The sequence below is a fragment of the Helianthus annuus genome, chromosome 2 (assembly GCF_002127325.2).
Source record: "Helianthus annuus cultivar XRQ/B chromosome 2, HanXRQr2.0-SUNRISE, whole genome shotgun sequence".
In the NCBI taxonomy this organism is placed as follows: domain Eukaryota; kingdom Viridiplantae; phylum Streptophyta; class Magnoliopsida; order Asterales; family Asteraceae; genus Helianthus; species Helianthus annuus.
Genome location: NC_035434.2, coordinates 68,238,850 through 68,310,938, shown reverse-complemented (window position 1 = coordinate 68,310,938; position 72,089 = coordinate 68,238,850). Strand labels below are relative to the sequence as shown.

Sequence of the window (72,089 nt, the reverse complement as noted above, 5' to 3'; positions counted from 1 at the left end):
GTGATTCTACTATTCACAAGGACTTTTAGTACACACTTTGGCTTTCGGGACTATGCTCTCGCCTTGATTTGGGCGAATGGCACTCATCCTTCCAGTTACAGTGGGACCTCAAGTCGTTGGAGTCCGTCGAGACTTTGTTGAGAGCTTCGTAAAAACCAAAATAAAGATCGGAACAAGTCGTCAAGGTTCGGGTTTCACCCCTGACTTAACAACTTCATTCCTCTGTTGATAAAATAGAGAGGAAAATTTGCGTTAAAGTATGGATTTCACTCCTGGTTCAACGCGAGTTCTCCTGTTTATAGATAAAAATGCGGGTCGAACAAGCGATTTAGTCAAGGGTTTGCGGTTTTCACATCTAATCTTGACCCAATCACTCGTTCATTTTCGAAAATTAGAGTGCAATGATAGTGTAGTGTTCAGCGAGTGCAAGCGAGAAATAGCAAGTATGCTCGTACAAAACCCCTACAGGGTATGCACAAGTCAGTCTGTTGGTACTTAGACTATAGACTAGGTCATTTCTATGACATCGACCCGGACTAGGTCAAGTCTTGCCTAATTCCCTATAGTTATAGATCTGATACCAATCTGTCACACCCCAACCGATGATGGAAACAACAGGGCACGGCACTAAGCGAAACAGATTGTCCAGGAGAATCCATAACAACTATTAGTTATAATATATTAAGGTTCATTGATACGTGTCGAGTGTGATATATTTTTATGTATATTTTTAGCCCTTTTTAACACTTTAGTCAAGTTGTAAATTTATAAAACACGATATTTTACTAACACCAAACACACATATGGGCAAGTGCACCCATCGTGAGCGTAGTATAGCGTTGGTAAGATACCGAGGTCGTCCAAGGACACAAGAGCTTTTAATATCGGTTTATGCTCAACGTCTAATCAAATCAAAATTTTGGGAAAAGTTTTAAACAAGAAAATAAAAACTAAAAATGCTGAAAATAAAAATAAAATAAAACAGATAGACAAGATGAATCACTTGGATCCAGCTCGCCTTTAGTGTAACCTTTGATGTTTTCCGCACTTTTGCACTTTTTAAGAGATTATATTAGTTATAATAGTAGGCCCCTCTTTTGAAGGTTACGTTACCCTCAACACAGTAGTTTGAGTCAGCAAGTATACAATCCTAAAGGGTTGGATTATTGAAAGATAATTAATTAAGTTATTAATGCGTAATGTGGTAGGCCCCTCTTTTGAAGGTGACGTTACCCTCGGCTAAGTGATTTGAGTCAGCAGGGATACAATCCCAAGTAGCCAGGTTAATGTATTAACAGTAGTTTACATATGAGGGGATCAAGCCATTCGCACCCCCGCCATCCAATACCAGTGGGTATTGAAGGAGGTCCTACTAAGCTTGACCCAGGTTCTTGCAGGATCTATACACTGAACAAGGCAAGAACCTTACCAAACCATTCCCTTAACCCCCGACCAGGTAGCCAACATATCTCTATAAAGACCGTAGAGATATGAATGGTGAAAATCTTTTATTTTATATAGACAGTAAAATAACGCCAATACACCACCGACAAATGATAAGGAAGTTTCACCTTCAACATAAGAAACTAGTTATTAAAGTCATTAATACAAAACAAAATAAAGTGTGAAAAGATTAAAAAACAAAAGTATTACACTAAATGCTTGTCGTCACCAAGTGATGTAAGAGACTTAGGCAAACATGGCCTTTGATTGTCAAGAACTCTTACTATCAATCTTGGATCCCGAGACTACTACACACACTCTATATAGATAATGGATGATGGTGGTGGATGTGGGTGTTGTGATAGTGGTGGAGTGTGGGTGAAGTAGGAGAGAGGTGGTTTGTCAAGGGATGCTTTTGAATTGAACCAAGCACCTCTATTTATAGCCTGCACAGAAGCCCGGACACGGCCCCGTGTCCATCCACTTTCTCTTTTTTTCATTAATTGCAGTTTGTCTGCATTAGTTGACCACGCCCTCGTGTCCGCTGGGCACGGCCCCGTGTGCAGAAGCGTATCTGTACTATCAAGATTTGCTTGAATTCTACAAATCTTAGTGTTGACCACAGCCGTGTTGAGCTGGGCACGCCCCCGTGTTGGGAAATAGAAGCTTCTACAACTTTGTCTTTGCTGCAGACACTTGAGCACGCCCCCGTGTCAGCCTTCTGATATCTTTTTTTGCTTGGGAAGATGCTGTCGAGGGGTCGGGTATGCCACGTTTATTCCTTTTCTTGTATTTATGTTAGATTTAGCTGTATTTTTGCTTCTTTTGTCCATTTGCGCTCATTTAATCCCGAAAATACAAAAGGAAGACAAAAGCACACTTTTTCCAACATTAGTACTAAAAAGGGTTAGTTTTATGCCTCTTTTGATGTAATTTATATGTTGCATTTTACACATATCAAATACCCCCACACTTGAATCTTTGCTTGTCCTCAAGCAAAACTCTTTTTAAAGTGGCTTACACACCCAAATGGATTGGGTATAAGAGAAGCTTTTGGGCTTGTCTTGAGTGTCGGGATTCCAAGATCTTTATTAAGTTTTATTTTTATGTTATTTACAATCCAATTCGTTATTATTTATTTAGAACGTTACATAAGAGAAATTACTTATTTGGGCATAACATGCCTCTTTAAAATTCCATTTATATACAAGTTCACATACCTCACGGGAGATCACTCAACACTCGACCGAAGATGTATTTTGTGAAACACTCGAGACTAGCATGGAACTTACTTTTACCATATGCTTGCCAAGCAATCAATCCTCCAATGTTTTAACTATAAACCTTTGTAAATATCAAGAGGACTTGGGGAAGGGTTAGGATTGGGTAAAGGTAGGTGGTTTTGGGTTAGTGGTTAGTAGAAAAGGGCGAAAGGCGTAAAAAGCGTTGGTTTTAGTAAAACTTTTTATTTTTTGTGACTTTTTGTTCAAACGAAGCATTTTCAAACAAATTTTCTTTTGAGGAACTTGTTTGTTTATTGCTAGACTTCATCATATATATATATATATATATATATATATATATTAAGGAATGTCACATGAAAACCGAGCTTTTTACTAAAATAAAGGGTTTAAAATGAAAAAGGGTTTTTGGTGGGTAAAGGGTGTTTGTTTTGTGGGTTTAGAAATGATAAGGTTTAGGCTAAAAAGGGGTTAACTAGGGGGATTTTGGGTAGGTGGTAAAAAAAATAAAAATAATGGTGTTGAAAGAAAAAGGGGTTAGCCCTGATGCTTCCATCATTTACTTACTTGGGTTTAAGTTGATAAGGACCGGGAATGCATTGTTATGGCAAGTTCTAGAGTCGTAAGAAACCAATCGGCTATTCACACAAGAAACGAAAAATGAACATTTAGTTTAAAGATGTGTATTTATATGCTCAATAAAGGCTCAAAACTCACTTTTTTGTGGGAATAGGTTTTTAATGTGATCAAGTATATATAATCAAATTTTAACTATATTTGACATATCGTTTCATAATTTTCTTATGTTGGCTCTTTTTATCAAGACGATGTCGGTTGTAAATACGTAAAAATATAACCTTTTTAGAACTTGTTGTTCCCAATTTAAACCAAGACAAGTAAAAAAAATAAAAGTTTTTGAAAAATTTTGGGGTGTTTAGCGATTCCAATAGAGTTTTGTGTAAGGTTTGTAATTAGGACTTGCAAAATTCAAGGGTTTTAGCATCCCCCCCCCCCACACTTAAATTACGCATTGTCCTCAATGTGTCCCAAAAATAAGTTTTTAGTTTAATTGAATGAGCACGGCCCTGTGGTCAGATTACCAGTAACGAGAACTTACAGAAGGTGGACACGGGGGCGTGTCTGGTGAACACGACCCCGTGTTGGGCAAAAATCTGCATAAGTTAGACAACAGCAGGTCTGGGCAGTGGGCACGGGGGCGTGTCGGCAGGGCACGACCCCGTGTGGACAATCTGCAAACATTTAAAACAGGTTTCTGCTTTCGGTTCTGCTATCCCGGCTTTAGTAGCACTAATGTTTAATGCTTTAAGCCTCGTAGGTAGCTGTTTTACTAATAAATACTACACCAAACAACAACAAACATCCTAATTTACCAAAGTTTCATCATACACATCACAAAATAAAAAAGAAAAGAAATGCAGAAAATGACAAAGTGTTAAGAGAAGTAAATTGTTCAACAAATGGCACGCAGGCCATGCAATTGTTCATGAGAGATAAGGGTTAACCTGTTAGATCTTCAACCGTGTGATGCTACCTCCAACTCCTCACGCTCAATCCATGTCCTCGTCTTCATCATCATCATCCCCTCCGCTGTGACACCTGTGTCACTTCAGCCATCAGACCAAACCAATAAAATATTGTATTTCATACTTGGGATTTGTATAAACATGTGTATCATTTGCACATATCAACTCTTGTTCGATTTCGGGCTTTAGATCGCTTCCTGGAGGGTTATAAGCGCACTGATGCGTAAATATAACCAGTTTAATGCAACAAACACTCCGGAATAGTGACATAGGCTTAACATACCTTAAATAACCTTTACATAACTTAGAAATAAGTTTTGAAAGGTTTGGTATGCCGAAATCAAGTCTATTCGCCTACAGGGACTAAATATGTCAAACTGCGAAAGTATGCCAATTTGAACTGTAACGAACATTCCGGAACATGATCATAAGTTAAACACACCTTAAATATCCTTTACATAGCTTAAAAATAGGCTTTGAGGGGATCGGTGTGCTAAAATAAACTTTATGCTCATTCAGGGACTAAAAGCGTCAAAAGTGCATAAGTTTGCATTTTCGCGCATAACTTACGTTCTGAATACCTCCGGACATCCAAAAATTTATGTAAGCATTAAAATATTATGTTTTAATGTTTGGCATGAGAAAAATCCATTCGTCGCGCAATTTGGATCGTTTTTCGCGCTTATGCGCATTCCGTCGTAATTAAGCAAACATTGCGATCGTACGACCAAACGAACCGACATCCGAGATATTTTTAAGCATGTTCCAAGTCCCCTACACTTTAACTTCATCTTAGAGCCTTGAAATGAGGTTAACGGGGCTTAAACGTGCCAAAAATGGGCCAAAATGCATGTTTCTGAAGTGCAGGGACTAAAACTGCAATTTCTGAACTTTGACCCTCAGGCGGGGCACGTAAGGATCCATGTAATCCTTACGCGGGGCGCGTCAGACTCCCAGATCAGCAAAATTGTTGCAAACAGCTGTTTGCAGCTGTTTAGCACTTCTAAAACTCTTGCAAATGGTTTTGGGGCATTTCTATGGGCTCTAATGGTATTCTAAAACAAGGGGCCCATGTGTACGGCCAAGATCGAAGCACGTTTGTCGAGGAACGATCCTAACGGTCTTGGTTTTCCTATAAATACCCCTCACCTTTCACTTGCAAAACCCACTTGATTTCTTGAGATTTCTCTAAGTTGGAGTACTAAACCACTTCATACCTGAGAATACTTGAGAAATCAAAGCTTGCGGGGACCCTTTGTAAGTTTTCCTTCGTTCTTTTATTGCTTTTCGAGTTCGAAAGTCAAACTTTGTTTGACTTTCTGCATTGACCAGTTTATGGTCAATGCGAAGTTCGTTTGAACTTCATAACGTGAGCGTAATCACGATGGTTATAGTTCCTAGTAACTATACCTACTGATTACCACGTTATCTAGGCTCAGTGACGAGTTGTAGTTTCGGCCAAAATGCGTTTTCTCGCGTACTTTGTAACCAAACTACTCTAGGGTATTAAAACCGTTTGTTTTAATACCAAACCTGTTTTCTAACATTACTAAACATGTTCTAGCATGTTTAGCTCGTCGCTTTTAGATTTGTGCTTGTTTAGGTTCGTAAAGGTAAGCGATCTAATAAATCGCTTATGCTTACGAACCCGACCCATTTGGTCGATCATTAGGATCCGACCAAACATTTTAGGTGACCATAGTTGTATAGGGAATAACCTTCCGAGGTTATACCTTATGGTCATGACGTTTAAGTAGTGATATGATAAGTAGTTCTTATGCCTTAGGTAAATTACCAAAATGCCCTTTTGTCGTCAAAATTCATTTTAAGCCTATGTAACTTAACTTTTTACATCTAAACTGATTTAGCAACAATATTAAACATGTTAAGGCATATTTCACTTGTCATAGGGTTACTTAGGCGTTCCGAACGCGTTTTACGCGAACGACGCGTTAAAGTAGCATAAGCTACCTAAACGGGTCGTAATGGGTCATAAGCACTAAGGTTAGGTTTCATTCTAGTATGTAGGCTTTGTTTAACCATATCATATGAGTTCCAATACTCATTTGGTTTATGAAACCTCATACTATCCAATCTCCCGATTTAGGTCCGGTTATTTATGTAGTTATCTATATAGGGTGCCGTTTGATTCCGTGATCCCTCTAGCTTCGCTTGGTTGTTGTTCAAGACTTCTAAGCACCCTCAAGTGAGTACATAGTCCCCTCTTTTACTGTTTTCCAAACATTTTGGGGTGAAACACATGTGCCTACTTGCTATTTTCGTGCTTTCTTGTTTTCACATCATATACTTGCTATGTTCATTAGTACACTATTAGTACATGATTTCATTATGTTTTGCTATGAATGTTTACTCGACATGCTAATCACATTGTTTTACATTTCATTTCTTTTGCTATGTATGTTCATTTAACATGCTAGCACATTGATTTACATGACTTTTCTGCTTTGTATGTTACTTAGCATACTTAGTACATTGTTTTCACATAACTTGTTTACAATTGGTATGACATTTGGTTTGCATAAACGGTTCTTTACTACATTCATTAACATTAGCTACGCCGCTCGGTAGTAAGTAATGGTACCATAGGACTTGACAAATCCCGTTCCTGACATCCTATGTTTGTTTGGGTGTAAGGAATGACTGAATCCGTGAACATTTTACTTTGATAACCTTTACTCTAAGGTTATCCTTCTGTCTCAAGGCTTGAATGTAATGCGTTATCTTACCACATAAATGTTTGTATCAATAAAACAAGTTTTCTACTTGGCAAAAACATAACTTTTTGATTTATTCAAAATACTTTGTTTTGTTCCTTTTTACTTATGGTTAAGTATTCTCATTTTGTTACTTACCATACATAACTTTTGTTTACACATAACTACATGACTATATTTTGAGTTTTAAACATTGACAATGGTTTAGACAAGAACATTTGATGATTGGTTTGAACATGAACTATATGCTTTGGTGGTTTGTTTAAGTGACTTAAGTAACGATATGTGTGTAGTATGCTACAAGCATGGTGGATACGCCGCTGGTACTTCCTATATATAAGTGCTTGTATTATATTACATGGTGTAGCGTTATTTAAATCATTCATTTGGACTTATACATTTTTACACAAATAACATACTTTTCACAAGACATTGTTTTACAAAACAGTTTGATTTGTACAAACTCCTTTTTACTTGGTTATTCACTTTACCTTACATCATTCTTTTTAACTATACCTATCTATCATCGATTTTCAAACGTTTTATAAAAGCAAACACTTAAACTGGATTCATGACAAGTTTTTGTTAAACATTTTCTTAAACCTAAGTCATGAATCCTATTTTTCATAAAACCTATGTACTCGCCGGCATTTTTATGCTGACGTACTTTCACATGTGTTTCAGGTACAATAGTTGATGATATTTGATGATGATATTGATGTCTGCTCACATAGGATTGGACGAGGCCTTAGTGACATTAAAAGATGCAAGACTAGTTAATTTTGTTATGTTTCTTTATTGTTAAGACATTGTAACTCATTTAATTCAATAAAACGAAATTTGTTTAAATCCATGGTTGTGAAACAATGATTCTGTTACAACACTCCCCGACGATTCCGCCACGTTTTGTTGTTTTACGTGGTCGAGGTGTGACAGAAAAGTTGGTATCAGAGCTCATGGTTATAGGGAATTAGGTTATTAGTAATGCTTTGACCTAGTCTATAACCTTCCTAGGACCCTAACGCAAGTTTACTTGCGTTTACTCATAAAACAATACCGTCACTTATCCTTAGGTGACAACCACAACAAGAACATAAATTTGATCCGCTTTGAAAACTAATCATCTATTCTAGGATGATTGATTACTAGGTTTTGAACCCTTTGTTATAAGGTTTTGAACCCTTCCAGTTTGACTCATATTTGGCTTAGTGCCTTTCGAGTTTTCAAAATCTCGTCAAAGTTTGGGTCTAAATAATGTGAACACGTGCAAACTGGAAGAGTGAATGCCTGTACTCTGAGTTTTCTGTCTAAGGCTAGAGTGTTCGTACAAATCCGCAATATCGGACCAGTCACTCTTACCTGGGAACTCTTGGGGTGAGTGTTCACTTATAGGCGAGCATGTCTTCAGCGATGCATTATTATGACCTGCTTACTTTGATTCTTCACCATCTCATTTGTTTGCCTTAGGTAACAAACAAATGATCGCAATTTCTATGCGTTGTCATTTTGTTTTGATCACCCGATAACCTTTCACTTGTTTCTTCCTATGTCTTTCATTTTCTTCTAGAATGTCTCTTTATCTCAGCAACGGTCAGATGTCCAAGCAAGCAGCCAAACTTGCCCAGCAAATAGGCGAAGTAGTTCTGAAGACCGTGGACTTAGGTATTGCTATGTCCCGCCTCAAAAATGGAGCCACTCAAGAATCACTGAGGAAAGTAGAAGTCAAACCTGCACCAAAATCAAGGAAGCGTAAGGCTTCAAAGAAACCCGCAGCAGTTGCACCTAATCCAGCAGGACCTAGCCAAAAGGCAACGCCACCTGCTAAGAAGCAATACAAGGGAACGGCACCACTATGCGACAAATGTAATGGGCATCACCAAGCTCACTTACAGTGTCGTCTGTGTGAATCATGTGGGCGAGTTGGTCACCTGGCGAGTGTTTGTCGAACTAACCCAAACCAAGGTGGTCCAAATCAACCACAAGTCAATTCTGCTCAAGCTCGCTTTCCCCGTGGATCGTGCTACAACTGTGGCAAGATAGGTCATTTCATGAACAAATGCCCAAAGCTTGCTAAGGCAAATCCGACCCACGGATGAGCAGTTGGCTGACTAGAAGATGTTGTTGTCTTATGCTTCTGTTTCTTTTGTTTTCTTGTAATGTGAAACAATCTGTTTTGTTTATAAATAAATTGTTATTCACAATTCTGATGTACAAATGTAGTTACATGTGTGTACGGCATTTCTCTATAATACCTACATCAAGGAACCTTGTTCTTTACAAACTACTCTTATGATTCTCCCTTTCAAGTGATCGCTCATGATTTCCTCAAAATTTTAAGTACTCGTCTCATTCTAGCAGACGAAGTACATGAAATGAAATGACATTATGAGTAATCGTGCTCTTCGCACATTTTTGCCTTTGAATCCCTGGTTAGATAACTAAGGGTATTTTCAAATCTCATACTCGTTACGTTCTAATTTTTCAACATGCATAACATAAGTTTTCAAAACAGCCTTCATGACTTCAAAAACATTTTATATAGTTCGAAAACATTTTTTTAGTGTATTTACTTAACATATCATATGCATAATTTCGAAAACATTGTCTATATTTTCAAAAACAACCTTCATGATTTCAAAATGTTATTAATACAGTATAATTACTTATATCAAGTGCATGATTTCAAAAGCATCATTCATGTTTTCAAAAAACTTATATTTTCAAAATTCATCTTGCATGATTTTAAAACATTTTTTTAAATATACCTACTTAATACACCTACTTTATGATTTCAAAAGTATTATATATATAAGGTTTCCAAAAACATTAAACACATTTTAGAACCCCATGCATAGTTTTCAAAATATTTTCCTCATACATTGACTTAACCTTCAAATTCCGCTTCATGTGTCGCCTTGGCATATCTAGCATCTCAACTTCATAAGCATTTTTACTTCATGTTTTGACTTAAGCACATCCAGTGCAAGGTTTCAAAACATCTTCAACTTCTAAAATCCATATGGGATCTTCTTATCATTACAATTAGATCCTTGTGCATAATTATCATTCAAATCAGAGTCCTTAATTGGATTCTTTGTGTACCTTAATTCGAACATTTCGGTTCCTTATAATCAAAATCGAATTTTCTCTTTAAGATCTTTTCTAACTTCACAGTTAGATTCTTGATAATGTTTAAAGCACCAATCAAAATCCACTGATTGGATACCTGGTGTGCATTAAATACATGCGCTCAGTTAACAGAACAAATTAACAAAATCATGACAAGTTTAAAATCAAGATAAACAATTTTGGGGTTATGTGACTATGTGTTTATGCATTTTGCGTTTTCTTTTATGCATATTTAGTGTTTTTATACTCTGGATATTCGTTATCCAAATCCTTGTAGAACCTTTCATATCTTCATATGAGGGACTCGTAGTAGGATATTCGAAGGTACTATCTCAAATCCTTAATTGGGCTTCTACGTGATCGTTAAGACCCTTGGATTATATAGTACCATTCCATCATTCAAAGAGACCCCTTTTAGTGGTCTAGGTCAAAAGATTGATTCAAATTCTGGTTGAGAATGACATGCGATGATATAAGCTGAAAAGACTCCTTGGCGGTCTGGAGATCATTTATTGACTCAATTAAAAAGGACCCCATTATGGTCTAATCACAATCATCACAGGCTCGTTCATCGTTTTCCTCCCCTACACATTATAAGATGCACTACGTGACTATGCAAGGAATTACGTAATTATGGATGCATACATAATTATGAAGTTCAGTGCACGGAAACCGCGGTAAGACTTATTATGTGTAAGAACCAATAGTGGCAACCATAACAAAATGTGAACAATGTAATAGAGGTACGGTGGACGCACTAATAACGCTTTATATACTTGTATATAAGTGACCCTCTCACGTTGCAAGCACGATGTTATTTAAGGTTACTAGAAGTTCAGGACTCTAACCAGTGTTGTTCGATCTTTTCAACTTCATGTCTCAAGCTCTCACAAGTTTCCTCTAAATAAATTTCGGGACGAAATTTCCTGAAGTAGGGGAGACTGTGACACCTGTGTCACTTCAGCCATCAGACAAATACCAAACCAATAAAATATTGTATTTCATACTTGGGATTTGTATAAACATGTGTATCATTTGCACATATCAACTCTTGTTCGATTTCGGGCTTTAGATCGCTTCCTGGAGGGTTATAAGCGCACTGATGCGTAAATATAACCAGTTTAATGCAACAAACACTCCGGAATAGTGACATAGGCTTAACATACCTTAAATAACCTTTACATAACTTAGAAATAAGTTTTGAAAGGTTTGGTATGCCGAAATCAAGTCTATTCGCCTACAGGGACTAAATATGTCAAACTGCGAAAGTATGCCAATTTGAACTGTAACGAACATTCCGGAACATGATCATAAGTTAAACACACCTTAAATATCCTTTACATAGCTTAAAAATAGGCTTTGAGGGGATCGGTGTGCTAAAATAAACTTTATGCTCATTCAGGGACTAAAAGCGTCAAAAGTGCATAAGTTTGCATTTTCGCGCATAACTTACGTTCTGAATACCTCTGGACATCCAAAAATTTATGTAAGCATTAAAATATTATGCTTTAATGTTTGGCATGAGAAAAATCCATTCGTCGCGCAATTTGGATCGTTTTTCGCGCTTATGCGCATTCCGTCGTAATTAAGCAAACATCGCGATCGTACGACCAAACGAACCGACATCCGAGATATTTTTAAGCATGTTTCAAGTCCCCTACACTTTAACTTCATCTTAGAGCCTTGAAATGAGGTTAACGGGGCTTAAACGTGCCAAAAATGGGCCAAAATGCATGTTTCTGAAGTGCAGGGACTAAAACTGCAATTTCTGAACTTTGACCCTCAGGCGGGGCGCGTAAGGATCCATGTAATCCTTACGCGGGGCGCGTCAGACTCCCAGATCAGCAAAATTGTTGCAAACAGCTGTTTGCAGCTGTTTAGCACTTCTAAAACTCTTGCAAATGGTTTTGGGGCATTTCTATGGGCTCTAATGGTATTCTAAAACAAGGGGCCCATGTGTACGGCCAAGATCGAAGCACGTTTGCAGCTGCATACGCAGGAGGTATATCCTGCAGTCCGAACTCATCCTAGGATCTTTAGGATCCTACTCTCGTGAACCAACCTTTGTGTTAAACTCTGTCTTTCTTTCACCTACCTTAGGTCAACATGCTCAGCCACCGGTGTGCACCTTTAAGACCTTTATGGACTGCCGATCAACTACTTTCAGCGGCACTGAAGGAGCCGTAGGTCTACTCCACTGGTTTGAGAAACTAGAATCTGTCTTCGAAATGTGTGAATGCCCTGAGGCGCGCAGGGTGAAGTATGCTACCGGTACTCTCGAGGGTTTAGTCCTCACATGGTGGAACGCTCAGGCTCAAATGCTGGGGTTGGTTGCTGCCAACGCCACCATATGGGAAACTTTCAAGGAAATGATCAGGGAGGAATACTGTAGTCGTGATGACATTCATAAGCTGGAAGACGAGTTCTACAACCTCAAGATGACGGGGTCAGAAATTGAGGCGTATACTAAGAGATCGCATGAGCTTTCCTTATTGTGTCCTACTATGGTGGACCCTCCATTTAAGCGGATTGAACTCTTTCTCAAGGGCTTGGTGCCCGAAATCCAAAGTCATGTGACTTCAGCAAACCTGGCCACTATCCAGCAGGTTGTTCAGTTGGCTCACCGTCTTACTGATCAGGCGGTGGAGCAGAACAAGTTACCAAAGCGCATAGGTGCTGCAACTACTTCTGGTACCTCTAATGACAACAAACGGAAATGGGATGGAGCTTCAAGCAAGGGTTCAACTTCTGTGCAATCTCAGTCTCAGAAGAGAAAGACTGATGACTACAAGAGCCCCAGTCAGTAATCGCTGCAACCTACACCACAGTGGTCCATGCACCAGGGGTAACTGTCATCGGTGCAACAAGCCTGGTCACGCTGCAAAGGATTGCAGGAGTTTATACCCCGCTAATCAGAATCGTCAGCAAGCTCAACAGAACCAGCGGCAGCAACAGGGTAACAACAAAGGGTGCTTTCAGTGTGGAGCTGAAGGCCACTTCAAGAAAGATTGTCCCCAACTGAACCAGAACCAGAACAACAACAACAACAACAATCAGGGGAACGGTAACAATGGGAACCACAACAACAACAATGGTGCCAGGGGGCGGGTGTTCGTGATTGGCCAAGGTGAAGCAAGGAATGACCCCAACGTGGTGACGGGTAAGTTCCTCCTCGACGACTTTTATGTTACAGTTTTATTTGATTCGGGTGCCGATACTAGCTATGTGTCACTAGAAGTTAGTCAAATGCTTAAGCGTGTTCCAACACCCTTGAACAACAAGCACACTGTAGAGCTAGCTAATGGTAAGAGTTTGGAGGCCTCACACGTAGTCAAAGGTTGCAAACTTATCCTCGCTAACCAGACCTTCTCTATTGACCTTATTCCCATCGTCTTGGGTAGTTTCGACGTTGTCATTGGGATGGATTGGCTATCCCAACACCGAGCAGAGATCCTTTGCAACGAGAAGATTGTTCGTATTCCTGGTTCCGTTAATGAACCTCTCATGATTCGTGGCGACAAGAGGAGTGCTGTTAAGAACGTCATCTCTTTCCTTAAGGCCCAGAAGTGCTTACGAAAGGGCCATACTGCCGTTTTGGCTCTTGTTACTGACACCTCGGAGAAAGAGAAAAAGCTAGAAGATTTTCCAGTTGTACGTGACTATCCTGAGGTATTCCCTGAGGAATTACCTGGACTTCCACCCCATCGCCAAGTCGAGTTTCAGATTGAACTAGCTCCTGGAGCTGCGCCTATAGCTCGTGCACCTTATCGTTTAGCTCCATCAGAGTTGGAAGAACTCTCTACACAACAACAAGAACTCTTGGATAAGGGTTTTATTCGTCCTAGTTCATCGCCCTGGGGAGCCCCGGTGTTATTTGTGAAGAAGAAAGATGGTACCTTCAGAATGTGTATCGACTATCGTGAACTCAACAAGGTGACTGTGAAGAATCGTTATCCTCTACCACGTATTGACGACTTGTTCGACCAGTTGCAGGGGTCGAGCTACTATTCAAAGATCGATCTGAGATCGGGATATCACCAGCTGAGAGTTCGAGAAGAGGATGTCTCTAAGACAGCCTTTAGAACTCGTTATGGGCACTATGAGTTTTTGGTCATGCCTTTTGGGCTGACAAACGCACCTGCGGTTTTCATGGACTTGATGAACCGAGTGTGCAAGCCATACCTGGACAAATTCGTTATAGTCTTCATCGACGACATCCTGATCTATTCTAAGAGTCAGGAGGAACACAAGCAGCATCTACGACTTATTCTGGAACTCCTTCGAACAGAGCAGCTTTACGCAAAGTTCTCGAAATGCGACTTCTGGCTTCGTGAGGTCCATTTCCTAGGCCACGTGGTAAACAAGGATGGGATTCACGTTGATCCATCCAAGGTAGACTCTATTAAGAACTGGCATGCACCTCGCACACCAAAGGAAATTCGCCAATTCTTGGGATTGGCAGGTTACTACAGGAGATTCATTAAGGATTTTTCTAAGATCGCACAGCCTCTCACCTCGCTAACGCAGAAAGGCGTTGTTTATCGCTGGGGAAATGCACAAGAGTTAGCCTTTCAGCACCTAAAGGATAGACTTTGTAGTGCACCTATTCTTTCACTGCCAGAGGGCACAGACGATTTTGTGGTTTACTGCGATGCATCAATTCAAGGTCTTGGTTGTGTATTGATGCAACGCGATAAAGTTATAGCCTACGCCTCACGCCAACTCAAAGTTCACGAGAAGAACTACACTACACACGATTTAGAGCTGGGAGCTGTAATTTTCGCACTTAAGTTATGGCGACATTACCTGTACGGTACCAAGTGCGCCATCTACACCGACCACAGGATCCTAGAGCACATATTCAAGCAGAAGGAACTAAATATGCGGCAACGACGATGGGTCGAGCTACTGAATGACTACGAGTGCTCCATCAGGTATCACCCGGGCAAGGCCAATGTCGTGGCTGACGCCCTCAGTCGAAAGGACACTGCGCCTAAGCGCGTGAGAGCTTTACAACTCACGATCCATTCTAGTCTACCTTCCCAAATACGAGCTGCTCAGATGGATGCACTAAAACCAGAAAACGTCAGGGCTGAAGCCCTACGCGGGTCAAGACAACGTTTAGAACAAAAGGAAGACGGTGCTTACTACGTAACAGGACGCATTTGGGTCCCACTCTATGGCAACCTACGAGAGCTTGTGATGGATGAGGCACAAGTCCCGCTACTCGGTACACCCCGGATCAGATAAAATGTACCATGATATCAAAACTACGTATTGGTGGCCTAGCATGAAGGCCCACATAGCAACTTACGTCAGCAAGTGTTTGACTTGTGCGCGAGTCAAGACAGAATACCAGAAGCCCTCAGGTCTACTTCAACAACCAGAGATACCACAATGGAAATGGGAGCAAATTTCCATGGATTTCGTTACTGGCCTACCTAGATCTCAGCGCGGAAACGATACTATTTGGGTGATCGTGGATCGACTCACAAAATCCGCACACTTCTTGGCGATCAAGGAAACGGATAAATTCTCCACTCTAGCGGAAATATACCTCAAGGAAGTTGTTTCGAGACACGGGGTGCCCACCTCTATCATCTCTGATCGAGATGCACGTTTTACTTCAGATTTGTGGCAAGCAATGCACAAGTCCTTTGGCTCACATTTAGATATGAGCACAGCGTATCACCCTCAGACGGACGGGCAGTCCGAGCGCACTATTCAGACCTTAGAAGACATGCTTCGTGCATGTGTAATCGACTTTGGCAACAGCTGGGAAAAGCATCTGCCACTTGTGGAATTCTCGTACAATAACAGCTACCATACCAGCATTAAAGCTGCTCCGTTTGAGACATTGTACGGACGTAAATGCCGGTCACCTCTTTGTTGGGCAGAGGTGGGGGATAGTCAAATCACTGGTCCGGAACATGTAGTGGACACTACTGAGCGGATTGCTTAAATACGACAATGCATGGCGGCCGCTCGTGACCGTCAGAAGGCCTACGCCGATAAGGGCAGGAAACCACTTGAGCTCCAGGTTGGGGAGCGGGTACTACTCAAAGTTTCACCCTGGAAGGGTGTGGTTCGTTTTGGTAAACGAGGCAAACTTAACCCACGATATTTTGGACCATTTGAAATCATCGAGAAAATAGGCAAGGTGGCCTACAGACTGAACTTACCAGTAGAACTCAGTGCAGTTCACAACGTTTTCCATGTGTCAAATCTGAAGAAGTGTCTGTCAGATGAGACCCACATAGTTCCTCTGAAGGAACTCACTATCGACGAACAGTTACGATTCGTCGAGGAACCAGTTGAAATCATGGACCAGGATGTTAAGGTCCTCAAGAGCACTAGAATACCTCTCGTTCGAGTTCGTTGGAACTCACGTCGCGGCCCAGAGTTCACCTGGGAGCGCGAAGATCAGATGAAACAAAAGTATCCCCAACTGTTCGCAAACAGTACGACCACCACTGAGGCTGAAGCTACGGAATTTCGGGACGAAATTCCAGATCAACGGGGGGAGGATGTGACACCCCAGGATAACCGGGAAAACCATACAACTTAACTAGCTTCCTCAGTGAGTGCCACCAAATTTCGGGACGAAATTTCTTTTAACTTGGGGATGATGTGACAACTCGAAATTTAGAACCCTTCATTTGTATCTCGATGTAACCTACTTGAAATGTTATGTGATTAGTTAACGTGTTGGTATAATGATATATGTGAACATCCTATGTGAATTATATGTTATGTTTATATGTATGCTTGTATGTATGCGACCCGAGACACAAGAACCCGACTCGAGACCATGTGGTCTCGAGTGAACAGTGCAACATATGGGCCGGTTGGGCCGTGCGCCTCATCCGAAACCCATTAGGGTGCATCAACTTGAACTAGTATATAACCCTTGATGATAACCATGTTCACCATTTCTTTGGACAACACACACACTCTCCCTTTCTCTCACAAAAACCCTAAGTCTCAACATCCTTCTTCTCTCATCCTCTCGGATTCAAACCGGCAACACTAGGATCTTCGGTTCAAGCTTGGAATCGACATTTGGAGTTCACCCTTCCTATCCCCTAACCGGTTAGTGATTCATGTTGTGTTTTGTGTTTGGGTTGATGATTATGATAATATGTTTGCTTGCTAAGTTTATACATGATTAAAGGTGTGGATGTGTAATGATGTAGGTTAGTGATGCATGCTAGGTATTTATTTTGTATGATGATGTTATGTATATGATGTATTCGGCTAACATTCTTTGATTCGGATATATTGCACAATGAGCTCATGATATCTTGTGTCTAAATGTGATTCAAACCATTAAATGTGGGTGTTCATGAAACCGGCTTGCATATGTGTATTAGATGGTATGATATGAATGTGTTGTGACTATGATTAATACTAGTATAAACTTTTTTGATGAAGCATGTTGTAAAACAAAAACCCTAAAATGATGAACTATTTGAATATATGAAGAACAACATGAATGTGCTATGAATGTGTTATGAATATTTGAAATCTGATTGTTTGATCCATTTTAGTAAATTAGTAGACAAGAAAACATGTTTAAATGGATAGTACATAATGTTGCATGAAATCAAATTTCCATTGGATAGTACAACTGTGCAGAATCAGCAGTTGCTGGGGGGTCGAGACACCTGATTCCGACTCGAGACCATAAACATGACAACTCGAGACCTCAGTTTGCGACACCGATTGCGAGTCGAGAACCCCTAGTCTCGACTCGAGACCACACATGATCATCACACAAACATCATGACCCGAGACCATACTTGCGAGTCCGGTTGCGACTCGAGACGAATACATGCATGACCCGAGACCACCTCAGTTGCGACTCGAGATCTCTAGTCTCGACTCGAGACCACGCACACAAACCAACTGTTTGGACTTCCACACTGCTACGGGCTTGGGTATTTGGGCCGGACTTATGGACTTCTTGTGTTACTGTTGAATGCGTATTTTGGGCTTGCGTGCTATTACGAGTCCAACTGTTTGGGCCACACTTAGACTTGGGTTGTTACATGAACGTTACTATGGAACCTGTTACGAACTGTTGTTGAACTGCCATGCTAGATATGTATGCCATGATTGTTACTTGCTAGTATACGTGTAGAACATACGTGCACTACTTGGATACGAACTTGACTTGAATGGTATCTATGTTAGGACATAGTTGACCACTTACAACTTGATTGACTTTTCTGTGTATCTGCCGAGCAAACCAAGGTGAGTTCACACCCTCTACAAAGCATGGGATTCCCTGGGTTGGGAATGGGGTTAAGGAACGTAGATTCCTCGTCCTCCTTGGGTAGGACAGCAATGGTTCAGGAATGTAATTTCCTCGTCCTTACGGACAGATAACTCGTACTAGACCAAAACTCTATCACGAAGTCCCTCCTTTTATATCGACTTAATCGTCGGGCCAATGGCGAGCAGGTCATTAGTTAGATAGCGCTATTTAGGTCTGACAAACCTCACACCGTGCCGCAGAGGACGGGCGTGAACTAATGGATCTGGGGCACGTCAATGATGATAGACAATGACAGTTTCAGGGCACATAAACATGACTACAGTCAGCAGTCGATATGGTAACGAGTCTAGTGTATACATGGGGTAGCCCCCCCACGGCCGGAATGCCAGATAACTAACACGGGGTAGCCCCCACGGCTGGAATGCCAGAGTAACTGGGAATAAACAAGTCACGTTTTTAACTATGGGGTAACCCCCACGGCAGGATGCCAGATAAAGGAAACTGTTTTCGAAACAACTTAAAACAAACACCCAACTGTGAACTCACTCAACTAGTTGTTGACTCATTACTACATGCTTTGCAGGACCATAGGTACTTAGCTGGAGCTTGCTCGGAGGAGAGTCGTTGTGGGACATGGATAGCTGCGTGCCATGTTAAACTTGGAAACAATTGAACTTATGTTTTGGTTTTAAAACTTATGCTTCCGCTTGCAACTTAAACTATGTTTTGTATGAACACCAATTGTATTGGTTAGACTTTTATAACTATTCATATGCTTGTTCAATATGATTGGTGGCTGGATCCTGGTCAGTCACTCCTCCAAGCGGTAGTACTCCGCAGGTGGATTTTGGGGGTGTGACACATCTGGCGGTGATCGGGGTGATGGTGATGCCAAACGAAGGAAGAAAGTAACGTATGCAGCATCTGGAGGTGATCGGGGTGATGGTGATGCCAAGCGAAGGAAGAAAGTTGTGTCTACGACAACATACACGACAACATACACGTGCAACAATTGTAGATACAAAAATAATAAAAAAAACATAGTGACAACAATGTTACATTTCTCTACAAGTAAAAAAAATGTAACATGTTTTAATTAGCAATAAAGTAAAAAAGTCATACAAAGTAACGCGCTAAAAGTAACGTGGCCGCATTTAACTAACTAGATGGGGGAGAGGCTGACAAAACACAAGAAAGATCAAAGATGAAGGTGAAGCTAATGGATTGATGAATACAACAAGTGTTGTATTGAATCCAAACAATAAGATAAAGCAATAAAACACCTTGGATATCAGATTTGAGCACAAGATCAATACTAGAATGTAACAACACCAATATTCATTCAAGAGCCAAAAGCTTGCCAAGGTTACAATGTGAAGGCTATTTATAGTGTTCCTGACTAGCCAGCAAATTTATAAATTTGCTGTAATCTTGTCTACACTAGGTCAGGAACCTAACTTCTAGATAATTACAAAATAAGCCCTTGTACATTCAAAATAGCTACAAACTATGACTAAAACTAATCCAGCACAAGTATCACCGATCTTAAAAGTTCTAACAATATCCCCCCTAGATTGTTGCATACTTGTCTTTTCATTCTTCAGTTGTTACTGCTGGATTCTTTGCAGCTGGCTCTTCAGGCTCTGTTGGTTTTTCTTTGCTTGTTGTCGTTTCTGGTGGTGCCTCGGTTTCGATTGGCGCAGTTTGAGTTTCTTGAGTTGTTGCAGCTTCGCTAATTGGTTGGTCCTCCATAGTGGCCTCATATGTGGATGAGGCCGGAGGTGGTGATGTTGTGGTGGGTTCAGTTGTTGAAGCAGAAGTTCTTTCTTTCTTTCGTTCGTGTTTCTTCTTCTTTCTTGCTTCCTTTTTCTTTTCTTCTATTTCTTTCCTCTTCTCAATTTTATCTACCACATCCAGCATATCTCTTTTCAACTTCCAGGCTCGCTCTACCGCTCTCTGAAATAACGCAGCCTCTTCCAAATTTGCATTTCCAGCTCCTACATTTATGCGATTAGCGTTCAACACTGTTAGATCTGAGAGCCCAAACATAAAGACATCCATAGGATCCAGAATACGAATATCCACATTTTCATTGGATCTTATCACAGCTTCACCAATCCTGCTATCATAAAACCATTTCTTGAAATCATTGAGAGCGACAGGAACTTCTTCAGGAAGCTTGATCCTCGTGACAACTTTGGCTGGGTTGATCACCCACGTCACTTTTCCCTTTCCGGTCACTGGATCAATGGTTGTTTTTGACACTCTACGTCTTGGACGCTGCGGAGTATGATTGGGGAAACCCTTGTTGCTTTCTTTTGCAATTATCCACTCAAAATCTCTTCCGATTCCTCTTTCTTCTGGGTTCAGAATGTCCAGACGACCAAGCTCACGCAGATCCCACCTGGGAAGTGTGAAAAGATCAAAACTGGTCTGAAAATACTAGATTACGCCACCACGTCTTTTCACCAAAAACATTCCTCGAAGGTTGTCGTACATCCAGCTGATGATCTTATCTGTAGCTTCACTCTTTTCTACTGTTATTACTTGATAAAAATCCGGAAGTCTTTCTCTCTCTTTCTTGAACCATTGAGGGTGCTCAGGAGAGAAGGTTTTTCCATTTTCCTGTTCATAGAGAACTTCCTCTTCAAGACCCCATTCGAAAAATTTGGCCGGCATATCATCTCGATCCACTGCCTCTTGATCGCTTTCATTTCCGTTAGTTACTTTTTCGACCGATTCCAAACGCTTCTTCTTAACCTCAGCCTCCTTTTCCTTTCGAGCAGTTTCTTCTTCTATGAACGCCTCAAAGTCGAAAATTTCTTCAAAGGAGAACATGGGCTTCACTTTCATTTGCTCACACATGTTTCTCATCATCCTGTACATTTTCTCCAACCCTGCTTGCTGGAATCTGATGAACTTGGATTGCTTAGCCATGTAGGCATTCATTTCTTTGTTTTTCTTCCACTGATCCTTGATCTTTTCCCTCAGAAAGTTCGTGTCGTTTACTTGATTCTTAAGCAGACAGATTTCTTTGGCAACTGAGGGACCGGTATCTTTGATCAGTTTGTCGTAGAGTTCTTGAAAGGGACGAACCCTTTGTGGAGGTACTGGAGGCTTTGAAACCCTCGTTGGCTTCACAGGAGACACTTTGGAGGGGCCCTTGCTTGCTGAGGCTTCATCGGGGTCAACAATCATTGCATCTACGAAATCATTCAACGATTGAACTTCCTCAGTCACACTCTCTGGTCTTTCTGAGGCTGATATCTCTTTTCGCTTTAACCTCTTTTCTCTCTTCTCCTTTTCTTGCAAGGCGTGAATTTCTTTCAAATCTCTAATATGCTGGCGGTGTTCTTCTGACTAGGCCGCCCTTATGCTTGCACCCATAAATCTTTCAGTGCTTTTCGGTGCCCTTTTTTTTTGGGTGGTTCGTCTTCAGCCGCCTGCTTTTCTTTCCTTTTTCCTTTAGAGCGCTTTTCTTTTGCAGCTGCTTTGGCTTGAGCTTGAGCAGCTCGTTGTTGTTTTTCTCGAACAGCTTCCTTGTACTTTCTATAAGCTTCCTTTACTAGAGGCAATCTCTCAGCTCGATACATCCAGTCATGCAACAGCACCCATTCATTAGTCTTGATCTCAGTGTACTGACGGCTTGTGGGGACGTGAAACTTGTAAAGATCTCCATCGTTTGGAAGATCCTTGTATTGGTCATTGATCAGCATCTGAACAAATCTTGGATACATCGCCCACGTTGGTCCACTTACATTTTCAAGCATATAGTTGAATATTAAGCCAGAGAGATTAAACTTCTGATTTAAACACAGATTTAGCATAGCTGCCGACCTTCCAAGTTCAAACCATCATAACCACCCTTTCGGTGTGCCAGACTCATAGAAATGACATGAACGATGAATCTCCAGTCTCTGGTGAGTCCTCCTCTCTTAATTTCTTTCTTTTGACAGAAATCTCCAGCATAACCCATTCCTCGAAAACCATCCAGAATATCATCTTTGCTCAGGCTTAACGGATCTTGATCATTGTCTAGTAGCTTCAGAACCTGGCGAATCCTGTCTTCAGTTACCTCTACTCTTTTAACCGTTGACGCTATCCCTCTTTTGTTATTGATAGTCTCAGGTTTTGCGTTCTCCCAGAATTCTTGTATGTGAATCTTGTAAACCTTAACGTCTGTTTCCACAGCATAACCGATTCTGCTGGAACGCACCCATCTAGCTACATCTTCAAAATCTTGAGGCACCTCATCTAGCTTGATGCTTTGATTATGTTTCAACGTTTTATCCCACTCGAGGTTCTTCACCATACTGAGAATCTTTGAACAAATATGAATCTTGTGACAGTTTTAAAGAGAGTGTTTGATGATCAGCAACAATTAGCGAGAATGACAAAGAGGTGGTTTTTGAAAGAGATGGTTTTTGAAAATTTTGAAAAGTGACGGTTTGGGGATATTTATAAAGGAAGTTAGATAACCAGCAAAATAACAATTTCGCTGGTATCTTAATTTCGCCGCCACTGGAATGTTTTCAAAACAATTTTAATTTCGCCGCCAACACTTGCCAAATTCTTTATATATTATTATTATTGTTTACTAACCAGGGCACAAGAAAAACTGCCAGTATGTTTGTCCGCTTAAATCCATGCATCCTTCTTTCAACATGCCTTCGGAGAGCGCTTTTATCATGTTTTTGGTAATATTGACAAGTCTTCGATGGCCCCCACACAAGCTATTGAGAATAGAATCATTACGCCCCCGTGAGTCCCACATCAGGACATACCCCCGCGATCAAGGTATGCACAAAGATTCTTCATAACAGGTGAGTATATTGGTTTCATTCTCTTCAACGATAGAACGGAGATCAGGTCTGTACTTTCGTACAACAGAGATCCCAAGAGCTATCGAGGGCTAAGACAGATAGTTCGGTGAACAGGTCAGTACCACTGTACAGCAAAGTTACCAAACTAATCTTATTATGGGTTTTGGCCAAAAATGGCGCTTATTAGAAAGGGCTTGGCCTTTTTTTAAGGCACTTATTATTAAAAGAATATCATAGCGTCTAGGTCAGCATGATTTCTTTTTGCTTGGTACCCCGATTTCTTTTTGTTTTCTGTATTTGCAAGAAATGACAAAGTGTTAGCAATTTTCTATCACTTCCTCTAGCAGGAATCAGACATAAGCGTTCGTTTTTAGATTTTCTGAATATATCCCCCCTAAAATCTTTATTTTTGTGCGTCCATTTGCCCGAAAATAAAATTTTAATGAGAAAATCTTTTTGGTGGGCGACATTTTCCGATACTTGTTTTACTCTCAACAAACGTTTTTTTTTTTTTTAACAACAAATTTTGATCACAAGATTCATTTCCATTCAAGGAAATTGACCATTTCCAACCAGGTTACCAGCTGGTTGAATCGGGTTTTATCGAAGGCTTTCGTGAAAATGTCGGCTCGCTGCTGTGTTGTATCCACTGGCACCACTTGAATATATCCCTTCTCGTAGGCATCTCGAATTGCGTGAATTCGAATTTCGATGTGCTTTGTTCTTGAGTGGTGTATGGGATTCTTCACAATTCCTAGACACGCTTCATTGTCGATGAATATAGGAGTCTTCATGATGTTGATTCCATAATCAAGCAACTGATTTTGTATCCAGAGAACTTGTGAACAGCAGCTGTAGGCAGCAGTGTATTCTGCTTGAGCGGTTGAGGTGGACACCGTTGTCTGTTTCTTGCTTTGCCATGAGATCAGACGATTTCCCAAGAATTGACATCCTCCTGATACGGACCTGCGATCTACTTTACAACCTGCATGATCACTGTCAGAATATGCAATAAGATCAAAATTACTATCTTTAGGATACCAAAGACCTAGTTTCGGAGTTCCTTTGAGATAGCGGAAAATGCGCTTTACAGCAGTTTCATGAGATTCCTTGGGATTTGTCTGAAATCGAGCACAGAGACAGACTGCCCACATAATGTCTGGCCTGCTAGCCGTTAAATACATCAGAGAACCGATCATCAAGCGATAAAAGGATTTGTTTACTGGTTTTCCTTGAGGGTCTAGAGTAAGCTCTGTCCGAGAGGCGAACGGGGTGCTTGCAACTTTGCAGTCGTTCATGTTGTACTTCGTGAGAATGTCCCGAATGTACTTGGCCTGATGAATGAGAATCTCATCCTCCTTTTGCTTCACTTCTAGCCCTAAGAAGAAATTCAGCTCTCCCATCATGCTCATTTCGAATTTTGCCTTCATGACGGTTTCGAATTCTCTGCACAACGCCCCGTTCGTTGACCCGAAGATAATATCGTCGACGTAGATTTGAACCAGCATTACATCCTCCCCGATCTTTTTGGTGAAAAGAGTCATGTCGATCTTTCCTCTGGTGTATCCACACTCTAACAAGTATGTGGACAAAGTCTCGTACCAAGCGTGTGGAGCTTGGTGAAGACCATTGAGTGCTTTGTCCAACTTGAAATAGCGACCTGGAAAATGAGGATCTTCGAACCCTGGAGGCTGACATACATAAACTTCTTCCTTTACTTTCCCATAAAGAAAAGCACTCTTGACATCCATTTGGATAACTTTGAAGTTTCTATATGATGCATATGCCAGGAATATTCTGATTGCTTCCAGTCGTGCAACCGGAGCAAATACTTCTTCGTAGTCAATCCCTTCTTCCTGACGAAAACCTTGTACCACCAATCTGGCCTTGTTCTTGATTACCACTCCATGATCATCCATCTTGTTACGGAAGACCCATTTAGTACCAATTGGAAACTTTCCTTCAGGTAAATCTACTAGTTCCCAAACTTTAAGCTTTCTGAATTGAGGTAGCTCTTCCTGCATGGCCTGGACCCAACTGGAGTCTTGTATAGCATCTTCAATGTCTCGTGGAACGGATTGCGAAAGAAAAGCTGCGAAGAGGCCTTTGTTGATGCTTGATGACTGCCCGCGTGTACGTACTCCTTCTTCGACTGCGCCGATGACGTTTTCAAGAGGATGATTTCTGTTTGTCTTGTATCCGGCATTTGTCAGAGATTCAATCTGCTGCGGAAGGTTGGTGAAGTGTTCATCCACGTAAATCACTGGTGGATCAGCTTCTTGGGTTGGTTCATCCACATTCGCCTGTGAAGAAGAAGCACCGTTGTCTTGGGTGTTCTCAGGCGAAGTGTCACCAGTTGCTTCATTCACAGCCAGAATAGGGTCAGCAGATGATGGAGATAGACGGGTGGTAAAAGGGGTTAAACCAATGTCAGATGAGTCAAACAGTGGTTCAACTTGAGTGTCTTCAACAGGTTCAGTTTCTGGAGCTACTTCCGGAATTTCAAAGGTGTTAAAAATCACGCCCACATCATAGAACCAATCAGGAGTACTTCCGGTGTTGGTGTAGTTTCCTTCTTGAAAATCAACATAGTAGGATTCAATCACCATCTTCGTTCTTTTGTTGTAAACATGGTAGGCCTTCTGTGTGGATGAATACCCCATGAAGTAGCAGATATCACCCACTGCTTCAAATTTGATGAGATTTTCCTGAGTATTTAGAAGGGTGCACGAACAACCAAATGGTCTGAAGAAGTCAATGAGCGGCTTTCTTTTGAAGAGAAGTTCATATGCTGTCTTTCCATGTGGTTTTACAATAAGTACCCTGTTTAGAACGTAACATGCCATATTTACAGCTTCTGCCCAGAAGATGATAGGAAGCTTTGAGTCCACCAGCATGGTTCGTGCAGCTTCGATCAACGTTCTATTCTTGCATTCAGCAACTCCATTCTGTTGGGGAGTTCTGGCTGCACTGTATTGAAGATGAATTCCCTTTTCAGCACAGAAGGATATGAAGGTCTGATTTTTGAACTCGGACCCATTGTCACTTCTGATCGACTTCACTTTTAGTTTGGTCACATTTTCAATCAGCGGGATGAATGATTTGAGAACTTCAGCTGTCTCGCTTTTTGCTTCAAGAAAATAGACCCATGAAAACCGAGAGAAATCATCGGTGATCACCAAACAGTAAGAACTTTTAGCAAGACTTTTAACACTAATTGGACCAAAAAGATCCATATGCATCAATTGAAGAGGCGCAGTGATCGTATTCACTGCTTTGGACTTGTGCGATTTTTTGTGCTGTTTTCCCTGGGCGCATGCTATACATTTTTCAGAAAATAGGAATTCTTTAACCGGAAGACCTCTTACTAAGTTTAACTTGGAAAGTTTATTCATATTTTTAAAATTAACATGCCCCAATCGCCTGTGCCAAAGCAGTGATTCTGATTCTGAAGCCTTAGAGATCAAGCAGGTTAGATTGTCATGTGTCTTGGCATTTTTCATGTTGAGCACGTATGTGTTGTTTTGTCTTGGAGCAGTGAGCATGATCATTTTAGCAGGAACAACATATCCGGGCTTGAGGAACAAGCATTCCATGTCATTGAAAAGCACCGATATTCCTTTATCACAGACTTGTGAGACACTCATGAGATTGTAGCACAGCTCCGGAACATAGTTGACATTCTCCAACGTGAGGGCTTCAGACACCACATCTCCTACTCCAACAATCTTTCCTCCTTTCTCGTCTCCAGCGAAAGATACGAAATCACCATCGATGAAGCGAAAGTTCTTCAGAAGTTCCTTCAATCCAGTCATGTGTCTCGAACATTCGCTGTCCACCTGCCAGATGTATTCCATGAGCATACGAAGCCATTTCTGGAGTTTATTCTGATATACAAAAATATATACAAATTAGCTTGATTTAGGAACCCAGATTTGCTTCATTTGGAATCTATCGTGGTTTTGACCCACGTTGACCTCTTTTTGTTTCCAAAAATAGGCAGTTGACTCAACCAGATTTTTAACAGACTTCTTAAGATAATTTAATTGATATGTGACGTTTGTAAGAAAATCATGTTCTGGTTTAGAAAACTTCTTGGTTTTACAATGTTTCGCTGTATGTCCTAAATGACCACAGCGAAAGCATCTTTTATGTCTGGGTCTTTTGGTGTTAGAAGATAATGTATGTGATGAGAGTCTTGAGCTTTCTGCTTTCTTCATTTTCTTGTCCACTCTGCTTTCATCTTCTGAGTATTCTTCATCATTGTCTGAATCGGATGAACTTTCAGACATGTTGTCCTCACTTGAGCTTTGCTCTTCACTTGCTTCGTAACTCGACTCATTGTAACTTTGATCTTTGTTTGAACTTTCTGAGTCTTGATCTTCAATGGTTTCAGAATTTGAACATTCGAAACTTTCATCATTGGTGGGTTGATCTTCACTTGAGGATTTCTGTGTTTCATCACTAGGGAATTCTAGACTTTCATCACTTACTGTTTGATCTTCACTTGAACTTTCTGATCTTTGCTCGTCTTCTGAGGCAGTGACACTTGAGTCTTCCTTGCCATGATCTTCAGTAACACTCTTTTCTGAATCCGTCACACCTGTTCTAGAAGGAATAAATTTCGGGAATTTCCTCTGTGAGGAATTTTCCAAAACTATTCTTTTTCAATTCTGGCACAAATACAGGAGATTCACAAGCAACTTTATCATCACAAAACGCATAATTTAAATCATGACATTTCGACACACAATGTTCACGATCACGGGTCTCAAATGTAGGCACATGGCCCTTACAGTCATCCGTAGGTTTAAATTTAGGCACTCGGCCATTACAGTCATCCATCCTACTTAAATTATTACATTCATCCTTAACATTGTTTTTCCTAGAACAGTTCCAGGCGAACCAGTTAACGGTGGAATAACTGTCGCCTAAATATCCAATTCCTATTTTTGACCCGCCGCAGTCTCCATCCTCATCGCACACATCTTCTTTACACACAATGGGATCTGCATTACTTTAAGAACAGTTAGCGATTGTCTCATTTTCATAAAACTCATTTTGTTCAACAGATGCCTTTTCATTTATGAGATCGTTTTCGGGATGAGGAGTCGGCATAGGCACATAGTTTTTGCTATGTGGTGGGAAGAATAGTTTTCTTTCATTTATGTGCCTATCCTTATACCCAATCCCGTCTTTCACAAACGTTGGTCGTTGGCAGTTTTTAATGTCAGTAAAGGCCTTTTGACTGACATTCCATTTGTCTATTATAATTTGTAATTTATTCTTTTCGTTCAAAGCTTTTTCTAAACTTTCTGTGAGATCGTTTATGATAAAATCTTTTCTAAACACAAATTCTTTTAGAGTTTGCATTTCAGCTAAAGTTGAATTCAACTTTCTCTGATATGCAGCCTCATTCTGTTTAAGCATGTTGTTAAATTTTAAAGCTTTGTCTTTTTGTCTCTCATATTCTAGATTCAACGATTTGTAGTGTGCCACGACATCAACGCATGCAGGAGTGCATAATTTTTCTTTAAAACTAAGTGGAATACTGTTTACCAAGTCCTTGTCAGCTTTCTCTTTTGATGAATCTGCTTTCATGGCAGCTGTTGGGACCTTTTCCTTACCCTTCTTTTGATCAGATGCCTCTTTCGAACATGCTCCTCTGCTTCTCCACACTTTTTTTCATTTTCAGGCTACACTGAAGTCAGAATGCTTTTCAAGCCTTTGTCAGCAGTATTGTCTCCTTTTGGAATTCCAGCTGTCTGCTTTTCGAACTGCCTTGATGATGATTCACCTGAGATCTTGGCCATCAGAGCTTTGTTGACTTGCTCCTTTGCTTCAGTAATTTCCTCACTCCAATCATAGTCTTCGACGACTAAAGCTTTTGGCGTGCTAAGAGACGCATTGTTCTTGTTCTCTTCAACTGTGATTTGCTTTACAGCAGGAGTGGTTTCACTGTTTCCTTCTTTCAACAGAGGACAATCACGCTTGAAATGGCCCAGATTCTTGCAGTTGTAGCACCTAAGTTTAGACTTGTCAAAGCCAGCTTTTCCAAGACCTAAACGTTTTCCTGTTTTGTCTTGAAATTTCTTTAACTTCAAAGTGATCATGGCCATCTGCCATTTCAGATCCATTTCCTCCATATCATCTGGATCAACCTGATACATGTCTTCAGCTGTGAACATCTCCTTTCTTAGTTCTCCAGACATCAGGGCCTCATAGCTGCTTAGAAATGTGTTGAAAAGTGCCACATTTTCAGTGGATACTTTCAACGCTTGAGTGTCAACAGTGATAGTCTTCTCAACAAGTTGTGGAGCTTTCGATGCGCTTGCGGAAGCGTTGGCATAGATTAAGTCAGAAGCTTGTGGAGTGGTGCCCCCTGAAGCAAGGAATGCAACATTTTTCAATCCAGCAGAAGTTTGAGTTGACTTTAGAGGGTAGCTGGCAGTGTTCATCTCTCTTTTGTTGACATCCATTTCAAAGGCTCTTAGTGTGTTGATCAAGTCGGACAGAGTGACAGGGTTTGGATTGTTGAGAAAATCCTTCTTGATCATCATGCATTGTAGGCTCCATTCTTTGGGAAGTGAATCTAGCAACTTCTTGATTGCAGCACGATTTGTGACAGGATTTCCCGCCTTCTTCATTTTGGTCATCATATTCAGAAAACGACTGATGTGATCGGAAAGACTTTCTCCACGAACTCCACAGAACATGTCATATTGTTTCTGCACCATATCTCTCTTGCTTTCGATCAGCTCCTCATTTCCTTCATAGTACTCAATCAATGCATTCCAGAGTGCATTTGCAGTTCGGTGTTCTTCAAACATGTTGCAGTCATCAGTAGAAAGTGCCATGGTCAAGGCAGCATGAGCACGACGATCACGTTGTATAAGAGCCTTGTCTTCATCAGTAAAGGTAGTTGCATCATTGTTGGCAACTACCGCATCTCCTCGAACAACAGTTGGAATGTGGGGTCCAGCTGTGACAGAGAGCCACAGATTGTAGTCCGTGTACTCGAAGAACGATTGAATGCGAGTCTTCCAGGTGCTAAAGTCTTCAGCCCCTTTCAACTTTGGTGGCCGAGTGGTGGTTCCAGTCTCAAGTTCCGCTTGAGCAATTGGACTTAGTTGATTCAACGACATCTTTGCTTGATTTTGACAAAATGTGGCTGATCAGAAGCTAATTTCGCTGACAAGTCACAGATAACCGGTGACAAAGTTAATTTCGCGGATGACCAAGGGAGCTTGATCAAATTCGCTGACAAATCTTCGACCTTCGCTGGTACTTTAGGTAGTCCTGCACGAGCGAACACGATAATTCCGCTGACAAACACAACACAGACGTTAGTTAGATTAATTCCGCCGATTACCATGATAAGAACGCTGTGGTTCAGTATCACAGTTCTCGAAGTCGCCTTCGATAATTTCGCTAAGGGTCACTGGACACTATTTCACTGATGATCAGTAATTTCACTCGAATGATGATCGTCGAAATTAATGATCCTGCGATGAGTTTCTCAACAATTTTGCTAAGTTCGCTATATTCAAGATATGTTCGCTATATTCAAAAAAAATAAATTCGCTGCCTTCATATATTGTTCGCTGCATTCAAGTTAATTTCGCTGGCCAGAGGGTTTAACACGAACTAAAACCCTCTAATCCCTCAAAAACAGCTCAAAAACCATGTTTTAATGTATCAAAATGTCCAACATAACTCCCTAATCAAATATTAACAACAATCTATTGATTAAACACACCAAATCAATCCATTTTAAGTCCAAAATTTTGAAAACTTTGAAACTCTTGAAAAACCTTCAAAACTATGAAAAATCTCAACAAGAACACAACAACCAAGAGCACTAAGGCTCTGATACCAAATTGTAGATCCCAAAATCAATCCGGATCACAGTGGTTGGTTGTTTAAACCCAAAACACCTATTGATTAGGTGTTTGAGCTATGAAAAGTTAAGAAAGATCAAAGATGAAGGTGAAACTAATGGATTGATGAATACAACAAGTATTGTATTGAATCCAAACAATAAGATAAAGCAATAAAACACCTTGGATATCAGATTTGAGCACAAGATCAATACTAGAATTTAACAACACCAATATTCATTCAAGAGCCAAAAGCTTGCCAAGGTTACAATGTGAAGGCTATTTATAGTGTTCCTGACTAGCCAGCAAATTTATAAATTTGCTGGAATCTTATCTACACTAGGTCAGGAACCTAACTTCTAGAGAATTACAAAATAAGCCCTTGTACATTCAAAATAGCTACAAACTATGACTAAAACTAATCCAGCACAAGTATCAACGATCTTAAAAGTTCTAACATACACAAAGTAACACGTATATGTATGTCTACACGTAAATGAGTAGAATTGGACAGGAGCAACGAAACAAAAAACATGCCAGGATTGCTTGATGGGCCTATTTTTCAGCTACTCACACAAGACGCCGAACTAGGTAAGTCATGATTCCAAAAAAATAAAAACGTGAACATGTGTTATTTGTGTACACAACAAATAATCGGACTTATCAGAACCAAAAAAAATTGCAGGTGCTGATGTTGATGATACAGATAATACGGAAACTTCCGTACCACCTGATGTGCAAAAAAGTGATGGCATAAATCAAGAAGATAAGCATTCAAAAGAAGAAGAGACCAAAAATACAATCAATGGTAAGTTCTAAATGTTTTTAACTTCATTCAAAAATTATAATAAACTTGGCATTTTTTGATTAATTAGTACAAACAAAAAATAAAATTAAGTAGGCATGGGAACGGCTGAAAATGATATCATGCACAAGGCTTGGGTAAACGAGAACTTGAATCAAGACGAAGAAAACCATTTGGTAGGTTCAACCGGTCATGTGATGACCATAATGACGAAATGGAAATCGATATTACATCGGAAGAACAGCGTATATGGGATTTTCTATTCAATATGAAATACGCAATGTAAGCTTTCGTTTAAATATTAAAATACTAGTTGTTACATTATGCAAAGCTTTGCTCCTGATAGATTAGGGAATGTTTTGCTCCAAATATTATGTTTTTTTAAGTCTATTTTGTTTTAAATGTATAACAACATATGTTTTTCCACGAACAAGATACAGGCCACGGAAAATGGTCATCTCTTTGTCTAGCGGGGTAACAAAAAAATTCAGTCAATCTTCAGTACACAACCACATATTTACAGATATTTTATTTATTCATTAGGTGATATTATATATTATATTATTTTTTCACAACATATTAATATTATACAAACACTTATTCTATAGTTAGCTCGCCTCAAAAGTTGAACTCCCGCTCGTCGTATTTCCAGACGAGGCTCTCACCCACTGATCAGATTCTGTTTCCCGCGTCCACCAACTCTTCGCCATAATGGCCCAGCTCAGCAACATTTTCTGGGTTCATGGGTGGAAAGGTAGCAGGAGCAGGTTCAAATTGTGGGTAGTATGGGTTGGGATTGTTCATGAAATTCTGGAAGTGCCAATCAATCGTCCACCACTTCTCAATTTGATCAGGAAGTGGTTGTTAATACAACATTTACGATAATCGCGAGATCGAAACCCTCACGACGAATGACAAAGTATAGCCGAGTACCGACAGCACTTAAACATCCATCAGATCGGTTTTAATCGATCGGATAGAGTACCGTAGCAGTAATCGAGTTATTACCCTGATATCGCTGCAGCGTTTTGAGATTTCGTTTGTATTTTTGAAAGAAAAAAAGCAACGATCGAATTTTAGCGTCGAAATAAGCAATATGTTCAAGTGCCAACCCCTGGGTTATAGCCGATTTTTTCTCCTTCGCGTGACGCGCCAGCCTTACCTGGTTCTGTCGCGTGGCGCGATGGCGACCTTTTTAGGCTAGGGTAGCCTTGTGTTGAATCTAGCATGGAGGGGTGTCAAATTCTAATGAAACGTGTTCACAATTCGTTTCGGGCGTCACAGATCAATTAGGGGATCCCCCCTTGAGTTTTATGGGGCCCTGTTGCTGGTTTCGTCCGTTTTTCCGTTTCGGGTCGCAGCACACTAGTCAAGGGTTCCAATTAGGACTCCTTAGTGTGCATTTTAGGAATGGGTAACGGAAATTTTGTGAAGTTGTTACAGTTTTATTGGCCAAGGGTTAGTGGTAGTTTATTATGTACACGTATGCTAATTACGCTAATTACGTAACTACTTAAAAAACATTTGTTGAAAAATATTTGTATGGAACTATTCAAAATGATTTAGAGAAAATCTGAAATACCATAGTCATACCGACACATTTCAAAATATTGGTACTATTTTAGTAAATCGTTTTAGTTAATTATGTAGTACATATACAATTTAATCAAAATCTTATAAGGGCATGAAATCAGAAACTGGTGGTTTGTAATGGTCGTTGTAAGTAGTTGGAAATAGGAAAAACTTATATTGTAAACTATACTGTAAATGTCACACCCTCAAATTTCACATGTGGAGTAATACCGCGAGGCGTGCGACTGGCTAGGATTCAGCCACAAATTATTTTGAACCGTTTGTGAAAAGTGTAAAGTATTACAAATAATAGTACAATTAGTGACCTAATTTAAATTTTCCAAAAACATAGTTTAAGTTTGCAGCGGAAATGTAAAAGAGGTTTATCACAGTTAGAAACCACAATTTAGACGAATATTCAAAACGTACCACTTACACACTCCATCCGTTTGCATTGTCTGTTCGCAGTTGTACCTAAAAACCTGCAAACATCGTTTTTATGAAGCTACCATGTTGAAAATAAATCATGGGGCGCTACCCCATATATGATCCACTTAACTGTGTAGTACCGAAACTTCGACGTAATTGTTATTTGCTCTTTTGATCAATGTCTACCGTCATTGACCAGAATTCCTTGATTATGGTTCGCTACCGTCCTCCTCCAAAGGCACGGTGCGAAGTTGTCAAACCTAATAGCGCTATCAACTAATATCCTGTTCGTCTCGGACGACGTCTAATCGGTATAAATGAATAAGGGACTTTCATGGAAGATTTTCGTTTAATGAATTAGGGACTTTCATGGAAGACACCGGGAATATGTGAAGTTCCCGTCCCAACGAGAGTATATATGAAGTTCCCAAACCCACAGGGAAAGCGTGCATTTAGTAAAAGTTGTAACTCACTGTGGTTTGCTCGGCAGATAAAGCGTTTGTCCTAACTATTGAAAGTATCTTTTCATTTTTTTTAGAAATTTAAAACCTATATTATATTAATTAACAACCTGTAATTCAACATTTATATATACTTAATAATTTTTAACTCCAATTTAATAACTTCTTAATATATTTAAAAATCCGAAATTTACATTTTATATTAATTATATTGACGGCCGAATTTACATTTTATATTATTGGTAAAATCTTGATTTAAAATATTTAATCGGTTGCCTTATGTTTTTTTCAATGATTCCTTGAAAGCATAATACAAATGTTTGTGTTCAATCAAAAAAACATAAAAACTGAAATTGTTATTCAAACAAAGGAAACACTTTATATTCGTAACAAATAACTCATAACTCAAAAGTTGAAAAATACTAATTGTCTTTATCACCAATATTGCGTATGTAGAACATACGTTTTGAATTAGAGGTTGGCAATGTAGCATCAACATCATTCACTTCACTAACAGTGTGTTTGCCAATTTCATTCTTCTGCACATCATCATTGATGTTCCTTCATTTCATCGTAATCTTCTATTCTTTTGCGATACATTTCAGGAGGAAAATATTCTGTATAAACTACTTTATACAGCGACGGGCTATCGTCCCATAGTTTCCTGCGTTCATAAAAGGTAAATAATTTTGAATTAATAAGAACAATGCTGATAAAAAGTTTTTTAATTTCAATATAACTAAAACACAACAATAATATATTACCAGATAACTTTCAACATAGTTAAGGTGTAGCCACACAAACTCCCATGATGATAGCTCGTGACGCCATTCTCTACATACACATTTGCAGCGATCAATCTATCTATCATTGAGCCTCATTAAAATCTCAAAAAGTAGAATACCAAAAGGAAGAGAAACCATTATGTAAAAAAGTTGAAACCTATATGTTATGTAGATTATTTATATATAAGATCAAATTGGGCCTAATTAAAGAAACATAAAAAAGCCAATTCAAATTGAAATATGGTAATTCCTTTATAAATTCTAATGTGGATTCTTTATATATTTTGTATTTTATAATTCAAAATTGAATTAAGTCATTATAAGTTAGTCAACCGTAATATTTGGTTTATTAATGGAATCTTGATTTCATTTTTATGATTTGATTTTTTTGAATAATCAATTCTCTAACTAATCGGTCATCTATTAATTAAAAATTCAATAATTCAAAAAATATGTTTTGTAAAAGTCATTGAATCGACTACAAGTAACTTTATGTTTGCAATCGACTTATTCGTAATTAAATATTTCAAAATATAAAAATCACATGTTTATATTATTGAAAAGATATACATGGTTCAACATTCTGAAAAAAAGTGTAATATTTGCAATAAATTTGAACAAATATTTCAATTGATTAATTTATTATATTAAATAGTATTCACCATTTCAATCGATGGATATGGTCTAAATTGAATTTATTCGTAATTAAATATTTCAAAATATAAAAATCACATGTCTAAATCTATATGTTATACTCAGTAATCCATTATATGTTTCATTCCTTCATACAATCCTTTATACTCCTTTTGAAATGCTACTATTTGAGATTTTATATGGTCTAAATACATACGTAGAACATTATCTGGTAATATGTTGAAAATTATATGGTAATTGTTACCATTCATAAATCACATTGTTTGTATATATTATTAAATATCCCCACAAATTTTAGAAAACAGACAATTGTAATAAAATTAATAAAATATTAATATCCTTAAAAATAGAGCAACCCGTGCGTACCACGGGTTATAACCTAGTAATATTGATAAACACACTATAAACGTGTCTTAGGATTTTATTAATTTTATTACAATTGTCCGTTTTATAAAATTTGTGGGGATATTTATAATAATATATAAAAACAATGTGATTTATGAATGGTAACAATTACCATATAATTTTCAACATATTACCAGATAATGTTCTACATATGTATTTAGACCATATAAAATCTCAAATAGTAGCATTTCAAAAGGAATATAAAGGATTGTATGAAGGAATGAAACATATAATAGATTACTGAGTATAACATATAGATTAATAACCTAATTTATAAAAGTAAAATGAAAATGGCTTGAAACATAAATTCAATTTAGACCATATCCATCGATTGAATTGGTGAATACTATTTAATATAATTAATTAATCAATTGAAATATTTGTTCAAATTTATTGCAAATGTTACATTTTTTTCAAAACGTTGAACCATTTTTATATTTTGAAATATTTAATTACGAATAAGTCGATTGCAAACATAAAGTTACTTGTAGTCGATTGCAAATATTTTAGTGACTTTTACAAAACATGTTTTTCGAATTATTAATTAATTAATAGATGGCCGATTAGTTAGGAATTGATTATTCAAAAAAATCAAATCATAAAAATGAAATCAAGATTCCATTAATAAACCAAATATTACGGTTGACTAACTTATAATGACTTAATTCAATTTTAAATTATAAAATACAAAATATATAAAAAATACACATTAGAATTTATAAAGGAATTACCATATTTTAATTTGAATTGGCTTTTTTATGTTTCTTTAATTAGGCCCAATTTGATCTTATATATAAATAATCTACATAGCATATTGAATTACAGGTTTCAACTTTTTTACATAATGGTTTCTCTTCCTTTTGATATTATACTTTTTGGATTTTAATGAGGCTCAATGCTAGATCGATTGATCGCTGCAAATGTGTATGTAGAGAATGGCGTCACGGGCTATCATCATGGGAGTTTGTGTGGCTACACCTTAACTATGCTGAAAGTTATCTGGTAATATATTATCGTTGTGTTTTAGTTATATTGAAATTAAAAAACTTTTTATCAACATTGTTCTTATTAATTCAAAATTATTTACCTTTTATGCAGGAAGCTCTATGGGAGGATAGCCCGTCGTTGTATAAAGTAGTTTATACAGAATATTTTCCTCCTGAAATGTATCGCAAAAGAATAGAAGATTACGAGTAAAATGAAGGAAGATAAAACGACTAAGGATAAAGAGAACATCAGTGATGATGTGCAGAAGAATGAAATTGGCAAACGCACTGTTAGTGAAGTGAATGATGTTGATGCTACATTGCCAACCTCTAATTCAAAACGTATGTTCTACATAGGCAACATTGGTGATAAAGACAATTAGTATTTTACAACTTTTGAGTTATGGGTTATTTGTTACGAATATAAAGTGTTTCCTTTGTTTGAATAACAATTTCAGTTTTTATGTTTTTTGGATTGAACACAAACATTTGTATTATGCTTTCAAGGAATCATTGAAAAAAAAATAAGGCAACCGATTAAATATTTTAAATCAAGATTTTACCAATAATATAAAATGTAAATTCGGCCGTCAATATAGTTAATATAAAATGTAAATTTCGGATTTTTAAATATATTAGGAAGTTATTAAATTGGAGTTAAAAATTATTAAGTATATATAAATGTTGAATTACAATTTGTTAATTAATATAATATAGGCATACAAGTAATCACGTATTAGTTACACGTATCTAACATGTATTTAGCAAGTAGTGTACAAACAATGCTTAACATGTATTTTGTACCACAAGTAGGTTTACACAAATGGGTTAGCACAAGTATTATAACATTATAACAATAGTAGTAGCCTGATGAACATGAATCTAATATAAGCAGCCCCAAGTGTGCGGTTCAAACACAATTAATAACAGGACCAAATAGTGTGCGTCTCAATCCAAGGGTTATGGGTATCGGCCCAAACTGGGCTCATGTGGCCCAACCGTGAAGTCCATGTGCATGTTTGTACGAATTCAGTGTGTGATTGGAATTGATTTGTGCGACCAAAAATTCTAGTATAAGACTCATGGGAAGCGTGCGGTCGTAAATAATTACGGATAAGATCCAAGTAATGTGCGTCTGTTTCAACCATATGGGTCCCTACCCTTTGTGTGGCCCAACTGGTAATATGTAGCCCAAACAGGAGGCCCCAAAGTGATACTGTATCTTTAAAAAGAATTGGTGTGCATGCCCAACTTTAGTGTGCGTTTGGAATAAAGTGTGCGACCAGTATAAAATTAGGGGCATGTTCCACATAGTGTGTAACCAATCCAAATGCACGGGTTTACATCATTTGTGCGGCCAAATTGTGCTCAAGTAGCCCAACTTGTGAGGTCCATTAATAATGTGCATGTTATGAAAAAGATGCAGTGTACGATTACAAACAATGTGTGCGATTAGGGCGGTTTGTGCGACCAAGAGCAAGGTGTACAAATCAGTTAAGTGGGGGCCAGCCAAAAGATGTGTGGTCGGTCAGAGTGTGCGACATGCATACGTCAATAGATGATATCCATTAGGGCTGGCAATTTTACACGAATACACGACACGAACCTACACGAAGTTAACAGGTATCGTGTATGGCCTTAACAGGTATCGTGTACCAAACAGGTAGACACGAGATTACCTGTTAATTTTCGTGTATTAACAGGTTAAATACCTGTTTACCTGTTAATACCCGTTAGTACACGATAAGAAATTAAATTAAATAAAACTCATCAGCCATGTGCGTGTGGGTTCCTTAATTCCTTTCTATTTCATTCCTCATTCAATTAAAAAAATAAATAAAACCCTAAACTCCCTCTATAACTCTCAGATAGCATGTCGTGTTCGTGTTTTTGTTCGTGTTAATAGCTATTAACAGGTAATTTTCGTGTATAACAGTCGAATAGTCGTGTTAACAGGTATTAATAGGTAATTTTCGTGTAATCGTGTCGTGTTCGTGTTCGTGTCCGTGTTTGAAAAAAAGGACACGATAAGTTATCGTGTCGTGTTCGTGTATGTGATTTCGTATATCGTGTCTTATCGTGTCGTGTCTTATCGTGTACGGGTATACACGATATGCCAGCCCTAATATCCATCTTACAAATTGCCCCGCATTGAGAATGAGTTGTACTTCATGCACAAACATTTGTAAACTTTACCTAATCTAGCATTCATAAAGCCTCAATCACCAAATCAACAAACATTAGTGTAAATCTAAGCTAACAGTTTATCATTAATCATGTGCACACATTTTTACATATACCAAATATTTTCATTCATATAGTTCTAACCAACCCACAATGTACAAAGAAGTTCAAAGGTAACTTTTAACAGCAGGCTTTTTTTACATTTTTTAAACACCAACAGTTATCAATTTTACTTGAAACCCTCAAAATGTAAGGAACACAAGGGCAGCAATCATACATTCTATACTAAGGGTAAAGATCCGGTACAAAAAGTTCTTAACCTAGGAAGTGTAGGAAATCGGATCAAACGAACACCAATTGAGCTCATTTCAGCGGCGTTGGAACCGGCTTATCGAAACCTAATCAGAAACCCTAACCCCTTAAACCTAAACCCTAAACCCTAAAAAACCCTAAAGCTAAACCCTAAGGCTAAACCATATGCTAAACTCTACGCTAAACCCTAAAATCTAAATTATAAACCCCAAATGCTAAACCCTAAGGTTAAACCCTAAGGCTAAACCCTAAATGCTAAACTCTAAAGCTAAACCTTAAATACTAATGCCAAACCCTAAAACTAAACCCTAAAGTTAAACCCTTAAGCTAAAATCTAAAGCTAAACCCTAAAAGTTAAACTCTAAACCCTAAAAGCTAAACCCTATATATATTTGAATAGGATTCGACGAGCCGGTTCTAACGCCGCTGGAATGAGGTTAATCGAAGTTCGTTTGACCCAGTTTCCTACACTTTATAGGTTAAGATTGTTTTGTATTTGATCTACCCTTATACTAAACTGTTTGTTACATATTTTATTAAACACCTTGCAATTGATAGATTAAATCACAAAGCTAGGAACTGAAATGAAATCACAGGAAAAACAAAACAGTCGTTTGGTATATAGAAAAATGACTTGCCAATTATGCCTCAGTGCCGACGCTACCGCACCGACGCCTCTGCTGACGTCACCTCGCCAAAACTGAACCTCAGCCACCACCATCATCGTCACAGCAGAACCCCATCACCATCATCACTCCTGACCGTCGCCCCCGGCGTTGTCCGTCGTCGGCCGTCGCTCAACATCTTCATCAGCATCAACGTTTTAAACGTCGTAAATCTTCATCATCAGCTTGCCGGAAGAAGACAGAACCGCCGCCGTGAGCGGCGTTTGTCGCTGGTGACGTCGCAGGTGACGCCGGCCCCCTGTTTCCAGCCTACTCTCTCTCTCTCTCTCTATCTCGATCACTGACTCTCTGTGCTTGAACCAATCAGTCCGACGGCACCACCGTGCTACCTCCGCCGCTGATTGAACCTGCTGTGGGTGGTTGTGGCCGGGTGAAGGTGTATGAGGGAAGGGATTTGTGTTGTGGGTGAAGGATAGTGGAAGAAGAAGGGTTGAGGGGATGTGTGCGCTCGTCGGAGAAGGAAGGCACTGGCCGGAATCCTTATCTCCGGTAGCCGGTGAGGTGTGAGAGAAGGAAGTGTGCCGCTGTGTTAGTTTTTAGGGTTTAAAGATTGAGAAAAATACCCGGATAGTCCCTGTGGTTTCGTCTTTTTTTACCTATAGTCCCCAACTTTCTAAAATTACCTGAATAGTCGCTAAGTTTTTATTTTTTGTTCCCGGATAGTCCCTGGGTTTAACTTCTGTTTGTTTTCTCTGTTAAAATGATGTGAAATGACAAAAATACCCTTACTAAAAAACAAAATAACTTAATCTATTTAATAGATTTATTTTTATGTAGGACCCACTACTTTATAAATAAATAAATAAAAAAAAACAACCCGAACCCCACCCCACCCCACCCCTAAATAAAATAATTATCCTTAAACAATTATTATATATAGACAATACATCTCTCTCTCTCTCTAACTACCCTACCACCCACTCACCCACCTGCAACCCCCACCATCTGTCTTCTTCTCCGGTGAAGTCGCCCAACTCCGATGTCTTCTCTTGCCTAATAAACACCCCTTCCTTCTCCATCGAACCAGTGGCCATAAATTTTATGGACAAATTTATATACATTTCACAATACTCTGGCTCATACAAAAACCCTCAACCTGCTTATCTCCATCGAACCAGTGGCATTAAATTTTATGGACAAATTTATATACATTTCACAATACTCTGGCTCATGTACAAAAACTCTCAACCTGCGTCATATCTAAACTATAATCACAGCACAATCATTTCCTAAATTCACAAACTAACTCACAACTACTTTATAAATCCAAATCATATTCATTGAATCGAATTAAATTGAAACGATTACTTAAACATATTCGTTCCTTCTCCGCAACAGAACTGATGCATCGTCTGATCTGGGTTGCAACCATTATCAACACCCAACCTTCAACCAAGGTCTAGCTACGAATTTTACAGATCTGGTCCATCCACATCAACACCAACTTTCATCCTCCGCCGCAATCGAACAAGAAAAGAAAAAAAGGGCGAAAGAGAGACTATTTAGGAGGTGGTGGTGCTTACAACGGTGGTCGGCTGGTGGTTCTCAGGTGGCGGTAGCTGGGTGGTGGTGGTCGGTTGGCGGTTATGGAGAACAGACAGAGAGATAGGTGAGAAAAGGGAGGGCAGTGGTGATGGTGAGAACATGAATTAGAGAGAGAGTTAAGAGAGGGAGACAGAATTAAGAGAGAGAAAGAGCAAGAGTTAAGAGAGAGAGAGGAGGAGGAGACTGATCAAGTAGTGGGTCCCACATAAAAATAAATCTATTAAATAGATTAAGTTATTTTGTTTTTTAGTAAGGGTATTTTTTGTCATTTCACATCATTTTAACAGAGAAAACAAACAGAAGTTAGACTCAGGGACTATCCGGGAACAAAAAAATGAAAACTTGGGGACTATTCAGGTAATTTTAAAAAGTTGGGGACTATAGGTGAAAAAAGGCGAAACCACAGGGACTATCCGGGCATTTTTCTCTTTAAAGATTTTTGAGAAAATGAGAGGGGAGGGGGTTAAGGATAAATATGTAGGTTAGGGTTTAGGTTTAAGTTTAGGTTTAGATTTAGGTTTAGGTTTAAGGAGTGAGGTTGGTCTTAGCCCAAGTGTGTTTGGATCCGTTACTATATAACGTGTCTCACAGAGCCCATATACACGTTTTAAATTATAATTGTAACTAAATACGTAATTAAATAAATCTTTCGTCACGTGTTATTATTTTAGTAAACAATAAACAATAATCATGATAATCATAATAATAATAATATGATATAATAATGGAATTGAATAAAATACCCTTCTCTGGATGACCGAGATCGAGAGTACGGGTTGTTACAGTAAAGCATTGCTTTTCTTGGAGATCTTGGGTTCAAATTCAGACAAGAGGTGATTTTAATACTAACTTGGTGATACTAACATATTAACTATTAACCCGGTTAGCGATATCCTAACCATACACCATTAAAAAAAATAGGTTAGTTACCCGTGTGATATAGAGATTGAGCTAATATGTTATGTTAATAAATATTTTGAATAAAACTATATGGAACATTGATTTAAAAAAAAATTGAAAATTGTAATTAGAAATAATACTTACAAAGATAAAAATGTAATAGTAATTCATCACTCTTTAAATATTTCTTTGTAGTTTGTATGCTATATTTGTTGTTTTATTCGTCACACTACCCATCTTTATTTGATATTAGTAGTTTAACTTCGGCATTTCGCCTTTGCTTTTAATTCTTGACAACGTCAAATAAAATTGTCTATGAGTAAAAACTTGATCTTTTAGAATCCAATTCTAGATAATAATTGTCTATGACTTTTTATTAATGGTCATTGCAAATCATACTATGAAAATCGTCAAGTATATGCCTATTTTTATTTATAAGCATAAATATTGTTATTTATATTTTCCTCGTATCATTATGGGGTCATCTAAGAGAAACGGTTACATAAGAGTCTTATCAGTCTAAACAAAATACACAAACATCTATCTCTTATACTAAAGCAAAATAATGTTGACTATTTGACCTTGATGTGGCAATGTTCTTTGGCCAGAGAATTAGGTTTTTTGAGCGGGACTGGCATTTCTCTTTCTTTTTAATTCACGCGGCTTCTCACCCTCTCTCTCCAATCAATCCAAACCCTAATTGTTCACCTGTATACGTTTCATCTTTCTTAAATTCATATTTTTCAAAGTCAAACCCTAGATGCGAAGAAAAAAAAATAAGCCAATGGATCTTCTGTTGATTTCTCAAACTCAAACCCTAATGGCGATTTATCAAACTGCACTGATATTGTTTCCCACCATTGATTTCTTGGCCATCGGAAGAAGAAATTTGTAAAGCTCTTGTGATTCGTGTTTTGATCTTTGTAAGATTTCAAAATTCCATTCACTCATTGATTTGTCTTTAATCGCTTGCAAATCTTCTATCATCTCAAGTTGAGCAAACAAGTGGAGGCTACACAAAACCCTCATCTTATTATTATACAATCACTCAATCCACACAATTAAAATTCATTCTCTTCCAATCCAATCCAAACACACAACATCTTCTCCCCAATTCTTGCTAAACCGTTTCTGAATCCGATTGGATTTCAACAACGAAACCCTAAGTTTGGGATTCATTTCAGCCTCCAGTTCGTTGACAAACTGTAGGTATTAATATTATCTCCAATTGTTATGATTTTATCACTTCATGATTGAAGTAATTGAATCGGTATATTTTTAATTTATTTTGATTAGTTCGTCTTATTGTTGTTCGTCATTGAATTAAGCTAGCTTTTGTAATTGATTGATACCTTTCGTATTGAAATTGTTGTGGAAATTAGGTTTTGTGTGGGTTTTTTATCTTTCTTTTTTATGATCAGATGTTTGTAGATTAAAGCTTGATTTTTAAGAGTATTTAGATTGTTTAATTCATGTGGTGGATATGTTTTGTTCTTAGATTATCAAGTCAACACATTGACTAATCGGTCTATTCTACAGAATTTTGTTCTTTCTTAGGGTTAATTTGCGATATTTATTACAATTTAGTATCAAATATCTGCTTGATTTTGTTGATAAGTTTTGATGTTGAAGTAAATTTTTTGTAATTAGCAGTTATTGTAAAACAATGGCTAAAGGTAGCTTCAAGCAAGAGCATGAATTCTGTAAGTTCTTTCATGTTTCATGACAATTTTTTAATCCATGAGTAATCAAATCAAGTCACGTATTAGCACGGTTAATCGGTTATTATATGTTTAATTGTTTAAAAATGTTAACTTTTGTGTGTGTTTTGGTTGTTACCTCTTTCAGCAAAGAGGCATGCAGAGGCTTCAAGGATCAGGGAGAAATATCCTGATAGAGAATTCCGATATTGAATTCTTTTCAAATCTCATTTGTCAATCTGTGTTCATCACCAACACTTTTCCGCAATAACCCAGATCATACTTCCACCTGAGGTGCGTGTAAAGAAGATTTCAAGCTCTTGTGACTTAATTTGAAGTAAATCACTAAGCTAATAAGCTATTTAAATAAGCAATTCGGGCACTCCCTTATGGTTCATGGTTCTTTGTTGCATGTGTTAGTTTCTATGTATTGTTTAAAATTTAACACTATTAAAATCTATATAACCCTGTCATAAAATACAAACATTTGTTTTCTTCTGTTTAAATAGAATATAATGTTTTATTATGTGATTATAGGGAATGGATTGGGAGAAGGATATAGTATGCTTGATCAAGTTGGCAACCGGAAGTTGCGTGTATCAGTTAGTCAAAGCAAGCTCGCTACCAAAGTAGCCAAAAAGTACGTTTTTTGGTTAAAAAATGTGTTTTTCTTAAGGATTTTTAATTTATCTATTTGATATGCTTGATTTGAAACCTTCAGGCTCAAGGATAAACAACATAGTAGTGGTGGTGCTACCTCTAGACTAACTTCAAATTATGCCTTCACACCTGTGCAAGTTGGTTATTTGAATTTGTAAAGTTGATTTGAAAATTGGCAATCTGATGTTTTTTTTTTGTGCCAGGCATTGATCAACTGATAGATCCACAGGCAGACGCTAATACACTTGGGAGTGGAACTCGCAGCACATACTTCTCGGAAACAAGAAAAGGAACATTTTCAAAGATCAAGAGAACCCGAGCCCCATTTCACTAAAGTGAGATAGACCCATGTCAATAATCTTTGACAACCCAACGTCGGCTAGCGTCGTTTGAAAGTTCATATTTAGGACAATGTTCGTCGGCCGGCAAAATCTAAACATCCAAAAGCAACATGAAAATTGACTTCAATTCCATTAGGTACACTTTTTAGCTGTTGAAATTTTAATAATGTTTTCTACAAAATATGTTTACAAAGAGTTTTCTAATAGTGTTTTCAAGGAGGCGTAAAGCGAAACAACTTTGTTCTAAACATAGTTGTTAATGGCGAATAGTAGGCGGCTATTTTATAAATAGTTATACACTAGATTTAAAAAAAAATATTTTATATGTATATTATATCAAAAAATACGTTGGTATATATGCTATTTTACATGTATATTTAACAAAAAACCTAAAATCCAGCTATTTTATAGCTATATTTAATTGCTATTTATATTAAAAAAACAAAAAAATTTGCCGCTATTATCACTATCTATCGCTAATAGCGAGCCTACACCTATACGCTGCGTAGCGCGCTTTAGCGATCGTTGCGCTCGCTATTAACAACCATGGTGAAAAAAACTTTTGGTTGTTGGTTTTTTTAATTGTATCGTTTTTTAAGCCGCTACAAAACGAACGCGTATCACCTATGGACCTTGGCAATAAGGCATGAAGGTGGTTACCTACCGAAACTGAATATGTAAGTGATACTATATTGAAAAAATGGATTACTGGCAATGTTTTCTTTATATTTTCTTATATTTATCCTTTTAGGTTTAGTTTTTTTTTACTATTCACTGATTTTATGAGATAACTAAATCCTTAATGTTCATTATTAATCTTGAGATTATTGTGGCCTAAATTTTACTTTTTGTAGGTTCAAAATAGTGGATTCACAGGTTAGTTGACTTTTATAAACTAATACAAGTTTGTTTGATGTGTTCATCAATGCTTTTACAGATCCAGAGATAAGAGGGTTTCTAAAAATGTAGAGATAGCAGCGTAGAGAGGCCATGTGGTGAAATTTGGCTCATGAAATGACAATAGAGTATAGTGTTTATGTATGGACTATTCTTTGCATTGCTTTATGTACCATAGATTGATATTCATTATTAAGTTTTTATTTCACATGGACCACCCAAGGACAACCTAACCAGTGGGTTCACTTTTCATGGACCCGACAAACAACTCGGGTCAGAAAACGGTGCATTTGGCGCTGAACAGAAATCAGCAAGCTCAAGGTCAGGTCTTGTTGAAAGAATGGTTGCTAGAGCTGGTTACAATGCTCCAAGATTAAACACTGACGTTATCAGACCTCCTCCTGCTTACGTGGACAAACAATCGTCTGTTTTGACAATCCCTCCTGGTCTTAGTCCTACTTCGCTTTTAGATTCGCCGGTTTTTCTGTCGAATTCGCTGGTAAAGTTTACTAAAACCCATCTTTTTTAATAAAGTCAGATTTAAGATTTAGTTTAGCGATATTTACGTGTTTGGCGATATGTTTCGAAAGTGATTATTTGTATACGAAACAATTAGATAATTAACTGTAACAAAAGTGTTGCAGGATAAAGTGTTGTTATAATCAGATAGTCAGTTGTTTGAATATTGACAGATAATTACTAAAAGCAATGCCAATTACACTACTCAAATAGCATGATTTGTGTATATTAATTTTTATTTTATTTTTTTTGCAGGCTTAACCATCTCCAACAACTGGGAAATTCACATTTGCACAAAATAAAGATGATTCTTTTAAAGAATTCAACAATTCATCTTTTGCATTTAAACCTGTTCTTGAATCTGCTTCTGTTCCGGTTTCCAACAAGGTGGTTGTAAGTGTTTAAATATGTTATACTTATGCATGAAAAAACTATAAGGGTATGTTGTTATTTATATCACGATTATTTTGTTTACTTTTAGGTTAATTTGCCTTTTATGTCTTGGCAATCTGAGAATCGCGTACCATCTCAAAGTATTGAAACCGCCAAAAACGGTGGTTTAAATGGGAATATTGTTCAAGAACATCACGAAGAAGATGCAGATCAAATACCGAGTCGCGAAAATGTTAATTACGTAAGTGAAGATGGGTATAACTGGAGAAAGTATGGCCAAAAACAAGTGAAGGGTAGTGAGTATCCTAGAAGCTATTACAAATGCACTTATGCGCATCGTCCGGTCACAAAAAAGTGGAGCGATCTCACGAGGGCCACATCACCGAAATTATTTATAAAGGGGCCCACAGTCATCCAAAACCTCTCCCTGACCGTAGATCCGAGTTCGCTTCTTCTAACGACATCCAAGGTGGCACGATCAAATTGCTAAAACCAGGTTGGTACGATCAGCCCACCAACCTAGGCTATTTGTGTTGAAGAAGGTGATAAAGCAGATGAAGGAATCTACATAAAGCAGATGAAGGAATCTACATAAGATCTGGGAATCCTTCATGTGACCAAGATCAAGTGTTTATAGTGGCCCAGTTTGAACAACACCAAAAAAAAAATAATTTGATATTAAAATGGTAATTACTAGACCTATTTGGCAAATCTACTTATATTGTATTCCCTTTTTTCTTTCTTTGAAACTAAGAGCCATGAGCTAATTTGGTGTAGTGCAGGGAGACAATGTATAGAAGGTATGCTTGAAGTTAACAAAATCTGGGTTGGCTACTCTGAATCTAAATGTATGGTATGATTTGAGTTGGATTGTGTTTTGTTTTGTTCAAATTAATATGCTTTGATATGTGACTTGTTTGTAAATGTCCGATATAGGCAGCTCAACCGCATCAACTCGGTTGTGCGTGAATTGTTATAAAGGAAAAACAACATTTGTTTCGCATGGTCAGATTACCATTTTTAATAAGTCACGGTTACCGTTTAAAGTAAGTGGGTCAAGTTTCAAGATTACCCTTGATTAGTTATTAAAAAAAATAGATTAATATAACTTTTTTACTCAATGCTGGAGTTGATTGGTGTGCATTCTGCTAGGGAATTGGTTTGGTGGTTTAGTGGGCACCCAGATCTGAGCCACCTGGCACCTGACTTAAAGAGCACAGAAACAACCACGTTTTTTTGGCACCTTCCGGCTAGGCCCTAGGCGGAGCCTAAGCACCTTGAGTGCGCCTTGCACCTGTAATAACTATGATTACAACACGCGACCTGCAAAGAGAAACAATATATTTTTTGTTTCACCAATTGCAAGTTATTGACTGCAAGTTTGTTTGATGTGTTCATCAATGCTTTAAGTGTGATTCAAAATATCATGTGTATAGCTTACATCATATTCTCTTGTAGTTCATGAATTTTATCATTTTATAAAAAAATCAAGGTTTTACTTTTGGAAAAGCTTTCAACGATGTATCGTGAAAAATGCCACTCTCATCATTGTTGAATGGAATTTCATTTTACTTATAGAACATGCAGGTATTAACTAAGTTTTGTATTTACTACATCACTTTTAGTTTATTTGTCATCTGTGAACAAGCACGTAGTGAGAATGGGAATGTTGACTTTTGGTCAAACTTCACTTATACATGTCCCTTTGACTGCTTTGGGTGAGATGTTTGAAGCTGCAACAAGTATTAGGAGTTGGCTACTGAGGTAAGAGAGGTAAGACAATAGAAATGTTTATATAATAAAAAAAGTTACCATTGTGATAAAGCGTTATGACAGTATTTGTGACTTCTTTTAAGTATGTGAAGATGCAAGGATATAATGACATTAATAATATTAACAATTATGCAGACTTTTTTTCTCAGAAGTAGGGCTGGCAAAATAAACCCATTAACTAAATTTTGGGTCAAGATGGACATTTAAAATAACAGTTTGGGTTATGTTGGGCCATAAGTAAATTGTTAGTAGGTCAAGATGGACCAAAGTATATTAAACATAATCACAAGATGGGTCAGAATGGGTAAGACATTATCACCTAGTAGGTCAAGATGGGTAAGAACACGCACAATTAGGGTTTCTCAGAAAGAGCAACTACAAGACCGATCTCTCTCAATCTCTCATCATCCTCCTCCTCTTCCACACGGCGAGTTCTTTGAATGCGAACCTGTGACTACCATAGTTCCATTGTTTCAGCAGGTTTTCTCTATCAAGAATCGATTTTATTAAGTTTTGATGTCAAATTCGACATCATTTTAGTAATTTAGTCTTCCTTAAATGGATCCTGTTGTTGTTGTTTGACATCCTGATAGTGAATTAGGACCTTTAATCTGACAAATTGCAGGCCCATGTGTTTAATTTATTATTATTGAGTGTTTTGCTTGAGCGCCCACCAAGTGTTCGACCTATTGCCCCAATGAAGATGGTTAATTGATTATGTCATAATACCCGTGTTTTTCTTTATTGTAGATTAAATTAAATATGTCGGGTAACGATGATCACGAAGATGAAGTTAGTTCATTTAGTTTGGGCAAACATTCTTCCGTGGTTTGAAGCTATTTTGATAAATTAAATATGTCGGGTAACGCTTGTTTTGTATGCGATGATTTTGGATATACAGTTGTTACGAATCTGGGTTTGTGAATCTAGGGTTCATTTGTACGAATCTTGTAAAAAATTGTGTCCGTTCAATTCGTTGGAAAGATTAATCAAGATATAGTGTGAATCTAGGGTTCATTTGTACGAAACGGGTCAAAAAGGTAGTTATATAGCCTTCTGCATTTAACAATAGTATAGTGTGTTTTAGTATGCATTTCTCTTGTTTTGTCCCTGCACAGAATCTGTGCATACTCATTTGTTCATACTAAAATGATCCTAAAGTGAATAATGATATAATTGGGTGCCATCAGTTCAGGAGAGTTAGTGTTGAACTCTTGATATAATTGCATACATACAGATTGAGTTAGGATTGTTTAATGGATAAAGGATTGCTGTGAATTTACATTAGAAACTAATTCAAGTTAAAACATAATAGTCCATTGCAGAATTATCCGCTGTAGAGTTATCAGCCGCAGAATAAATTACATTCGCACAGTTTGAGTCGCACTTATGTCTGAATTATCCGCTGTAGAGTTATCTGTCTGCAAAACTTAGAATCAGTCTACATTCGTTAAATTCAGTCCATTCGTTGCAGATTAATAGCAGATCCATAGAAATACAGAAGTACATCCGCTGAATTCTGGTTTATTTGCATGATTTTGTCTTTTCGCTGAAATAAAGTTCAGTCGCTGATATGATTCATCCGTAGATTTAATTTTTTTTTATTTTTTTTTCGTTTTTTAAATTTTTTATTTTCTTTTGTTTTTTTAATTTTTTTTATAATTTTTTTTTAATTTTTTTCATTTTTTATAATTTTTTTCAGTTTTTATTATTATTGATTTATTCTCAATCCATCCTGACCCAAACCCATCCTGACCCGTACTCATCCTGACCCAAACCCATTCTGACCTTCTTCTTTCTTTTACCCATCTTAACCCAAACTCATTCTAACCCAAACCCATCCTGACCCAACAACCAATCCAATCCAATCCATCTATTTTGCCACCTCTACTAAGAAGTTTCTGCGTCCAAAGGGTTAAGGATAAATATTCTGGATAAGAAAATAGAGAATGGAAGTTCGTCTTTCGTTATTGGCCTAATTGCGATAGCAGAACATAGTTTTTATATTTTTTTCTCTATGTGCGCTTTTCTTTAAAAAGCCCACGATTTTTTTGCGCCTTGCGCCTCGCCTGCGCCTTGCGTTTTTTACAACATAGGGTTGTATGGCATTCTTTGTCGTGTTGTGAACTGATTTCATCAAAATTATATACATGTTTATTGAATTAATGTTGAGATTATTCTTAAACTAGATTATAAGAGGTGGGAAGAAGATACACAGAAATGGACAAAGATTAGAAGAGACATGAAATGGTTCAAGTTTCTTTTCATGGCTACACTGCACATATCCTTATTAGTTGCAAAAGATTCTTATCTGTCAAACCTGACCAGAACCGACCCGACCCGGAACTGTGAATCCGAACCGTTCTAGGCATAACATGGGTAGGTTCTTTGGTGGTTTTCACCGTCCGGTTCCAAGGTTCCAAATATTGGGCCGCTAGGTTGGTCTCGGCAGCTTAATGTTTATAATGTTTAGTCTATGCAAGTTGCAATATGACAAATTATATTTGTACCTATGCTGCTATGCATCACGTAAATCAAACTATTCTCTTTGAATATTTTGTAAATTTCTATTCATGATTTACCCACAAACGGTAATGACCCATAGGATTGTTTATCTAAAAAATGTTGGGCTATTTTGTAACTTCTAATTATATAAACCCATAACTGAAATGAGTCAAATGACTATATAATAGTACTTTTATTTAATTAATAAATTAAATGTATTAAGAAAAGATAATCATAATCAGTAGAAAAAATAAAACAAAAACAAATTCAAATCACCATAAAAAATAAATGACTTGAACTGTTTGGGTATTCTTCATGCCATAGTTCAATTATTCAGAAATAAACTAGCATTTTTTAACATAATTGCTTTGAAAAGAGTAATAGTAATACGTAGTTTTTAAGTATTTTATAAGCAAAATAAGTTTTTTGGTTGTTAAACGAGCCAGGTTCATGTGTGAAATACGATTTTTTCAGGTTTGTTTTACCAAAACCAGTCAGATTCATGTGTTTCGAAGAAGTTCCATGAATTTTTGGCGTCCAATTTTGTGTTACTAGCTATACGTATATACGTGGAAGATACGAGTTCACAATTCTACAATAGATAACGTCAACATGTATCATTTAAAGATTACAAAATCTATCTTGATTTTGAGGGCACTAAACACCAAGTTACATAGAAACATGAATACACACTTAGGTAATGTTGTCGCTGGCTTCACTATTGCTATCGCCTATAGTTCAAGAACGTTTACTTCACAAAACACTTGATGCATAATACCGATGCTAATAACTTGAAAACTTTGAATAAAATAATACAATAAACTTAAACTTTTGTAAAAGATTATACGAATAAAAAACCTGACATACGTACAATATAATATATCACAAGAAGATTGATAAAATAACGGTAAGATTCCATTCAACATGCCAGCCTGGTAACGTCTCCGTTAAATACTCCACATGGCAGGATTCGGTATGCATTAAGAGGATGGCAGAACTTTATGCGACAAGCTGGTTTGGCGGATGGTGGTCAGTTTGATCTTCGTTACAATAGAAATCTGAATAGGTTGCTCATCTCTAACCACAACTTTTAACGAATGTTTGTGTTGTGGTTAATACATGTGGTAAACAATTATCTCCTGGTAGTAATGATGTTCAATGTTTTTTTGTCATCGTACAATGTTTCGACATTATTATGATCATTCTATGTATTTTGTTATGTACAATTTTCGAACTGTTTGTTTATATGTATCATATTTCAATGGTGTAAGTCTTATTATTGCCAACTTTGTTTTGATTTCGCCCTGATACTGTTTACTTTTTCAGCAAGCTATAATGGTTTAGAATACTTTATCAACTTCTGCTTCATATTTAGTTATTTGAACTTATAGTATAAAATATTCTAACATGTTGGTTTATCGGTTATTCTTATTTCTTAAATGCAACAAATTATCTTCTTTGTTAGGTTTGATGTTCCTGTTTAACATGAACATGTTTTATTGCACACATTAGAAGAGATTTCAATTTTTAAACACATTTTGTGGATTCGGCTCACGTACAACTTTTCGGCACAATGTTCGTTAGTAGCTTTACTAAGATGTATTGGTGTGTGTTATCTATGACTCTACGTTCATGTGTTAATGTGTATTTAGATGTCAACACTGCCAGTTCAAGTCTTATTGGCCAAAAGGCATGAAAACATCATGAAGATTTAGTTAACAAAAACTTAATATGTAACAAACATTAGGGAGATGTAGTATTGGGATTTGATCAACAGTCTCAAAATATTATGGTTACCAAATCACAGTTTAACACATAAAAGTTTAGAATTTTGTATGTGTTTAATTGGTGTTAAGCCACCCGTGTATTACACGGGTACTTAGACTAGTTTATATTTATATAGGCATCCTAATCTTCTATTTAACATTTTGATCCTGTATTGAACTCTAGGCAAGAGTGGTGATTTTTCATTATAGTTTGAAGTGATTATATAGTAGGAAGAGTATCATTTAAATTTAACACCGTAAAGGCTGTCTATATTTTTATAATTTCCTCTATTATTTAGTAACTTATGTTTGTATCTTAAGTTTACTATTCAATTTATTATCACTCTTAATGCTCTATGTACTCATACTTATTGCATAGCTATTTTTGTTTTATTTGTAGGTGCTTGAAGTAAAGTGTAAATTAGGATAGTGGTGTGTGCCCTCTAACTTAATACGAGACATGTTTGGTTTAGTTATTATTGTCTTCTAAAACTGTTTATCTTTGAATCTTTGCACTTTTTTCTTTTAACAAACAATAATTACCTCATATGAGTGGGTCACATTGACGAGTCTGTTTATTTACCGTCTTCATTATATTTCGACAAGTGATCACTTATATTAATAACACATATTTTACCATCAAGTCATCAACATTGCCCCATTAATTTAACTTATACCAAAATTTTAGTTTAGGTTTCATTTTCTATTTTTTTATCTACATTTTAATATTTGGTATCTGCTTGCATGTGTTGCTTGCATGTGTTTACTTAACATTGCGGCTTGATTATTTAGATGTGTTAACAATTGTTTCTTGATTACGTGGGTTTTGTTATAGTTTCGACTTAGTTATTTTTTGTTGTTCTAAATTTGGTGAGTAAACAACTCTCAACACGCGTGTGTGGTTAATTGTCTTTACGTCTATTTTTTTGCTCGGCTGAGTATCCCGTCGCAATGTATGGGTCCTAAAAACCCGTTTAAATTAATTCACAACCAAAGAAATAATGAAATACAAAATTGAAATTTTGTTTTAAATCCATCAGTTTCGCATTATCTTGGCATGTTTGCTTAAATTAGAAGTTAACTTTTTACTAATTCATTACCATTCTAAATAAACTATCAAATTGTAATTGTGTAACTAATTTCCGATGAGAAACATCGCCACGTAGCAACGAATGACAGACCTTAATATAGCCTAACATAAAAGAAGAGGGTTGAAAGTTGAAACGAATGACCGACCTTAATATAGCCTAACATAAAAAAAGGGTTGAAAGCCAAGTGTATTTCTATTTTTATTTATAACTATAAAGAAACAAGGGTTTATTAATACATTACTAAAGACATGAAATTTAAACCTCCTCTCTCTTTTTCTATTTTTTTTTTCTTTTTTTAGTTTCACTCAACTTTTTCTTCCTTGTTAAGGTTTATTTTTTAGTTTCTTCTTTGTTTCTAGCGGGACATACTCTTGCGTCCTTATTTATTTTTACTTTTTTAACCGAGCCTTATAAATTACACTACCCCACTACAGCATGAGAGTTCACCTCCTAGTTCTCATCTATAGTAAGAACATCCAACCACGTTTATTACATTCACAAGAGGTTTTAACCTTATTCAGAAAGTCGTTGTTTGCGACGGATTCAGGGGTGTTTTGGGGGTTCCCAGGAACCCCCTCGGTTTGGCAAAAAAAAATGGATAAAATTAGTGGAAACCTTGTATGATTTGGAAAAAAAATATTGAGAATCTACTAAAAGAAACCCAGCGAAAAAAATTCTGAATAGCCTAAAGATCTAACTGTTGTTTTGGAGGAACCGAAGTAGAATATCTAGGTCAAATTATACTAGCGCAAGGAGTTACAATTTAAACTACAAAGATCCCAAAGGAGTCAAATTATACTAGCCCAAAGGGTTTGTAGAAAAGATTTTACTTCCGAGAGATCAATTCTTACAATAAATGACAAAGTGCATTCATTCAACGTTATGGTATTATGGCCAAACGCCTAACCACATTACTTAGCGGGTTACCCAAAACTATTTTTGTAAGACCAATGTTTGGTGGGGCCTAAAACTAATGCCCCTCCCTTGGATATGAAGCAACATGTGACAGTCCAGTCAGCAATTGGACATTTGTTTAAAATGGGTGTAGTGGTATAATGCCCCATCCAATGATTACCCAATTATTTTTTTTTTGTTTTTCTTTTAAAATTAAAACTAATAATATTTCACTAAATAAATAAAAATTACATAAATAATAAAACACACACAAATAATACTACTCGATCAAAGTAATCTTTCATCAACCAATCGTTTGCCAAACATCAGTCTCGTTCCATATATTCTCTTGGCAAAATTTCACGTTGAGGCCGACTAACATGTTTCATATACCGCGCCACAAGTTCACACGCAATCGTAACCGCCTCTTGCTCGACCTCCTCCTCGTCGGTCGACTCACCCTCATCGGCTAAAAACTCTTTTTAATAAAAATTGGCAACGGACGACGAGGATATGGGGGAATCCATTTTTTTATAGAAAATGGTGTGTAGTTTGAGTTTGTTATTGTAGGTTTTGGTTTATGGTTTATCAAAATTGGAATGTGAGTGTTAGTATACATATAAATATGAAATAAGAAAAGAAAAAAATATACATATTATAGCGCCAACGGTCATTGGCCAAAATGAATCTCAATCCAGTGTTTTAAATAACACGCCCTGGCATATTTTTTGAAAACCACGCACAGGGATCCGTGGGGACAGCGTGTTTGGGCGTTTTTTGGCCCTCAACGCCCAAGCATGTTACCACTACGGGTGGTCTAACCGTTTATCAAAACATGTCCATTTTAATAAGTATATAACTCAGCAAAAACTAATAAAAATACATGCATCTTTTATATACATTTTACCCTATACAAAAAATCTAACAAGTAATGCAACTTTGCCCAAAAAAATATAAAATATTGTAACAATTCAGAATCAAAATCGTGTGCAACATGGTTTGATGCTGCAACATTGGTTAGGCTCAACTGATAAATGAATGGTGTTTCCCTGAGTGTGACTTTGGGTCAAACTACCTCTTGAATTAGTTGACCATACAGCGTAAAATGTTTCTCCAGAGAACCCGTTGTTGCTAATATCAAGTACCCGAAGCTGTTTCGCCACAGAAATAGCAGACGCAAGTTGCTGAACGAACGTTGACTTGAGGTCAACGCACGGCTTTTGTTGTTCAGATTCATCTTCACTATCAGCCGCAACCCCGAGCTCAAACAAATCATTGTCGACTTCATCCTCATGTACTTTGACTTTGACCAAAGTATCATACTCGTGTTCAAGAGCGTTGTCTGACAAGTTGACCTCCTCTATAGATGCGTTGTCTGCTAAAGAGTGAAGAATACCGAGTATGCCAACAAGCCCCAGCTGGCACTTGCTCAAATTAACGACTTTTAAACAACAATGCGGGTTTTTCACTAGTGATGCCAGAGCGACGCCACCCTGCATTGGAGATTCATTCTTCCTGTTAGAATCTTTTAAGGACGCATAACGGGAAAAAAACAATTACAATAACATAAGAAAAATATATATACAACCTCTTGCATGAGCGGGTTCCCTGCAATATTCAAGTGAAGAAGACCACTGATCAAGGATGCATCCGTAACAAGTTTCGTGATATAGTTTGACGTGAGCAAACAATACGACAAATCAAGCTTGACTAGTTCAGAATTCTCACTGCTCCATGAATCAGACAACTGTATGGCCCTCTCCTGCATGAGTGACAGGATTAACCGACTAAATAAACGACAAGACGCAAAGCATAGCGGTAATTATGTTAATAAACGAGACGGGAATGGTTTCTCACGGTTCCAATACTTGTCTCTCCGATCATCAAATGGGACAAACATGAGCTTTTGATGAGATTACAAAGGCTATCAATCGCATTCTTGTTTAGCTTTATGCCATTTAAATTTATCTGAGAGAAGCTGAAAATAGCCAAAACCGACGCTGAGGTTGTCAAATTAAGACCCCAAACAAAATTAATGAATAAATATATTTACTCATTTTCTTAAGTACAATTTATATTATGACCATTATACCCTTTTCTTTTTACTTACACTCTGAACTCTCATATCCTGATGCAAGTTTTTTTTTTAAAAAGAAGGGTATAAATGTCATAAACTTGAAAATGGGTATCACTGACATTATAATTTTTTGTTGGATGAATATGATATTATACTGTTTTGAGGAGAATATATAAAATTATCCCTAAAATTTAACGATAACAATGCAAACCTCGTTAGCGTCGCAAGTTTGTCCAGCAGATTTACCAACGCATTTCCTGTTATGGAGCTATTGTATCCTGTTGGATGGTAAAACGTTAAAAAAAAAATAAAAATATTATCTTCATCACATACGTGTGTGTGAGCTTGTGTATATGTACCTATGAAAAGTTCTGAAAGAAGGGATTCGGAAGTGAGCGAGTCAGTGACTTTTTGGATTGTTCGAGACGTAATGGAACAGTTTTGTATATTTAAGCTGTAAAGAGCTGCAAAACAAAACAGTATATTTAAAGTTTAAACGTCACAAAGCTCCAAATGCTCAAGATATTACCAAAAATATACTTAAAAGTTGCTAATTTATTTATTAGAAATACGGGATCACCTTTACAATTCTGCAAGATTGTGGAAAGGTAAGAAGCACAACCATCAGTCAAACGGTTACCAGAGATGTTGACTACTTCTAAACGTGACAAAAGCACGGTGCATTCACAAATCTGCATGTTAAAGGAGAAAATAAGTTTTAAAAACAATTAGGAAACATAATGAGCAATGTGAAGTAGTGAGAATATTAAGGCGAAATATAAAAGAACCTGAAAAAGGGCAGTTGGACCGAAGCGATTGCAGTGCAAATCCAAAACTAAACCACCGTACTTTTGACTTGATGACAGAAATACATTTTTTAGTTTTTCCATGCTTTCATTTCCTGAGAATACGCAAACCATGAAATATGTACATATTGTGTGACGATAATGTATTGCACCTACATGTGACAATTTCAACCCATTTAACATGACATACGCGTAAATATTATGCATAAAATCTTGCTTAAATGTATTATTTCAAAAAAAAAAAAGTAATACTGAAAACAGAACTGTAAAAATATTTAACCTAATTGTTTTTATGAAAACTCAAAAGTTTGGACAAAAAGTAATACGGGTCAATTTGACAGAACCCATTTTGACCCGCACAAAAATTACTCATTACTTGCCTGGCCCACACATTTTGCCACCTCACAACGGTACTAGGGGTGTAATTTCGGATACGATCCGAAAACAGAAAACAAACTTGACACAAAATTTGTGGGTTTGGGTTTAGTCTAAACGAGTTCAAGTCAGTTTCAGGTTGAATCCGCGAACCTGTTTAGCTAAACGGTCAGGTCCGTGTCAACCTGGGCGGGTTGTCCCGTTTAACCCATTTGTACTGTATTTTATTTTTTTAAATATGTTTTATGTTAAATATTAAATTAGTTGGGTATTTTATGCAATAATTATAACTTAAAAAAAAGAACTTGACATAAGATTTTACACTGTATATATGTATTATATAGATTTGTGTTTTTGTAGTAACATTTTAAATTTAATATATTAATTTGCAAAAAGATTAAAAAAAATAAAAAAAAAAATCGGGCTAAACAGGTCGTGTTCAGGTCAACCCACGAATATTCGGGTCGTGTTCAAAACTATATGGTATGACATGATTTTTGGGTTCGTGTTAGTATAAAATTTTCAGGTTTGGGTCGGGTTGGATCCGCCGACCCGCGGACATGACCCGTTTAGCACACCCCTAAACGGTACTACAGATCAGAAATGAGAAAAAAACACCTGTTTCAGGCATCAGTTTATCAGGGAAAAGAGAGATAATTACATGTGGCCAAAATTATTACCTAACAAATTGTGGGAAAGATTTAACGCGGCAATTGTTTTGTGCAAATGTAACGCATTTAGTAACGGTGCAGCGGATATATCTTCCAATTCACAATCCGAGACATCTATCTCATCCTCTGATACCTGATGATAAATGTGTTAAAACGAACTATGTAAATATCGACAAAAGTCGTATTTTACAATCTGTTTATTACCTCTAAACTATACAGCTTCTTAAGCAATTTCAGGTTGGGAGGCTGAGAAAGATCTTTACAACAATCAGCATAAAGTTTTACCAAACGCTTAGATACCCAACCTACAATAAGATACATTTAAATTGCATAACATAATTATAAAAAATATATTAAGACGAAACCATACTATAATAACAGACAACATACGGTCAATAGAGACTTCGATCCAGCATTTTCCACTCATATGATCTTTTGGGGTATATAATAAATCCAACGATTCTAGAACTTCGCCTCCACACTTGAGATGTTGAATGATAGGCAAAAGTCCTTCCAACAGAAAAAAAAAATATATATATATTTAGTGTGAATATATAGATAATATTATCGAGTAAATTACAAGTTTTGTCCTTTATGTTTGTCCCAAATTTCAGGCGTTGTCCTTTACCTTTAAAATTGATGAGTTTTGTCCTTAATGTTTCAAAATCCTGCACGTTATGTCCTTTAAGGCAAACCCAGTTATTTTTTTTTTTTTGTTAAATCTGATCATGTGCAAGGCACATGAGGGCATTTTTGTAATTTTATTTTTTTAATAAATGGAAACAAAATATAATTATTATATGTTATATACATAAGCCTAGTTTCAGTCATCATCTTCCTCAAATATGAACCCTAATTTGAGCATCATGTTTCACGTCAAATTTGAGTTATATGATCACAATTAACGAATAAAACCTTAGGGCTTTTGAATGGAAAATGAAAACGAGTAGGATGGTGGCTTTCTTACCTAAAATCGGTGCACAAATTACAACGTCGGCTCGCCGGAAAAGGTTGCAGCGGCGGCAATGACAAAAGAGGAGGGAGTGATTTTGAATGAGGAGGAAACGGGTAGAATGGTGCCTTTCTTACAGGTTATATATAGTGAAAAAGAAAGAATCAAAGTAAAAACTATATCTGCTCTTTATTATCAGATTTAACAAAAAAAATTTGTCGTTCAATGCATACCAAGTCCGTTAGTTGTTTATTGGTCAAGGCCTCTGAGCTTTGAAATTTATATATGTTTGACCTAATAAACAAACTGTGACTTTGTGAGGGGCTTAAATCAATCACCTCTGAGTTTGGTGAAAGGGATGGAGAAACACAGACGGATGACATGATATCGGCTCTAGAAAAGAACGGTATCAACCCTCCTCCTTTCTACTCTGAAGCAAATTAGGGCACTTTCCCGCCTTTCTACCTCACCGGAAAACGCACCCAAAGACCGCCGGAACCGGAGGTGAAGGTGATGGCGGCGGTGGTGGTGGGGGGGGGGGGGAGTGGTGACAGTGGTTGTGGAGGTGGAGGTGAAGGTGATGGCGGCGGTGGTGGTGGGGAGTGGTGACAGTGGCTGTGGAGATGGAGGTGGAGGTGATTGTGGTTTTTAGTGAGAGAGGGTAGAAAGAGAGATGGTCTGCAACTTGTGAAGATGGTGAGTTATTTATTTTAAGCTAATTACATAAAATAAATTTCCCTAAAAAATGAAATTACAAAAATGTCTTCATGTGCCTTGCACATGATCAGATTTAACAAAAAAATTAACTTGGTTAGGGCTAAAGGACATAACGTGCAAGATTTTGAAACATTAAGTACAAAACTCATCAATTTTAAAGGCAAAGGACAGCGCCTGTAATTTGGTACAAACATAAAGGACAAAACTTGTAATTTACTCTAATATTATCTCAAGATATAGATTCTAATGCACCTTTTCACATATCTCCGTAGCATTTGTACTAATTAATAATAATTTTGTTTAACATAAACTACTCAACAGTTAATAAGAGCATACCTCTAGACCTATTCTCCTTGACAAGTTTTAAAAAGTACAAACATGCGACTTCAACCTTCATATGTTCCATGCTTAGCTTAATGCCGAACTTATGCGGGTCCGGTTCTATATGTACAAAGTCATCCTCAACTTTGAATATAAGATGTTTCTGCAAGTAGATAACCAACAAAACTTTTAATAATTTTTCCAATTAATAAATACATATTTTAACAGGGAGGAATCGACAAATTTATTCCAAAAGTGAATAAATCAACATCTATGCAGTTATAGCAGTCCAAAATCAAATATCGGTCAAGGGCCGATATTTGAGATATAGGTTATCGCAGTGGGATAACGGTAATTTTATTATCATGCAGAATTTATATATATACATATAAAAAACATAAAACATACATAATATTAATAGTAATAGTAATATTAAAAGCCAAAACTCAAAAGTGCCAATAATTAAAACATATTACAATCGTAAACCATGAAATCTTCCTCCGAGTCCACATTAACAGAGGCATCCAAAATACGGTCAATGTCGGTCAGATATTGGTCAATATCGCCGATAATATCGGAATCGATATTCCAAACCAATATTTGACATTGATATTTTGCAGAGGACCAATAACCGATATCCCACCGATATTAACGGCATAGATCAACATTGACAAAAAGTAGGCATCGAGTAAATCACTGAATACGCCAAGGCAATAATCTGCTTATATATGTATATGTGGCTATGTGCAATGTATCATACTTTAAAAACACACCATAAACTAAGAAAGATACCACATAAAAACTACTAACACTAATATATAAGTAGGGATCTATACTCACACAATATTCATCCTCACAAGCATCAAAAACGGGGCCAGAGTGACCATTTTTCAGACAGATATTTTCCAAAACGCCAGGAGAAACATCAACAGATTCATGTTGCCTTGAACATCTAAAATCTTCTGCAGTTAGCTTCGGACTCATGCCTTTATATGAACAAGCACTTTCTTCCAGATGTACAGGAGGAGTGCAATCACTAATTACTTCCTGCACAGTGTCAACGAAAACCGCTTATCATCAACCGCACTAATAAAACTAACGAGAAAACTTGAGATAAATAAAAAATGTCTTACCTGGTGTTCATCAACATGACTATTTAACCTGCGTCTGCTCTTGACTGCAATCAAACAAAAGACGAAATTTTTGGTACCCATCGTCAAGTGATAAAAATATTAATCGGTAGAGGTGGCGTTTTTGGACCATTTTAGCTTGCATTTTCCTATAACGAATTAAGCTAAATGATGTAATTGTTTGCATAGAAAACTTCAAAATATCTTTACTGTTAGGTTAAAAAAAATTGTGATGATATGGTATTTGTAATCATATTTAGCTCATTCTTAAGTAAAATGCCATTTTTGTCCATGAGGTTTGGCCAGTTTTGCGATTTTCGTCCAAAGGCTTTTTTTATGCACTTGGATCCAAAAAGTTTGAAATCTTGCCATTTTCATCCGACTCGTTTACGCCATCTATTTTTGTGCGTTAAGTTAGGGGTATTATCGTCTTTTTAGACAGTTTTTATTAAACTAAAAACACTATAAGAAATAAAGATCCACCTCTGTTGACTTTATTTCCTATAGTGTTTTTAGTTTAACAAAACTAAAAAGACGGTAATCCCCTTAACTTAACAGAAAAAATAGACAGAGTTAACGAGTCGGATGAAAATGGCATGAATTCAAACCTTGTAGATCCAAATGCGAAAAAAGAAACATTTGGGCGAAACTCGCAAAACTGGCCTAACCTCAGGTACAAAAATGGCATTTTACTCATTTTTTTAGAGTTAAAAAAAAAGATAAAAACTATTTTTATGAAACTGTTAGTTACCCTACACAAATAGTGACTCACATTCATTAGAGGTGGAACCATCAACATGTTGTTGGTTATTATTATCATCTTCGTCGTCAGAAAGGACAAGGCGACCTCGTTTCCGACTAACTGTCTGACTAGACATGCTTGTGGCGGAAGCTTCTAGTGGCTTATGTTTTGTTCCTTTTGATTTGGTAACGAGTGAGGCCAAAGGGACGTCATCAAATGCTGACTCATTGTTTCCATGTACGTTGGATGCATATGATTTTCGTGGTGAATTTTCTCCTTCTGTATCAGTCTCAGAACAGCTGTCTCGTAATGGTTCAACCTCATTGTTGTTTAACTGCTTTAGTTTCTCTATTTTTGACTGCAACCTCCTACAAGAGACTCATTTATCTCAGTCAGCATCAAGTTCACCTCAACTACTAGAACAAGAGTATACACTAAAAGTTTACGCAAGTTTAGAGCAAACCGAATCGTTTTGGAATACGCTTAAGGTGAACTAATGTAATAACTAACAAGTAATTCTCTTCAAAATATAATAACTTCATTTATATAGTGATCAAATTAAATGAAATTATCCTATTTATAAAACAGAAAATAACATATTTAAATCCTTTAACTTTAACTAAATTATTTAAGTTCATTTATGAATCTAAACTGAATCATATTTATAATATCAAACTATAGCTTTCGCTAGATATTTAATTTTTATAAATTAATCAAAAAAACTTAATGGTAAAAATCATAACGAATATTAAATACAGTCAAATGTCATATTCAGTACTAGTTTCATCTTAAGGGTATAAATAAATAAATTAATATATATATATATATATATATATACACATACATACATACATGTTTATTTTGTAAGTAAAATATTTAGCAATGATCTGATTTAATAAAAATATTATTACAGTATAAAAATTTAATTAACCAAAAGGGTTAATGTGGAATATTTTATGTTTTAGTGTAATGAATAATTTCCCACAAAAAAATGTAACTAATCAATTGGGTGTACTTTGTCAACTTACTGTTTATTACACTAAAAAAACAATGTTAAAATTATAGATAAAAATGAGTGTTTTGGTGCTAAGATTATAGATGCCCCAAAAAAATTCATGTTGTTAACAGAAAAATCTAGGAACACTAATAACCTACACCTCTGATATAATATTTCGCTTATAAGATCAAATAATTGAAGATTTAAAGTTAAGTGTCCCATTACCTAGCCTCTTCATGATTATCAAATCTGATCATGTGACTATAATGCATATTTTCCAGCGCAGACAGCTGGACCGATACTAGGTTAGCTTCACGAGCAATTCTGCAACAAAAAGAACAATACATAAAGCATTAAGCAATCCCAATTCACTCCAGAAAAAAAAAAAAAAAAAACCTTGCCTGTAGCCTTCACTAAATGCCTCCAAAGCATCTGACCATTTACCAACCGAATCCAAAACATCTCCAAGATTGATCTTTGCTAATGCTTGTCCCTGCAATAACAATCATTTTTACGTAAGAAGCCATAAAGTGTAAATATACGAAAAATCAAATCATCAAACACATAAGTATTAGGTAACAAACACATACCTCCATGTTACCAATTGACTTGTAAGTCTCCCAACTTTTAGAGTACCATTTTTTGGCTTTGGTGAAGTTCCGAAGCTTCTGATACGACTCTCCGATAACTAGATACGAATCACCCAACTTTTCTTTGTCACAAAGTTCGCTCGCTATTTTTTTCTTCCTTTTCGCAAACTCACAATGCTATTTAAAAAATTCCAAGTTTTAATTAAAACATGTTCACACCCACAACCTTGGTTTTAAAAAGCGAGAAAGGCACAAAAGCAACAAAGGTCTAAACTTGAGGCGTATTTCCTATAGGTTTCTAGCATCACTTACCCAACATTTAGAGACAAGTAAGCTTTATATATGTTTGAGTTAACTGCCATTTTCGTCCCTATGGTTTGTTCACTTATGCCGGTCCAAGCCAAATTTGAGATTTGTACCATTTCCGTCCCTGACATTCTAGAAACATGCTAGTTTAATCCAAAAAGTTAACGATCGTTAACTTTGACTGTTAAATGAGGGGTAAAAAGGTGAATTTCCATAATGTCAGGGACGGAAATGGTACAAATAACTGGCATAATTGGACAAACCACAGGGAGGAAAATGACAGTTAACTCTATATGTTTCAATATGGAAATTAGTTCAAATTACATGCATGTACAACCTGAAAAGCATGCTGTACAACAACCTGCTGCACAAGGATTTGGGAAATACATGAGGCGCGCGCCTCGGTCAATTTTTGCCAAAAAAATCACGCCTCAAGTGCGCTTTTTAAAAAGTGTGCCTTATGCTAACCAAAAGCGCATGGGCTTGAGCCTTGTTGCGCCTTTTTAAAATCAAGCCCAAGCCCACGACAAGAATACAGAAAAACCGAAGCATGTATATAATATAACGAAAAGTGAAAGAATACCTTCTTCCATGCGGAAGTGATGCTTGATTTCTCAATAAGGCGATCAAGAGACACATTCTGTTGTAACAAGCACTTCCGTTCACCCGACGTGCCTCTAGCGTTAACCATGTTTCTTATCAACTTCTTAAAATTCTGCTCTTCTTTCTTTAAATCCTCCATTACTTTCGTCGCTTCTTTTACAGTTTCTATATTCTCTTGAATTTGATTAGCCAAAGCATATTCGTCATCCATACACTTCGCCAGATTCATCGCCTTTTCATAACAAAGAATCGCATCTTCGTATTTCTGCACCCTATAATGTAACTCACCGAGGTTTATGTACCCCTTCGCCTCACCTTGACAATGACCGATATTCTTACAAATTACGATATCTTTCTCGATGTGGATTCTAGCCTTATCCCATTTCCGTAACTCCATGTAAACATTACCGAGATTGTGATGGAGTCTCGTGCGCCCATCGTCGTTTTCAACCACTTCTTCTTCGTCACATATTTGTAACCCCTTGGTGAGCATCTTTTCGGCTTCTTCCAAGTTATCAAGATCCATTTCGACCATTCCTATGTTGTTGTGGGCGTCGATGTATTCCTTCAGAAACGTAAGCTTGTTTGATTTCTTTAGTGTGTGGGCGAGCTTCATGGCGGAAATGAAATACTTTTTGGCGTTTCTAAGGGAGGTTTGATCGTTTTCGGATTTTAGAAACATTTCGTGGTATGTTCGACCAAGTTGTGTGCTGGCTCGTTGCTGCTCGACCAGATCGTCGGAATCCTTTGCAAGATCCAAATGCTTTTTCTGCCCAAAAAAAAAAAATCAATCATGAGATAATACGAAGTCAAAAGATAAACATGTTCTTAGAAGGAACAAGTACTCAAAGCAATCTAATCTAATATCAATAGAAATCAACTCAAATATCTTATACGCATCTATGTACAGCCAAATCATGGTTGTAACTTGTAAAACAAGGTCTCCAAGGCTGTGTACTCTCCGAGTAGTCGCTACAAGGTAGGCTGCCCAGACGACTTTGTGCAACTCCGCCTAATTACTCGGAATCGATCAAACACGGTTAACCTCGGCCAGAATCAGATCTAATAGGTCAACTCGGGCCGAGTTTGACTTAAAAAAATTAAAAATAAAACATAATTTTATATGCCTGTCATATTAAAAAATGAATATCATTTTCACGTATTTTGTTATAAATATTAGTAAATTTATGTTATTTGACATACATTTAATTTACGAAAACTAATTTCTTCATAATTTAACATGTCCAGGTACTCCCCGAGTACTCTACGCCTAGGCCGAGTACTCTCAACTCCCAAGACGACCGACTAGGGAGCGTCCAGCGACGTTTGCAACCATGAGCCAAATAAGCTTTATTTACAACCATAAGCTGTATATCTCACATTTGTTGTACATATAAACCTGTTTATCAAGTAAACCATTCATAATTTCTTCAAGCATAAGGTTTTTTCTACATATAAACCTCCTGATTTTGACCCAAAGCTACATTAGGTGTGCCTTTCGCCCCTAATGCGTTCCTTTTTAAACCAGGAACTCATCCACCTATCTTCAATTGTTTCACTGCTAATGGTCCAAATATATTTGCTAATTCACCTACTGATCTAGGGTTCTTGGAGAATGATTCACCGAAACAGGACAAAAATACACAGACTTATGTAAATAAAAGCCACAATCAAATAACTTGTTATTAAAAATGTGAGACCTGATAAATTAGGGCATCTTCAAAATGCTGTAACCGAAGATAAACTTCACCAAGGGACTGACAAGTGGGGAGCAAATGTTTCTCGGGTAAATACTTAGTCGAGACCTCGTAATCGAGTCGAAACCATTTCAACGCCTCGACATACTCGCCTCTGTTCTTGAATATGTCTCCGATTACGTTCGCCCATCTCGCTTCTTCCTGCCGATTACCCTCATCTGATGCGTTCCTGTACGCTCGCTTCGCTGCTATCAACTGCCCATCGTCCTTCTTCATCGCCTCAGTAAAGGGTTTGTGAAGAAGAAGAAGAAGAAGAAGAAGATGAAAACTTTTTTTATGATTTTGGGTCTTCTATTTGGGGATTTTAGTGGGAAATCGTCTTCTTTATAATTTTTATTTTCCCGCTAAAATCATGATGAAAAATACTATATTTATTTTGAGTCGTTTTAAAATTTTTAACCACTTAAGTCTAAAATTAAAATGTTTAACGCTTTGAGTCCCTATAGCTACTTTTCTTAACCATTTGAGTCCAAATTTCTAACAATGTTAGAATTTTTTTGGTTAACTATTGTTAAATGACCAAAATACCCTCCACATTCCCTACAAAAACCCCATCCCATGTATTCTTTTAATCATCCCCATTCAGATGTACATCAATCCGTCGCACCACCACATCACACCTTCACCTTCAGATCTACATCAATCCCCCTTTTTCCCACACTCCCCGTGAACAAAAATCTCCAATTATCATTATTACTATGTATCCTCAATTTCAACATCTTAGATCCGTATCGTAAAACTAACAAATTGCAGTTCATCCAAATCTAAATGGGGGCATCTGAATCCATACAAGTAGCAGAAGACGGCGATGAAGAAACCGAACAAGTAGAACAAAACATTCACGATGATTCCAGAAGAAGATTACTTGTTGAAGACGACAACTTAATGAAGAAAGTTGTTGAGCAAGAACCAGAGTTGTTACCGTGTCATGCATCAGCGTCATCGTTATCTCCTCAATCGTCGTCGTTCAGTACGCCCCAGCTGCCGCCGTCAATCAAGGTATGGGACCCTTGCAACTTGTTGTCTACGATGGTGGTGGTAGTGGTGGGGATGGTGGTGCGGTGGTGAGGATGATGGTGGTGCGGTGGGTATAGTGGTACGATGGTGGGGATGATGGTAGTGCAGTGGTGGGGATGGTGGTGCGGGTGGTGGTGGAGGGTGGTGGTGATAGGATGTCTAGAGAACGGGGATGATTAAAATGATACAGGGGATGGGGTTTTTATAGGGAAGACGTGGAGGGTATTTTGGTCATTTAACAATATTAAACAAAAAATTCTAACAGTGTTAGAAATTTGGACTCAGATGGTTAAGAAAAGTGGCTATATAGACTCAGGGCGTTAAACATTTTGATTTTGAACTCAAGTAGTTAAAACCCTAAAACACAGGGACTCAAAAAGTAATTTACCCTTATTTACTTTTTATGTATGTATTTGATACATGGAATTTATTGTGGGAACTCGTACCCTTTTTTGTAAATTTGTAGCTATGTCGTAGTAATTAGTGGCGAACTTACACTATTTCACGTATGACATGTTTGTTACAAAAATAAAGTGTCTTGTTACATATTGTCACACCCTGTCTTTTGCGGAAGCTTATGTGTGTGACTTGATCAGTTTCATTGCATTCGATCATAACAAACAACTACATGCATAAAATTAAGAGATGTTCATCTATACATAGTTTTAAACATTACAAACACAAATTGTCTAAATTCCCAGCCAACACGAGTATTAAGTTAAGATTACAACCCAACATAAGTTTTAAAGTTCCATAAAAGGACTTGTTCTAACAAAATGTCACACCCCAACCGATGGCGGAAACATCGAAGTGAGACGAAATAGATTGCAAGAGACTTCATAACACTATTCGTGACAATATTTAATTCAACCGATTTCATTTCATAAATAAATTGTCGAAACATACAAGGAAATTCAAATCACAACATTGTTCAAAACATAACATAATTGATACAACGATTTAAACTTAGGACGTCTAAATGAGTATCTAGGCATCTTTGCTATCCATTTTCATAGCATCATCAATCATCAACCTGTAACATGTTTAAAATACAATTCAATGCAAAAGCAAAGGCGAGTATACAAGTTTAAGCATAAGTATAAGTATAAGTATAAAAGTTTAAAACGAATCCACATGGCAACTTAGTTTATACGAGATCAACCTAACATGGCATGCAATATTTCTAGCCAATCCTCTGTTTACGCAAGAAAGTTTAGTTAATTCGACATGACCACAAGTTTAAGGGGGCGGTGCGTTACTCCTATAGTGCTATACATGTCAAATGGAGGCTCGTGAAAGCTAATGACTAAAACATATTACATAAGTATGGTCCACGTAAGCATCAAGTATCATAACATAGCATTCATGTATAAGGATTGTTTTCGTGCATTGCATAAAGAATAAGTTTAAGTGTGTTTTAATAAGGTAACATGTTACACCCCAAAAAGTGGTAAACATAACAAGGGGGTTTGCGAGTATACTCACAAAATTTGCATATGTTTTCCGATTATCCAATGTGACGAAGTTGAAAAGGTTAGAAGGTTGAATATGTTCGTGTAGGGATTTAGGAAGTTAAAACACAAGAATATAGGTATTCGAAAGTAATCATCTTTTAACACCAAGTACTTGTTCTTGACACTATGAAACCTCAAGGGTTAATGTTTTCATGAGTAATATACTCATTATAATCGTAACAAATCTTATGTCTTAGATGATGTTATTCTAATATCTTGACGAATGAACACAAGTCCATCATCAAGGGTTCGAATAGTATATATATGTATAAGTATTATATGTATTATTTAGTCCATTAGTCAAGCATGAGGTAGAAGATAAATCTTCATTTAGATACCTCTATTGTGTCATAGAATTCATGTAGGAGGTAGGAAGAACAAGTTTCCATTTAGGTACCTCTTATGGTTCACCACTACACTTGATGTAAAATGTGACAACTCGAAATTCAAAACCTTTCGTTGTACCTTGATGTAACTTGCTTGAAACACTTTGTGACTAATTAACTTGTTATTCTAGTGATATAAGTGAATCTTATGTGATTATGTGTGTGCTTGTATGTATGTATATATATATATATATATGTGTGTGTGTATAAGTGAGCCGAGAACCAAGGACACGACTCGAGACCATGTGGTCTCGAGTGAACAGTGCAACATATGGGCCGGTTGGGCCGTGCACCTCATCCGAAACCCATTAGGGTGCACCAAGGTGGATCAAGTATATAATCCTTAGTGAGAGCCACACTTGTCATTTTTGGACAAACAACACACATACTCCTCTACACACACTCCCCATTCTCCCTCACTAAAACCCTAAGCCACAACATCCTTCTCCTTCATTCTCGGATTCAACCAACAACCATAAGGAGCTCTTGGATCGGCTCACACACACACCCATTTGGAAGCTTCATACACACCTTTGAAACCCATCAACCGGTTAGTGTTTATGATGTTTATTGTTGATGTTAGTATGTTATGATGTTTCTTATGTTTATTGTTGATATTAGTGTTTTCATGATGTTCTTAATGTGTATGATGTTCTTAATGTGTATAATGATGATAATCGGTTAACATGCCTCGATTTCGGATAAATATTGCATGATGAGTTAGTAATATCTTGTATCAAAATGTGATTTAAACCACTCATTGTTGATGTCCATGAAACCGGTTTGCATATGTCATGTAATCGGCTTAGTATAGAGCCGAGTTTGTGGTGTTATGTTTAAGTGTTTTGATGGTTATTCATGTTATGACTAGATTAATGCTAAAAACCCTAAAATATGATGAAAAAGTTTGAATAATCATGATGAACTACTTGAATATATGAAGAACAACATGAATGTGATATGAAGATGTCTTGAATATTTGAAAATTAGTATGTTTGATCCATTTTGGGTAATTGTTAGACAACAAAACATGTTTAAGTGGATAGTACTAATGTTGCATGACATTGAAATTCTATTGGGTAGTACAACTGTGCAAAATCAACAGGTGTCCAGTCGAGACCCCTGGTTCCGACTCGAGACCATGAGCATGACAACTCGAGACCACAGATTGCGACACAGGTTGCGAGTCGAGAATCCCTAGTCTCGACTCGAGATCACACATGATCATCACATAAACATCATGACCCGAGACCATGCTTGCGAGTCCGGTTGCGACTCGAGACCAATACATGCATGACCCGAGACCTCCTCAGATTGCGACTCGAGACCCTATAAGCTACACTCGAGACCGCACAGTCTCGACTAGAGACCGCACAGTCTCGACTCGAGACCACGCTTGTTGGATTTGCATAGTTACGGGCCTAAGTTAATGGGCCGGACTTATGGACTTCTTGTGTTACTGTTAAATGCGTGAATGTTACTGTGGAACTTGTTGCGAACTGTTGATGAACTGCCATGCTAGACTTGTATGCCATGATTGTTACTTGTGTGCAATACGTGAAGAACATACGTGCACTACTTGGGTTGAACCTGACTTGAATGGTATCTATGTTAGGACATAGTTGACCACCTACAACTTGAGTGACTTTTTCTGTGTATCTGCCGAGCAAACCAAGGTGAGTTCACACCCTCTACAAAGCATGGGATTCCCTGTGTTGGGAATGGGGTTAAGGAACGTGGATTCCTCGTCCTCCTTGGGTAGGACAGCAAAGGTTCAGGAATGTGATTC

At 37.3% G+C, this 72,089-nt stretch overlaps 2 protein-coding genes and 2 long non-coding RNA genes across 49 annotated transcripts; 2 read left to right on the top strand and 2 right to left on the bottom strand.

Annotated features, from left to right (window-relative positions):
- Positions 1-22,193: 22,193 nt before the first annotated feature.
- LOC110893241 lies at positions 22,194-28,041 on the bottom strand. The gene is made up of 6 exons (XM_022140360.1): positions 27,883-28,041; positions 27,429-27,833; positions 26,620-27,083; positions 25,566-26,409; positions 24,621-25,499; positions 22,194-22,694 (listed from the first exon to the last, which is right to left on the bottom strand). Exons 1-6 carry the CDS (start codon positions 28,039-28,041, stop codon positions 22,194-22,196), a joined length of 3,252 nt encoding a protein of 1,083 aa, XP_021996052.1.
- Positions 28,042-43,389: 15,348 nt separating this feature from the next.
- On the top strand, positions 43,390-51,638 carry LOC110918252. Of its 46 annotated transcripts, none has more exons than XR_004886778.1 (15): positions 43,390-44,009; positions 44,454-44,503; positions 44,649-44,794; positions 45,038-45,140; positions 45,222-45,297; positions 45,364-45,637; positions 46,101-46,178; positions 46,439-46,539; positions 46,622-46,897; positions 47,173-47,304; positions 47,399-47,996; positions 48,088-48,158; positions 48,247-48,356; positions 48,463-49,083; positions 51,273-51,638. It is a non-coding gene; the product is annotated as an uncharacterized LOC110918252 (long non-coding RNA). The 46 variants fall into 46 exon arrangements; XR_004886804.1 differs by having other exon boundaries at positions 47,173-47,310; positions 48,088-48,163; XR_004886755.1 differs by lacking the exon at positions 46,101-46,178.
- On the top strand, positions 49,091-50,106 carry LOC118489224. Its single transcript, XR_004886811.1, has 2 exons — positions 49,091-49,563; positions 49,834-50,106. It is a non-coding gene; the product is annotated as an uncharacterized LOC118489224 (long non-coding RNA).
- Positions 51,639-56,210: 4,572 nt separating the features above from the next.
- On the bottom strand, positions 56,211-67,663 carry LOC110918246 (protein TONSOKU). The gene is made up of 19 exons (XM_022162593.2): positions 67,327-67,663; positions 65,607-66,395; positions 64,718-64,894; positions 64,529-64,620; positions 64,353-64,451; positions 63,161-63,498; positions 62,392-62,435; positions 62,099-62,305; positions 61,274-61,421; positions 59,659-59,778; positions 59,473-59,573; positions 59,278-59,401; positions 58,205-58,317; positions 57,997-58,108; positions 57,776-57,880; positions 57,628-57,694; positions 57,197-57,317; positions 56,928-57,101; positions 56,211-56,832 (listed from the first exon to the last, which is right to left on the bottom strand). Exons 1-19 carry the CDS (start codon positions 67,597-67,599, stop codon positions 56,317-56,319), a joined length of 3,720 nt encoding a protein of 1,239 aa, XP_022018285.1. The 5' UTR covers positions 67,600-67,663; the 3' UTR covers positions 56,211-56,316.
- Positions 67,664-72,089: the final 4,426 nt, after the last annotated feature.

What these genes read in the sequence shown, in the direction of transcription:
- LOC110918246 (XM_022162593.2), bottom strand. Translation starts at nt 67,599, where the DNA reads ATGAAGAAGGACGATGGGCAGTTGATAGCAGCGAAGCGAGCGTACAGG. An exon ending in GATCGAAGTCTCTATTGACC is followed by an intron (nt 59,574 to 59,658) that starts GTATGTTGTCTG and finishes ATCTTATTGTAG; the next exon opens with GTTGGGTATCTAAGCGTTTG. An exon ending in TCTTTCCCACAATTTGTTAG is followed by an intron (nt 58,318 to 59,277) that starts GTAATAATTTTG and finishes GCGTATTCTCAG; the next exon opens with GAAATGAAAGCATGGAAAAA.
- LOC110893241 (XM_022140360.1), bottom strand. Translation starts at nt 28,041, where the DNA reads ATGGATGACTGTAATGGCCGAGTGCCTAAATTTAAACCTACGGATGAC. An exon ending in AAGTTGCTTGTGAATCTCCT is followed by an intron (nt 27,834 to 27,882) that starts GTATTTGTGCCA and finishes AATTCCTCACAG; the next exon opens with AGGAAATTCCCGAAATTTAT. An exon ending in AATTCGAAACCGTCATGAAG is followed by an intron (nt 22,695 to 24,620) that starts GCAAAATTCGAA and finishes ATTTGTTCAAAG; the next exon opens with ATTCTCAGTATGGTGAAGAA.